Source organism: Aquarana catesbeiana, linkage group LG02 (assembly GCF_042186555.1).
Source record: "Aquarana catesbeiana isolate 2022-GZ linkage group LG02, ASM4218655v1, whole genome shotgun sequence".
Lineage (NCBI taxonomy): Eukaryota > Metazoa > Chordata > Amphibia > Anura > Ranidae > Aquarana > Aquarana catesbeiana.
Window position 1 is genome coordinate 654,406,484 of NC_133325.1, and position 72,089 is coordinate 654,478,572.

Consider the following 72,089-nt stretch of genomic DNA (forward strand, 5'->3'; position numbering starts at 1 on the left):
ATTAACTTTTTTTTTACCAAAGACATGTGGCCGAATAAATTTTGGCCTAAATGTATGACTAAAATTGAGTTTATTGGATTTTTTTTATAACAAAAAGTAGAAAATATCATTTTTTTTCAAAATTTTCGGTCTTTTTCCGTTTATAGCGCAAAAAATAAAAACGGCAGAGGTGATCAAATACCATCAAAAGAAAGCTCTATTTGTGGGAAGAAAAGGACGCAAATTTCGTTTGGGTACAGCATTGCATGACCGCGCAATTAGCAGTTAAAGCGACGCAGTGCCAAATTGGAAAAAGACCTCTGGTCCTTAGGCAGCATAATGGTCCGGGGCTCAAGTGGTTAATTTGAGACACTAACAGAATATGTTTGAGGTTTGACCCTTTTGCAGTGTAAATTAACAGGAGTTAAAAGGAGTGCACCCACAAATGGACATCTATTAGACCCCTTTCACACCGAGCCGCCTATAGCGTCTGCGGTAAAACGCCGCTATTTATAGCGGCGTTTTACCATCGGATTTGCGGTGCATTTCAGCCGCTAGCGGGGCACTTTTACCCCGCTAGCGGCCGACAAAGGGTTAAAACTGCCCGCAATGCGCCACAATAGCGGCGGTTTGCCGGCGGTGTCCCAGCGCTGCCCCATTGATTTCAATGGGGAGCAGCGGTGGAGGAGCGGTAAACACACCGCTCCTTCACGGCTCCAAAGAAGCTGCTGACAGGACTTTTCCTGACGTCCTGCCAGCGCAGCGCTTCGGTGTGAAAGCCCTCGGGCTTTCACACTGGAGACAATGCTGCAACTGTTTGAGGGCGGATTGCAGGCGCTATTTTTAATGCCTAACATGTGCAAAAGTTATACAACAAATACCATTGCAGTCTAAGGGAACTGACTTAGTCATTTTACTAGTCCCCACTTGGCTGGCTTATCTTCTAGTTATTGGCCTTAAAATGGGTAAGGGGGCCCAGGTCCCATCCTAAGGGACATATATCAATGTCACCAATTGGACAACCCCAAAAACGAAACAAGGAGAAATGCCTTTAAATATGCCAAATTGCTTAAGGGCCAGTTCACACCAATGCAGTCCAGTGCATATTTTATGCATCAAAAATGCATGTAAAGTTGGTTATATGATTTTCAATCAGTAGTTCACACCAGTGCTTGCATTTCCAGTGCGTTCCAGTTCCAGAAAAAAAAGTAGAACATGCTGCATTTTTTCTGCACTGGACTGTACTGGAAAGCTGTAAAACCCATCGAAAATGCACTGGTACGCACTTGTCCTTATTTAAGGTTAAGAAAAAAAGAGTGGGGAAAAAAAGCACTGGACTGCATCAAAAACGCACCAAAAACGCACTGGAACGCATCAAAAACGTGCATGCAGAAAAGCACCTGGAACGCGTCTGGACTGCATTTATATAGTGTGAACTGGCCCTAAGGGCCCTAAGGGCCAGATCACACCATAGAAACGCAGTCCAGATGCGTTCCAGGTGCTTTTCTGCATGCACGTTTTTGATGCATTCCAGTGCATTTTTGGTGCGTTTTTGATGCAGTCCAGTGCTTTCCCCCCCCCCTCTTTTTTCTTAACCTTAAATAAGGACAAGTGTGTTGCAGTGCATTTTTGGTGCTTTTAGGTGCGTTCCAGTGTGTTTTTGATGCATTTTACAGTGTTCCAGTACAGTCCAGTGCATAAAAAATGCAGCATGTTCTACTTTTTTTTCGGGAATTGGAAACGCACTGGAACGGCAAGCACTGGTGTGAACTATGCCTTTGAAAACCATATAACCTACTTTCCATGCATTTTTGATGCAGAGAAAAACGCACTGGACTGCATGTGGTGTGAACTGGCCCTTAAGGAATAAAAGTTATTTAAAACTACTCGCAGCTATAATGAAATGTCGGTCCGGCAATACACATAAAAGTTCATTGATAAAAACAGCATTAAGAAAAAAAACTAAATTAAGAAAAAAAAATGTGTGGGGTTCCCCCAAAATTCCATACCAGGCCCTTTAGGTCTGGTATGGATATTATGGGGAACCCCGCGCCAAAATAAAAAAAAATGGTGTGGGGGTCCCCCTCAAAGTAAGGGCCTGGTATGGATTTTAAGGGGAACCCCACGCCAAAATAAAAAAAATGGCGTGGGGGTCCCCCTCAAAATCCATACCAGGCCCTTCGGGTCTGGCATGGATTTTAAGGGGAACCCCGCACCAAAATTAAAAAAATGGCGTAGGGGTCCCCCCAAAAATCCATACCAGACCCTTATCCGAGCACGCAACCTGGCAGGCCGCAGGAAAAGAGGGGGGACGAGAGAGCACCCCCCTCCTGAACCGTACCAGGCCACATGCCCTCAACATTGGAAGGGTGCTTTGGGGTCCCCCCTCAAAGCACCTTGTCCCCATGTTGATGAGGACAAGGGCCTCATCCCCACAACCCTTACCGGTGGTTGTGGGGGTCTGCAGGCGGGGGCTTATCGGAATCTGGAAGCCCCCTTTAACAAGGGACCCCCAGATCCCGGCCCCCCCTGTGTGAAATGGTAAGGGCCTACCATTTCACAAAAAAAGTGTCAAAAATGTTAAAAATGACAAGAGACAAATGACAATTCCTTTATTTAAAGTCTCTTCTTTCCATCTTAGGGTCTTCTTCCTTCCTTCATCCTTCGGTTTCTTCCTCCATCTTCTTCTTCCTCTGCTTCTTCCTCCGATCCTCTGCTTCTTGCCTCGGTGTTCCCGTCCGGCATCTTCTTCCGCGGCGTCTTCTTCCTGGCTTAGTTCTCGGGCCGTTCCGCATCCATGATGGGAGGCTCCCGCTGTGTGACGCTTCTCTTCTCCTGACACTTCTATAACGGAACTGTGCTTCAGAGGGGGGCGGGGTCACCGGGTGGCCCCGTTCTCCGTTATTTAAGAAGTGTCAGAAGGCGAGAAGCGTCACACAGCGGGAGCCTCCCATCATGGATGCGGAGCGGCCCGAGAACGAAGCCGGGAAGAAGACGCCGCGGAGGAAGATGCCGGACGAGAACACCGGAGCAAGAAGCAGAGGATCGGAGGAAGAAGCAGAGGAAGAAGAAGATGGAGGAAGAAACCGAAGGATGAAGGAAGGAAGAAGGAAGAAGACCCGAAGAAGATGGAAAGAAGAAGGCTTTAAATAAAGGAATTGTCAAAAACTGTCTTTTGTGATTTTTAACATTTTTGAAACTTTTTTGTGAAATGGTAGGGGTACTTTTGTACCCCCTTACCATTTCACATGGGGGGGTGGGATCTGGGGGTCCACTTGTTAAAGGGGGCTTCCAGATTCCGATAAGCCCCCCGCCCGCAGACCCCCACAACCACTGGGCAAGGGTTGTGGGGATGGGGCCTTTTCCTCATCAACATGGGGACAAGGTGCTTTGGGGGGGACCCCAAAGCACCCTCCCAATGTTGAGGGCACGTGACCTGGTACGGTTCAGGAGGGGGGCGCTCTCTCGTCCCCCCTCTTTTCCTGCGGCCTGCCAGGTTGTGTGCTCGGATAAGGGTCTGGTATGGATTTTTAGGGGGACCCCATGCCATTTTTTAAAAATTTTTGGCATGGGGTTCCCCTTAATATCCATATCAGACCTGAAGGGCCTAGTATTGAATTTCGGGGGAACATTTTTTTTTTTGCTTAATTTTGTTTTTTTTCTTAATGCTGTTTTTATCAATGAACTTTTATGTGTATTGCCGGACCGACATTTCATTATAGCCGCGAAGTAAACCAGCGTTAAAAAAAAAAAGTGTAGAGGTGCGCCCGTTCAACCTATGCAAATGCAATTACGTTGCTTGACATTTACTAAGATTTTGCCGGCGCACTGAACCAACGCATTTGAACAAGCGCAAATGCCGTTTGAGCATCCGCAGTGCATAAATTGACCTCCCGCAGTTCTAAATGTATTTGCCAGCACAGCCGGCTTGTTCAGAGAAAGTTACTTTCTCATTCTATTTTGGGCATATTTGTGACTTGGGCAGTCAGTACCATACTTCCTCACATCACCCCACATCACCCCCATAATATTGGCACTTCCAGCTTGTTTAAATTTTAAGTTAAAGATGCCGTGCGCCATGTCTATAGTGGCGTACCGTTCGCCTCTTCCCATGCGTCGGGAAGAGAATAGTAAATGGGGAATTGCGCTGTGTTACCGGCGCATATGTTTTGTAAATACGAAAATGTCATTTGCGCATCGGCGTGTGCCGCAACTCATGGCGCAAATGCTTCGCAAATCACCCCAATAGAAAATTATTATGCTCCACAATTTTTTTTTTTTTTATAAAATTAGACATGCTATCTGCCAATAGAACTTAACCAAAAAGTGCATTCTATGCATCCAAAAATATAGAAAATATACCAAATCAAATCATTATTATTCAACCAAAAAATAAAATAAAAGCCTCATGCATGTGTCCTGCTTCTTAATATAGGGGGAACAATGCCAAGTGTTGGTGAAAGTAGGGGTCCATCATCCGGAGATAATTCCAAAAAACATCTGGATTATTCTCCTGGAGCTCCCGCAGCAAAGGCATATGACATAATTGGTCACGATTAATAAAGCAACCAATTTTTGGTCCAAGAACTCCTCCTCCTCCTGTTCCTGAACTGGACTTGGGTCAAAGCAATAACTCCAAGGCCAATAATAAATAACACGTTTTCTCCTCCAATTCGGCAACATGTCTGGTTGATAAATGGTCGTTCAGAAACAAACTGAAAAGCGCTAAATGAAAAACGCTAAATGAAAAGCGCAAATCAACACTCACCAAACTTCTACTAACACGAAATTAGCAGAAGATGCCCAAAGGGTGGCGCTAAAGAGCTGAAAAACCACTTAGTATGTCACTACATTCGTATTTGTTGGCCAACAATTCCTTGCCGTTTGTATGCAAGACACAATCCAGGCATACGCCTTCGTACAAAAGTCTGAGGTTTTGTCTGCGGAAAATCCGATTGTGTGTACGAGGTTTTAGTCACTCACTATAGCAATAGAAAATTAGCCCATGCAACAAAACTCGCACTTCAGTCAAACTTTGAAAATAAAGCCACTTGTCAAAAATATTATGGTAGGACAAATGACTCATGTGTATATGGTGCTCTGTGATCACCTGGATACATATACTAGCTTTTTTCATGTCTGGAGACAAATCATTATGTTTGCGCTCTGCTATTAGCAGTGACACCAATAGGCTTAAGAATGACAAAGCCCAATAAAAAAGGTAATATATGTAGTTTACCAGTACTTAGATGCCGTGGCTCAGGGGCGGATCCAGAGTCTTGTCTCGAGAGGGGCACTGCCAGAAAATACGTTTTTTTGCGGGCAATTTATCAGGGAAATGGCTGTTGTTGGTGCTTTAATCTTCCCGGCACCATGGTTGTTATGGTGTCAGGATGATTGAATCGCATTATTTCTATTAATACATTGTAATATAAAATGAAATGATTCAACTCACCATAATGCAGAATCAGTGGGAGCCCCAAGCGTGTCACTTAGCACCGTCACCTGCCACATGTTGTGGATTGTCACTTGCCACGTCAGCTGCCACTAGATGTGGATTGTCACTTGCCACGTAACCTGCCACACCTTGTGGATTGTCACTTGCCACATCATCTGCCACTAGATGTGGATTGCCACTTGCCACGCCACCTGCCACACATTGCGGATTGTCACTTGCCACGTCACCTGCCACTAGATGCAGATTGTCACTTGCCACATCATCTGCCACTAGATGTGGATTGCCACTTGCCACGTCATCTGCCACACATTGCGGATTGTCACTTGCCACATCACCTGCCGCCAGATGCGGATTGTCACGTGCCAGGTAAGGTGGTGTTTTGCTTGTCTCTTGCTTCTTTGTCCCAGAGTCAGGCAGCAGAGAGATAATGTAATCTCCCTGCTGCCCACGCTACCTGCACAATGAGGGCGGAAGTTACTGCAGAGATGCGGGGGCGGTGAGAGATGATGTCATCTCTCTGCTTCCCTGCCCATCGGCTCGCTGATTGGCCAGCCTCCCACACACACACATCTAGCCTGCTCAGTCTCACGTCTCACCCGCCCATCCACACACGGAGCCGCCCGGCATCCGCTCTGTCACCCGCCTGCCCGCCCTCAAATGGATCCGCCCGCTCTCGGAGCCGCCTGCGGAGCTCACCCGCCCGGCCCGCAACAGATTTCTCCGGGGTGGCAATTGCCCCGTTGCCCCCCCCCCCTGGATCCGCCCCTGCTGTGGCTGCATAAGCTCTTATGTTCAGGCTTTTAGGAGCCTTTTCAGCAAGTATAGAAAATAATGTTAATGTTTCTAGAAATGCAGTTTCCTTGTCACTTCCTGTGAGCTGAACTGGAAGCATAAATCAATGTTTTTTTTCCTCTCTATACTGCTAATCTCCCCACTCTCCATGTAATAGACATGAAAAAAGGCAGATGTGGTGTCCAGCTAAGGTTGCCATCTGTACAGTTTTCTCCCGGACAGTCCGGTTTTTGAATGATGTGTTCGGGTTTACTTCTGCCCCAGACCCGGAAACATCATTCAAATGCACTGCACCAAGAGTGACATGTCTCCCCTCTCCCTGACAGCAGCTTGGTTCAGCAGAGCAGAGTGTCAGTGTATCAAAGCTCCTCCCCTCCTCCTCCTTCTCAGTTCTGTACACACACACAAGGAGGAGGAGGGAGCAGAGACATGCTGATATCAGGTCTGTAGAAAGTTTTTATCATGCTCTGTAAATGGAGGAGGCAGGGGGAGAGAGCGGCTGGAAAGGAGGACAAGGTAGAAAATATATGGAGTGATTGAGGGGTTAGGAGGATATGTGCTGGAGGGGCTTTGGCAGGTGGAAGATATGCTAGAAGTGTGGATTGGATTTGAAATCTGACAACCCCTCCTAGCACTATCTCTCTACCTTCCCAAAGCACCCCTCCAGCACATATCCTACCCCCCTACCCCTTGCACTGGCCCTCTTCTCTCATAAAGTGCCCCCCCAGCACATATCTGCTCCCCCCAAGCGCCCCCAGCACATATGGGCACAGGCTGCATATGATGGGCACAGAGGCTGCATATGATGGGCACAGAGGCTGTATAATTGGCACAGAGGCTGCATATGATGGGCACAGAGGCTGTATGATTGGCACAGAGGCTGCATATGATGGGCACAGTGGCTGTATGATGGGCACAGAGGCTGCATATGATGGGCATAGGCTGCATATGATGGTCACAGTGGCTGCATTTGATGGGGCACAGTGGCTGCATTTTATGGGCCACAGTGGCTGCATTTTATCATTTTATAGGGCACAATGGCTGCATTTGATGGGGCACAGTGGCTGCATTTGATGGGCACATTGGCTGCATTTGATGGGGCACAGTGGCTGCATTTGATAGGGCACAGTGAGGCTGCAATTGATGTTTTTTTTTTTTAGAACTTTTCAGTTTGTTTGTGCCCCCCTCAAAAATTTTGAGCACCAGCCACCATTGACCCCAGCACAAATCTAACTCTCCCCACCCCCTGCTAGCACTAGCCCTCTCCCCAGGACATATCTGACCCCTGCATTCCATGCAGAACACTCACAATTCAGCCATGTGCACTGTTTGCTGCGGCGAGCTTTGCGCCACATTAATACTCTCTTTCAGGCCACCAAAAGTGTCCCAGGTCTTTTACAATTTTATAGCGTATACCCCCCCCCCCCCCAAAAAAAAAAAAGTGTTCGGGTTTGGCTTGTATAAAAGGTGGCAACCCTATGTCCAGCCTGGGTGGCACTCGCAACCACAGAGACACCCTAGGACAGGAAGTGTGCTACTCACAAGATAACCATATATAAAGAAACTTTAAAAAAGTTAAGAAAGAAAACCACAATTAGGGAAAAAGAAAAATTGCCTGTGGTGCACATTTCCAATTCAGATCATGAAAGGAAAGAAGGGTAGACATTAACCAAAGATTGACTACCAATTAAACTGACTCGTCAGATTAAATTAACCACTTAAGCCCCGGAAGGTTTACCCTCTTCATGTCCAGGCCATTTTTTGCGATACGGCACTGCGTTACTTTAACTGACAATTGCACTGACGTGGGACGCTGTACCCAAATACAATTTATTTCCTTTTTTGCCCACAAATAGAGCTTTCTTTTAGTGGTATTTGATTATTTCTGCGGTTTATATTTTTTTGCGCTATAAACAGAAATACAAAACAAACAAAAATGTATTCAATTTAGGCCAATATATATTCTGCTACATATTTTTGGTAAAAAAATCCCAATAAGTGTATATTGATTGTTTTGCGCAAAAGCTATAGCGTCCACAATCTATGGAATAGATTCATGGATTTTTTTTTTTTACTAGTAATGGCAGCGATCAGAGATTTTTAGCAGGACTGCGACATTGCGGTGGATAAATCGGACACTAAGTGACACTTTTTGGGGACCAGTGACCCTAATACAGTGATCAGTGCTAAAAAATGCACTGTCACTGTACTAATGACACTGGCACGAAAGGAGTTAATATCAGGGGCGATCAAAGGGTTAAGTGTGCTCCTAGGAAGTGCTTTCTAACTGTGTGGGGGATGAATTAACTGGAGGAAGACAGAGATTTGTGTTTCTGCTTAGCAGAAATATAAGATCTCCATCTTCCTCTCTGACAGAACGATGGTCTGCCTTGTTTACATAGGCAGACCGCCGTTCTGCCTCTCCTTTTAACGGTCAGCGGGTCCTGGCGGACGCACCGCAGACCCTGCGCACAAAATCACGTACAGGTACGTGATTTCATGCAGCGGGGCACCCTGCCGCAGTATATCTGTGTGGGACAGTCTTTAACCACATCAGCTCCGGAAGAGCACTTTTTGCGATTCGGCACTGCGTCGCTTTAACTGACAGTTGCGCGGTCATGCGATGTGGCTCTCAAACAAAATTGACGTCCTTTTTTCCCCACAAATAGAGCTTTCTTTTGGTGGTATTTGATCACCTCTGCGATTTTTATTTTTTGCACTATAAACAAGTTTAGGCCGATACGTATTCTTCTACATATTTTTGGTAAAAAAAAAATCGCAATAAGCGTTTATTGATTGGTTTGCGCAAAAGTTATAGTGTTTACAAAATAGGGGATAGTTTTATGGAATTTTTATTAATAATTTTTTTTTTTTACTAGTAATGGCGGCGATCAGCAATATTTATTGTGACTGCGATGTTATGGCGGACATGTCGGACATTTTTGACACATGTTTGGGACCATTGTCACTGATCACAGGGAGCTGTGATCAGTGACACTTGTCACTAGGCAGAACGGGGAGATGCTGTTTACATCCCTGCGGCGATCGAGTCCGCGAGACCCGCGACCCGACTCACGGAGCACCCGGCCGGCGCGCGCGCACGCAATGGCACGGCGGGGAATTCAAATGGACATACCTGAAAGTCCATTTGCCCAGCCGTGCCATTCTGCCAATGTACATGGCGTGCGCCGGTTCGGGAAGTGGCTAATTGTATCATAACGAGAAATTACAGTTTTTGCCAATTGTTTTTCATTGGGGAGATTTCCTTTCACTTACTGTGCCATAAAAAACAGGAAGTAAGATAGGGTGCCAAAATGAGCAGGTCTGTCCCGGGTCCCGGGCACCTTCATTCCGGGACAATACAGTGTGCCGGAATGATACTGACAGAGTGAGCAAACCCTGCTGTAGCACTGGTGCTCACTCCGCCTCCGCCTCCACCTGATACTCTACTGGCCACTGGTTGCTACAGCCGCCTGGCGTGTAGCAACCAGTGACGTAATACGACTCCCTGCTCAGCACTCAAAGCGGAGGAGGAGTTAACTTCCTCCTCCTCCGCGCCTAGTGCTCTCCACCACGCTGGATGCCCTCCCACCTCCTTCATCCTCTGGCAAGTGACACGGCATCTGGGCCAGGTGTCAGTGGGGGCCCCACTCACGGCATCCCAAAGAAGAGTCTCTGCTACCGCACTTCCAGTCTCCACAGGGATCTCTACTGGGCACCTGACCCTTCACAGCACAGAGCAGCTGACACCAGGGATGTTCCCCGATCGCACAGTGAGTGTTATTCTAGTAGGGGGGGAGCCACCAGCCTCTGCCCACAACATAAGGAGAATCGCTGGGGACACACTGGATTGTCAGAGGGACTTGTAGAAGTTCTATAAAGCTGTCTGTTAGATGAATGAGCCTCCTTGTCAGTCCATTTTTTCACCTCCCCCCTCCCTAACCTGCCAGCTTGAAATGCTCCGTGGTGGGCCGTGCTAGAAGAATCATAAATCACTGTGAGAGGACCATAAACCAGTGCTCAGGAGGGAGAGGGCAATGTACAGCTATCAGTGGGTTTGTACATGTCTACTGCCTATGTGTGCTATACTGAAACATGAGACAAAACTGGCTTATCCACTTGCTCTCCAAAAGATTTACCCCTCCCTAATGACCAGGCCATTTTTGCAAAAAGTCACTGCTTTATTTTAACTGACAATTGCGCAGTCATGCAACGCTGTAACCAAATCAAAATAAAAGATATCCTTTTTGTTCCCACAAACAGAACTTTCTTTTGGTGGTATTTGATCACCTCTGCGGTTTTCATATTTTGCACAATAAACAAAAAAGAGCGTAAATTTTGAAAAAAAAATATTTTTTTTACTGCTATAAAACATCCAATAAAAAAATTGAAAAAAAAAATTCATAAATTCAGGCCAATATGTATTCTGCTACATATTTGTGGTAAAAAAATCCCAATAAACGTATATTGATTGGTTTGCGCTTATATGTTTATAGCATCTACATGGAACATTTATGGAATTTTTATTTATTTTTCTTCTACTCGTAATGGTGACAAACAGCGACTGCAATGTTGCAGTGGACAAATTGGACACACTGCATCTGGTGGCAAGTGACACGCTCAGGGCTCCCACTGATTCTGCATTATGGTGAGTTGAACTATTTCATTATATATTATAATGCAGTAATAGAAATAATGTGATTAGATCATCCTGACACCATATCAAGCATAGTGTCAGGATAATTAAAGTGCCAACACCAGCCATTCGCTCGACAAACCACCCGCTGCCAAATTCCACACCACCACCCATCCGCCATTTGCCTCCACCCCCTGGTAATTGGCAAAAGTTTGTTCCATGAAACAGGTCCCTCAAGAAAGGGGGGGGGGGGGGTGTCCCTGAATGGCAGTTTGGAAATGTGGTCACCCTAAAGTAAGAGGAAATCCCGCCAAAGTGAGGGAACCAAAGCTAGTGTCCCCATTGGAAGATTACTGTATTACTGTTATTACTGTTCTGATGTTAACCCAAAATTTGGGATTTTCTTTTACTTTCACTTTCAATGGTATTGGTGAACAGGACAAATGGAGAGGATGGATCTCCTTAACGGGGGGGGGGGGGGGTTGTGCACAGACAGCAATACAAACTGACAAGCATTCTAATCCCTCTCCACTCTATCCAAAACTAATAAAAGAAAAGTTTTGCCTTTAGTTATACTTTAACCACTTCCCGACCACCGCACGACTATATACGTCCTAAGTTTGAACGGGGATATCGTTGTTATGGCAGCAGCTAGCTGCCATAACCCCGGTATCCCCGTTTTCGTGCGGCGGCCGGTTTTCAGATAAAAGTGGTCCCTGCGGCGGATTCGCCGCGAGATCACTTTTATCGGTGGCGGGAGAGGGCCCCCCCCCCTCCCGCCGCGATCCGGTGCCCTCCGCCGCTTACCGGAGCCGTCGGTAGCGGCGGAGGCGATCGCGTCCTCTTCCGTTGTGTGTCAGGAGACAAGTGAGGCCAAGATGGCGCTCACTCGTCTCCAAGATACTGCTGGGCGGAAGCGACGTCAAAACGTCACTTCCGTCCACGCCTCTTAAAGGCATATTTTTTCAAATGTCATTTTTCTAAATGACTTTTTTTTTTTTTTTTATTGCATTTTAGTGTAAATATGAGATCTGAGGTCTTTTTGACCCCAGATCTCATATTTAAGAGGTCCTGCCATGCATGTTTACATTCCTTGTAATAGGAATAAAAGTGAAACCATTTTTTTTTTTTTAAACAGTGTAAAAATAAATAAAATATTTTAAAATAAATAATAAAAAAAAAAAAAAAAATTTTTAAAACCCCCCTGTCCCGACGAGCTCGCGCGCAGAAGCGAACGCATACGCGAGTAGCGCCCACATATGAAAACGGTGGTCAAACCACACATGTGAGGTATCGCCGCGACCGGTAGAGCGAGAGCAATAATTCTAGCCCTAGACCTCCTCTGTAGCGCAAAATATGCAACCTGTAGAATTTTTTAAACGTCGCCTATGGAGATTTTTGAGGGTAAAAGTTTGACGCCATTCCACGAGTGGGCGCAATTTTCAAGCATGACATGTTGGGTATCAATTTACTTGGCGTAACATTATATTTCACAATATTAAAAAAAATTGGGCTAACTTTACTGTTGTTTTATTTTTTTATTCAAAAAAGTGAATTTTTTCCAAAAAAAGTGCGCTTATAAGACCGCTGCGCAAATACGGTGCAAAAAAAAGTATTGCAATGACCGCCATTTTATTCTCTAGGGTGTTAGAAGAAAAACCATATATAATGTTTGGGGGTTCTAAGTAATTTTCTAGCAGAAAAACCTGTTTTAAACATGTAAACACCTAAAATCCAAAACGAGGCTGGTCCTTAAGTGGTTAACACAAGACAAATAAAACTGTGAACTGGCTAAATTAATCTGCCTCTCCTAAACAGGTTTGGGGGATGGGCTTTTGTAAAAACAAAAACAGGGGAAAGAAGGTCCCAAGGAGCCTTAGGGCCCATTCACACTAGGAACTGCATTGGAATTGCACATGGAGTTCTGTACAGTTCGATTTCAGCACATTCATTTTGAAGATCGCATTGCACTGCACCAAAGTAATGCATGCACTACTTTTTGAAACTCACTGCAACTGGATTGCATGGTACTTTTGTACCATGTGATCAGTTGCGGGCAAATTTTGCACTGACACCTGCTGCACATCGCAAGGGCAGTGCGATTGGAATGCAATGCGGTAAACCACACAGGAACGCAGGTTTCCCGCACTGCATTCTAGTGTGAACTGGCTCTTATAGTGCAGTAAGTTTGTTTATTAAAGGGGTTGTAAGGGTTCTTTTTTTTCTTTCTTTCAATAACAAACATGTTATACTTACCTCCTCTGTGCAAGAATTTTGCACAGAGCGGCCCGATCCTCCTTTTCTGGGGTCCCCTAGCGGCGCTCCTGGCTCCTTCTCTTCTCGAGTGCCCCCACGGAGAGACACTTTCCATGGGGGGCACTCGTGCAGGCGTGCTCCCAAGTCCTGCTGCTGTGTCCATTGACACAGACAGCAGGACTCGGTCCCGCCCCCCCAGCACCGTGTCACTGGATTTGATTGATAACAGCAGGAGCCAATGCTCCTGCTGCTATCAATCTATCCAATGAGGACCTGAGACAGCAGCTGGAGCTGCTGTGCTCGTCCCTGCCGCTGGAAAGACCGGGCTCAGGTAAGTAAAAGGGGGGCTCTGGGGGGGGGCTGCTGTACTACTGAAGGTTTTTCACCTTAATGCACAGAAAGCGTTAAGGTGAAAAACCTTGAGGGTTTACAATCCCTTTAAAATTATTGAAAACAAGTATTATGCACTCACAAGTGTGAGTCAGTGGCTGACAAAGGGAGAAGAGTGTCTCCTAAAACATGTACCAGCATCCTTTGTGGCTCACGGTAATTCACAGTGGCAGGGAATCCTCCCAGAAGATGGCAATCCACAGCGTTGCTGCATTCCCGATCCCAGTGGCTTTACGGCAGCAGCGGCTTTTATCCCTGAGCTCTACCCAGCCAACCCATCCATACCCTGGACTGTTAATTCCTGTGATAAGCCCTTATTATAACTCACACTCGTGAGTGCATAATACTTGTTTTTAATCCTTATTTTAATAAACAAACTTACTGCACTATAAGGGTCCTTGGTGTTTTCTCTCCTATTTTTAAGAAAGAAAACCAGTTCACCTGCTTCATCTAAGGACCAGTTTTTTGATTGAAAATGTATACTTTATTTTTCAAGAAAATATACAAAAAACAAATACTTAAACAGGGTACATTCTAATCTGTACTGCGACGCAGCGCATAAATACACTACGTAACAATACATTGCCAAGCATACAAATAAATTACATTCATCCTGCAGTATGATGCCTAATGTGTTGTGCAGAGTAATAATACCCCGAAACATCACATCATGCATGACGCCGCATTACCCTGAAAGCAGTACTTCAAAACCATTTCACAAAAAGTCCAGTCATACAGTCAAATAACATTCAAATGGGCAACGGGTGTGATGGGGGGGGTGGAGAAGGTGGGGTAGGGGAGGGAATAAAGAGTTCACAGGCCCGAAGCTTTATTTGAACTGCCAATGGATACACGGGTGGGAGGGGGAAATCTTCAGACCTCCTCTTCCTCCTTGAGGTCCATCAAGTGATAGTCTCTGAGCAGACTGTGAACCAGTCTGCGGCAGTCCTCGATGGACATCCTCTCCCGCTGGTGGATGAGGCGCTTTCTGGCGCACCATAAAGCGTCCTTAAAGCAACACAGCACCCGCCAGGCACCGTCAATGTCCTCCTGTGAATGAGTTCCACAGAAGAGTCCGTTCAACACACCAAAGTGTGTGATTGCAGTCTGTGGTACAAAGTCTTTGAGTTCAGGTTCCAAGGCCCTCAACAGGTCCTGAGCAAAGGGACACTCCCAGAAAACATGCAGAGCAGTTTCCTCCTGGATGATGCAAAAGGGGCAGTGCCTGTATCTGCACAGGTTTCTGGCATGCATGAATGTCCTGAGTGGCAACCCCCCTTGGATTGCCATCCATGCCAGATCTTTGTGCCTGTTGGTGAGTCTCTTTGAAGAAACATTCCTCCAGACCACTTTACAAGTGGCTGAAGGGAGGCCTGGAACAGTCTCAACAATGTCCGATGCTCTGATCAGCTTGTGGATAGTTTTTGGCTTCCACAAGTCGGGCTTCACTCCATGTAGCCCCAGCTCCTTAATAAACTTGAAGGTGTCCAAGTAGTACCAAGGGGTGTCCCAGTTGTAGGGGATGGAGCTGTCCCATTTGTCCCATCCAAGGGTCCTCCAAAGAGGCAGGAGGAAAAAACGGGACATGGAGTTACCGCCAGATTCCACAGTTCTGTCAACCAATGTCCTGCGGATGCAGTTACAAGCAAAGCACGCCCTCAGTAAGGTAGTGATGTCGGGCACGCCCTTACCGCCCTTGAGGGGTTCCTTGAACATAACCGCCCGCTTCACTCTGTCCATTTTGGAGCTCCAGATGAAGTGAAACACCGCCCTGGTGATGGCCTTACAGGTGTTAACCCGAGGGGGCCAGGCCTGGGCGAGGTACTGAAACACAGGGAGGATCTCGCTGTGGAGTACCAGTGTTTTGCCTTCGATGGTGAGTTTTTTGAGGCTCCAAAGTCCAAACTTCTGTCGCATCTTTGACAGTCTTTCCTCCCAGGACTTCAGGGCTGCGCCCTCAGCTCCAAACCAGACCCCAAGGATTTTGATGAAGTCCGTCTTGACGCTGAAAGGAATTGGTGCAGAAGAAGGCAGGAACCACTTTCCGAAGAGCATGACTTCTGACTTCCCACAGTTGACCTTTGCCCCTGAAGCTTGGCCGAAGTCCTCACAGGTCTGGGCGAGTGTGTCGATGGAGCGCCGATCAGCACAGAACACCGTCACGTCGTCCATGTAGAGTGAGCACTTGACCTCCCGTCTGTCCGGTCCTGGTGCGGTGATCCCTCTGATCTCTGGGTTCCGTCTGATGCTTCGGGCGAAGAGCTCTATACAACAAACAAAAAGCAGAGGTGAGAGAGGGCAGCCTTGTCTGACCCCAGACAAGATTGGAAAGGGGTCAGTTTTCCAGCCATTAACCAGCACCAAACTAGAAATGTCAGTGTACATCACATTCACATACGAACAAATTATTTCCCCAAGACCAAACCTGCGCAGAGCTCTGCACATAAACTCATGGGAGACACGGTCAAAGGCCTTCTCCTGGTCAAGACTGACCAGGGCCGCGTGCACACGGCGGCCATGAATGTACTGGACCTTGTCCCGGACAAGCGCAAGGCTGTCCGCAATCCTGCGACCAGGAATGCCGCAAGTCTGATCCGGGTGGATGATCTGTCCGATGACAGACTTCAGCCTGTTGGCGAGGATTTTGTAGTCCACGTTCAGAAGAGAGATTGGACGCCAATTTTTAAGATCCGATCTCTCCCCCTTCCGCTTATACAAAATCGTGATCATTCCCTCCCTCAGTGACGGAGGCATTCTGCCCTCCACCACCATCTCCTCGTACAGCTCAAGCAGGTCCGGGCCCACGAGATCCCACAGTGCTACATAGAGCTCAACTGGGAGACCATCGCAGCCCGGGGTCTTGCCTCGCCTAAAGGATTTAGCGGCAGAGTGCAGCTCCTCCAACACCAAGGGGGCGTTGACGGTTGATGAACCTGCAGGATCAATTTGGTTAGAGATACCTGACAGGAACCTGTCGGCTGCCTGTGTGTCCGTTTCTTTCGGGGAGTAGAGGTTGGTGTAGTAGTCGCTGACCACTTGCATCACAGCCTTCTTCCCCTTCTGGAGTGTTCCGGTCTCGTCGCGCAACTCTGACAAGGGTGTGTGTCCTGAGTGAAGTTTCCTGAAAAAGAAAGAATTACACTATCATCTAAGGACCAGTAAGCTATATCATTTTACATTTATTTTTGGGGTTTAATTACACTTTAGCAACTCTCTACAAATATCCCAGCCATGGGCCATCTATCTAGTCACTTTGTGTGATCATCGCGGACATGAAAAAGACAGGAGGTGAAAAAGATAGCTCTTTTTTTCTTGTTAAATTCTGTTTATTGAAAATTTTCAATGTTACAGACAAAGTAACAGTACAAAATAAATAAAAAGAGTAAAAATAAAACAAAATGATAGCCTTTTCCAATCTAATAATAAACAATAGCTGCCATATGGCAAGAATATACAGCACAATAGGAAATAGACCCGTGAACAATAAAGTGCAATACCTCAAGAATAAGACACCATTGCATAGCCTGCCCTCCCCAACCTATCTGTGGTTGAGGACGTAAGAAAGGCAACAGTTACAAACACTTTTACAGGGAACACCATACATCATGTAAGGGTACGCAGACCCCACTAACAACCCAGCATCCTAATGAACAGAGACACAAGAGCAAGTAGGAGGAACTATACAATGCTATTTCCAGGAATTACTAAACATGCTATCGCTCAATCTGAGATAGTAGAAGTGGAGGAGAGCCATCCACCCCACACGTCATCAAATTTACGAAATTTTTGGAGTAGGTGGCCTTATACAAGGAGATAGATTTATTCACCAGTGACTTCCAGACTGCTAAAGTCAGTGCTGACATTTTCTTCCAAGACAAGACAATCAGTTTCCTGGCATAGAACAATAGCAGTATGAGAAAGGTTTGTATCACTTTTCTAGAGGCTAGAGAATCTACCAGACTCAAAATACATACTTCAACTGAAAAGAGAATGGTAGTAACGGAGGTGATACAAGTCAGAACCTCCCGCCAGTACTGTTGGATATCAGGGCATTCCCAAAATAAGTGCATAAAATTAGCATAGGGCGCAGACTAGCGCCACCAAGAGGAGGATTGAGTCCTACATATTCTGGCTAATCTGGCTGGAGTAAAATATATCGTATATAGGAATTTATAATGTATTAAGTGGTCTCTGACAGACACTAAATGAGTAAAGGGAACCTCCCAGATATCATCCCAGTCATCTAACCCTGGAGCAGCAGCGTCCCAAACAGATGCGCACACCCTTGGTTAGTGGTTTCCGGAAATAAGCTTTTATACATTTTAGATTTTTTTATTCTTATTTTCAGCATTTTCAGAAAATTCCAAACATTAACTTGAAACTTATACAATGCAATTTATCTTATTAGTTCCCGTCTTCTCCCCTCTGATAGCAAAGTAGGGGGGGGAGGGCGGGAACAACACAAAAAGAAAAAAAAAAACATAGAAGAACAAACAAAGAAAAAAAAAATAATCCAAGGAAAGAGAAAGAAGGGGAGGTTAGGGGAGAACCTACAACAAATATAGATATAAAACTGTCGGGAGGGTACAAAGATAATAAGATTAATCAATACTAATTAACCACTTGGCGACCGTGTCCCGTACATTTGCTGTGGCACAATGGCACCGCCACGCGAAATCCCGTATCTGTACGGGGTGCACTCTCGGCACCATTGGGCGCCCACGCTCGCTACTATCGGATTCGTACTAGAACCGATCAATCTTCAGATCCAGGCCAATGATTTATGGCCTGGACCTGCTGATCGGTTCTGGCGAATTAAATCCTGTGTTTATACTTACAGGCAGGGGAAGTGATGTCATCTCCCCTCGTGGAATCCTTTTAGTTCCAGAGAGAGGAGATAGAACATCTCACAGTAAGTTGCACCAACACTACACTAACACCAGTACATGTAGCCCCCCCGTTAAACCCTTCACTCTCTGTCACAGTGTCACCCAGTGCAGTGTTCATGTTTTTCTTTAATCTCCTGTCCTGACCAACCTGGTCTCTGCATCGGTGAATGTTTCGAACGCTACCATACACTAGTGGAGTATTAGTGTAGGGTACAGCACTGCACAGACTAGGACACACTTACACAGGGTCTCCAAAGATGCAATCGCATTTTTAGAGACCCAAACCTGGAACTGTTACAGTTACAAATAAAAGTGTGAAAAAAAAAAAAAAGTTGAAAAAACCCCCCAAAAAACAAAACAAAAATAGTTGTCATTTTATTCTTTCTCTATTCTCTCCCTATTGTTCTCTCTCTATTGTTCTGCTCTGTTTTACTGTATTTTTCAACTGCAATGTTTTATTGTTACTATGTTTTATCATGTTTGCTTTTCAGGTATGTAATTCTTTTATAGTGTAACAAGAAATTCTGCGCTACCTAAACACAATAGCAGCTAACATAGCAAATTGGATAAATGCAATAAGATGGATACAAATAGTGTAGCGCTTATATAGAAAACGTGAGTAGACACACAAGTAAGACACGAGGGTGCTGAACCCCAATGCTCATGAATGAAAAATAAAAAACAAAAAATATATAAAAAATTTTGACTAGTGATGACTAAAAAAAGAAAAGTTCCAGTGAAAAGGGACTCAAACTAGGTCAGATTTGCATGAGATAGAGTCCAAAAACTTCTTAGGAAAACACGGTGAGCAGGGTGTATACTTGAAGTGAAATGTACCACCACCAAACACTAGGAGGCTTACCGGAGCATTTGAACCTACAAGAGAATATGCTCTGTGGGTCAAACGGGCTGGTGTTGTGTAAACAACTGTGAAGGCTGGACGCCAGAAACCTGGGATGACTCCAACAGCAAAACACGGCTCTCCTCAGGATGGTGAAATGGCTGTGTAGATATGTCTCGTAGGAAGTAGTAACCAGATGTACGTAGATACAGTGGATGGATTAGAATGAGGAGAACAGAAATGGCAACATAGCGTAATTCCGTTTGGATACACAATAAAATTTAATGAAGTATGAAAACTTACATTTAGCAGGTTAAAACAGCGCTTTTTCTAAAAACAAACGGCAGCAGTGGAGTCCTTTCCGATGCGTTTCGTCTCCTTGGACATCGTCTGGGGGGGTGTAATTCTTTTATACTTTACTGTTTACTGTGTTTTATTGTTAACCATTATTTTATTTTCAGGTACGCCATTCAGCTGCAGCACTGATTTATTTATCTTGACAGCAACCGTGTTTGCTCTCACGATACATAAATCAGCGCTGTAGGAGGTGATTTCACCACTACAGTTAAAAAAAAAAGAGCATATATGCCGAAGCATGGGGGCAGGGGTGGAGCGGCGATTTGTCTCTAACATTAGGGGCAGATTGCCCCCATGCTTCGGCATATATTTTTTACTCTTTTTTTTGGCACAGATTGTTCTTGTTTTATTGAGTTAATGTTTTATTGTTACCATTGTTTGCTTTCAGGTATGCAATTCAGCTGCAACACTGATTTATTAATCTTGACAGCAACAGCGTTTTCTCTCACGATACGTAAATCAGCAACTCCAGCTCTGTAGGAGGTGATTTCACCACCACAGCACAAAAAAATGGTGTATGCCCATCATTAGAAGTGGGTGGATGCAGGGCGGTATTCTAATGGTGGGCATACCCACCGTTCAATCTCTTTTTTCATGCAGCCCACAGGCTGCATGAAAAAAAAGAGCATTACAATATATGCCCAACAAGGACCAGCAACGTACTGGTATATTGCTGGACTTTGAGTGGTTATACCAGAATCATGCCTGCAGGTTTAGGTATCATCTTGGTATTGTTCTTTTCAGCCAGCAGTCAGCTTTCACGTAAAAGCAATACTAGAGGCTAATTAGTTGCTAGACTGCTTTTACAAGCAGTGGGAGGGAACGCCCCCCCGCCATCTTCCATGGTTTTCTTGGGCTTTCCTGTCCCACCGGGGAACCTAAGAATGCAGCTGGTGGTTCCGCCAGCTGACCATAGAGCTGATCGAAGACCAGAACAGCTCCATTATCTCGCGCCATTGGGAAATTGGGAAAGCATCTTATCAGACCGATCTTGCTGTGGTCAGATAGTTTGAGGGCAGAGGAGAGATCTAGAGTCTAATAGACCCCAATTTAAAAAAAAAAAAAGAGTACCTGTCACTACCTATTGCTATCATAGGGGATATTTACATTCCCTGTGATAACAATAAAAATGATAAAAAATAAAATAAAATGAAAAGAACAGCATAAAATAAATAAAAAAGCAAAATAAATCATAAAAAAGCACCCCAGCCCCCCTGTGATTGCGCGCAATGTCTCGTGTCATATGTAAACAATTGCACCATGCAAATGAGGTATCACTGCGAATGTCAGATCGAGGGGGCAGTAATTTTACCAGTAGACCTCCTCTGTAAATCTAAAGTGGTAACCTGTAAAGGCTTTTAAAGACTTTTAAAAATGTATGTAGTTTGTCGCCGCTGCGTGGCTGTGCGCAATTTTAAAGCATGTCGTGTTTGGTATCTGTCTACTCGGCATAAGATCATCTTTTACGCGTTACCAAACATTTGGGCAATATAGTGTGTTTTAGTGCATCAAAATTCTAAAAAGTGTTTTTCTTTTCCAAAACAATTGCGTTTGAAAAATCGCTGCGCAAATGATGTGTGAAAAAAAAATTGCAACACCCACCGGTTTAATCTGTAGGGCCTTTGCTTTAAAAAAATATATAATGTTTGGGGGTTCAAAGTAATTTTCTAGCAAAAGAAAAGTATTTTTTCATGTAAACAAAGTGTCAGAAAGGGCTTTGTCTTCAAGTGGTTAGAAGAGTGGGTGATGTGTGGCATAAGCTTCAAACATTCTAAAATGACCCCAAATTACCCCTTTATGGAAAGTAGACACCCCAAGCTATTTGCTGATAGGCATGTTGAGTCCATAGGATATTTTATATTTTGCCACAAGTTTCAGGAAAATGACAATACATTTTTTTTTTCCCCACAAAGTTGTCACTAAATTATATATTGTTTAACCACTTGCCGACCGCCTCACGACGATGTACGTCGGCAAAATGGCACGGGCATGCAGAATCACGTACCTGTATCGGTGCCCGAGGCGGTCGGCTTGTGTCTGGGAGCGATGAGAGGTGAGGGGGAGGCCATCCATTCGTGGCCCCCCCTCGCGATTTCTCCCAGCCAATGAGGATCTTCCTCTGCCTCTGTAATGTAAACAGAGGCAGAGGAAGTGATGTAATCTCTCCTTGAGTCGGTCTTTTTTGTTCCGGCGCCGAGGAGAGAAGACATCAAGTAAGTGCACCCACACTACACGTTCAGTAGAACACGCAGGCACACTTTTCACCCCCCAGCCACCCCCGATCACCCCCCTGTACCCCCTATCACAGTGACACCAATAGCAGTTTTTTTTTTTTGCATTGGTGTCAGTTTGTGACAGTTATAAGTGTTAGGGCAGTTAGGGTTAGCCCCCTTTAGGTATGGGGTACCCCCCTTTAGGTCCAGGGTACCCCCCTAACCCCCCTAATAAAGGTTAACCCCTTGATCACCCCCCCGTCGCCAGTGTCACTAAGCAATCGTTTTTCTGATCGCTGTATTAGTGTCACTGGTGACGCTAGTTAGGGAGGTAAGTATATAGGTTCGCCGTCAGCGTTTTATAGCGACAGAGACCCCCATATACTACCTACTAAAGGTTTTAACCCCCTGATTGCCCCCTAGTTAACCCTTTCACCAGCGGTCACCATATAAGTGTTACGAGTGACGCTGGTTAGTTAGTTTGTTTTTTATAGTATATTATAGTTTTAGGGCACCCGCTGTTTATTACCTTATAAAGGTTTAACCCCCTAATTGCCCGGCGGTGATATAAGTTACGTTTTTAGGGTCAGATAAGGTCTGCGTCGCCCCAGGCAGCGTCAGGTTAGCGCCAGTACCGCTAACACCCACGCACGCAGCATACACCTCCCTTAGTGCTATAGTATCTGAACGGATCTATATCTGATCCGATCAGATCTATACTAGCATCCCCAGCAGTTTAGGGTTCCCATAAACGCAGTGTTAGCGTGATTAGCCCAGATACCTGCTAGCACCTGCGTTTTGCCCCTCGGCCCAGCCCACCCAAGTGCAGTATCAATCGATCACTGACACTTACAAAACACTAAGCACACATAACTGCAGCGTTCGCAGAGTCAGGCCTGATCCCTGCGATCTCTAACAGTTTTTTGGTAGCGTTTTGAATCAGTCGCTGATAGTCAGGAGCTTTTTTGCCAGTGAGTCTCACTAGTGTACCCCTAAATTTAGAGCCCAAAATGGCAAATCGAAGGTACACTAGTGAAGAGGCCTACACGTTTCTGAGCATGACAGATAGTGAAGAGGAAGTCACTTATCTGTCAGATTCAGGCTCAGAATACGATCCTGTAGAGGACAACGGTTCCATGACAGATAGCTCTGACGACGGAGTTGTGGTCCCTGCTAAGGTCAGGCGTACCAGACCCCAATCTTCTTCTTCTGTCCTTGAAGTGCAAGAACCGCAGGTCCCATGTATGGAGCAGAGAAGTACTAGCGCCGCTATTCCTTCTGGTGAACTGGCAAGCACCAGCGGCCTAGTACACCCTGGTCGTACATCCAGCACTGCATTATCATGTGGTGACGTGGCGAGTCCCATAAGTGCAGTTCAAGCTGGCGAGGTGGCAAGCACTAGTAGTGTCCCGCTGCCACCAAGAAGACGAACACAGGCCCGTCGTGCCCATAGTGCATTTCCTGCTGCATTCGCCAATCCGAATTGGGAACCCACCACTTCTGCAGCACCCGTACTTCCCCCATTCACTGGCTAACCCGGAATTCAGGTGGAAACAGTTGATTTTACGCCACTGGATTTTTATTCGCTGTTTTTCACTGAAGATCTCTATAGATCTATTGTGGACCAAAGCAATTTATACGCTGGTCAACACATCGCCGCTAATCCCCAGTCCTCCCTTGCCAGAGATTGGAGACTAATTACGGTCTCCGAATTTAAGATCTTTCTGGGCCTTTCCCTCAACATGGGCATAAATAAAAACAGTGAGTTGCGGTCATATTGGTCCACTGACCCAATTTACCATATGCCTGTTTTCTCTGCTTCCATGGCCAGGGCACGATACGAGCAGATTTTGCGGTTCATGCACATCAATGACAATGAACTCTGTCGTCCTCGTGGAGACCCTGGATACGATCGGCTCTACAAAATTCGGCCCCTCGTAAACCACTTCAACCAGCGTTTTGCAGACTCGTTTACTCCCCATCAAGTTGTCTGCGTTGATGAGTCCCTGATTAAATTTTCTGGCCGCTTGTCATTCAAACAGTACCTTCCCAGCAAGCGTGCCAGATACGGGGTCAAGATGTATAAGCTGCTCTGTGACAGAGCCACAGGCTATACATGTAGATTTATTGTTTACGAGGGCAAAGATAGTCACGTAGAGCCGACAAACTGTCCTGACTACATAGGAAGCGCTGGCAAGATAGTGTGGGACTTGGTGTCACCCTTATTCACCTTTGTACGTGGACAATTATTACATGAGCGTTCCACTTTTTAGTCACCTTTTTGATCAACAGATTGGAGCATGTGGCACCGTGCGACCTAATCACAGGGGCTTTGCCCAGCGGCTTGTAGATTCCCGTCTTAGGCTGGGGGAGAGAGCCTGCTTGCAGTGTAATAATTTGCTCGCTATGAAGTGGAGGGACAATAAGAATGTTTTCGTTCTTACCTCCCTTCATGCAGACACGATGGTCCAAATTACTATGGCGACTGGTGTTGTGGAGAAACCCCTCTGTGTCCACAAATATAACCAAAATATGGGAGGGGTGGACCTCAATGACCAGTTGTTGGCACCGTACCTAGTTGCCCGTAAGGCCAGACGCTGGTACAAAAAAGTGTCTGTTTATTTATTTCAATTGGCTTTGCTGAACGCTCATGTGCTATACAGAGCTTCAGGACGGACTGGATCCTTCCTTAAATTCCAGGAAGGGATCGTCAGAGCCCTTCTGTTTCCAGACGGTGCTCCACCTCACCTTCCCCAACCAAATGCAGTAAGCCAGCTGCATGAGAGGCATTTTCCTTATGTCCTCTCGAGTACCCCTACCCAACGAGCCCCCCAAAGAAGATGTCGTGTCGTGTCGTTTCACAGGGTCTCTCAAGATGCCATCGCATTTTGAGAGACCCAAACCTGGTACCAGTTACAAAAGTTAAAGTTACTAAAAAAGTGTAAAAAAAAAAAAATAAAACCACAAAAAAAATATAAAATAAAAAAAACAAAAATAGTTGTCGTTTTATTGTTCTTTCTCTCTCTATTCTCTCTCTTCTGCTCTTTTTTACTGTATTCTATTCTGCAATGTTTTATTGTTATTATGTTTTACCATGTTTGCTTTTCAGATATGTGTTTTGTTGGTAACCATTTTTTTTGTTTTCAGGTACGCCATTGAGCTGCAGAGTGGATTTATTATCTTGACAGCAACATCATTTGCTCCCATGATACATAAAGCCATGACTCCAGCGCTGTCGGAGGTGATTTCACCACCACAGTTACATACTTCAGCATATATGCCGAAGCGTGGGGGCAGCAGTGGGTGGAGGAGCGATTTTCTCCTGCCTTTTGTGGGAGGATGCCCCCATGCTTCGGCATATATATATTTTAGGCACAGGTTGCGTTAAATGTTTTATTTTTTACTATTTTTTTTTGTATTTGCTTTGCAGGTATGGTAAGTCTTACTGTTATATTGTAACGTTACTTTGTTTTATTGTTAACCATCATTTGCTTAGCAGGTACGCCATTCAGTTGCAGCGCAGATTTATTTATCTTGACAGCAACAGCGTTTGCTCCCACGATACATAAAGCCGTGACTCCAGTGCTGTCGGAGGTGATTTCACCACCACAGTTACATACTTCAGCATATATGCCGAAGCGTGGGGGCAGCAGAGGACGGAGGAGCGATTTGCTCCTAACTTTTGCGGGAGGATGCCCCCATGCTTCGGCATATATATAAGGTGCATGTATGCCCATCATTAGAAGTGGGTGGATGAAGGGAGGTATTCTAATGGTGGGCATACCCACCGATCAATCTCTTTTTTTCGTTCAGCCCACAGGCTGCATGAAAAAAAAGTTTACAATATATGCCCAACAATGACCAGCAACGTACTGGTATGTTGCTGGACTTTGAGTGGTTATACCAGAATGATGCCTGCAGGTTTAGGTATCCTCTTGGTATCATTCTTTTCAGCCAGCGGTCGGCTTTCATGTAAAAGCAATCCTAGCGGCTAATTAGTCTCTAGACTGCTTTTACAAGCAGTGGGAGGGAATCCCCCCCCACCTTCTTCCATGTTTTTCTCTGGCTCTCCTGTCCCAACAGGGAACCTGAGAATGCAGCCGGTGATTCAGCCAGCTGACCATAGAGGTGATCAGAGACCAGAGTGGCTCCAAACATCTCTATGGCCTAAGAAACCAGAAGCTACGAGCATTTCATGACTTAGATTTCGCCGGATGTAAACAGCGCCATTGGGAAATTGGGAAAGCATTTTATCACATCGATCTTGGTGTGGTCAGATGCTTTGAGGGCAGAGGAGAGATCTAGGGTCTAACAGACCCCAGTTTTTTTCAAAAAAGAGTACCTGCCACTACCTATTGCTATCATAGGGGATATTTACATTCCCTGAGATAACAATAAAAATGATTAAAAAAAATTAAAATGAAAGGAACAGTTTAAAAATAAGATAAAAAAGAAAAAAAATAATAAAGAAAAAAAAAAAAAAAAGCACCCCTGTCCCCCCCTACTCTCGCGCAAAGGCGAACGCAAGCGTCGGTCTGGCGTCAAATGTAAACAGCAATTGCACCATGCATGTGAGGTATCATCGCGAAGGTCAGATCGAGGGCAGTAATTTTAGCAATAGACCTCCTCTGTAAATCTAAAGTGGTAACCTGTAAAGGCTTTTAAAGGCTTTTAAAAATGTATTTAGTTTGTTGCCACTGCACGTTTGTGCGCAATTTTAAAGCATGTCATGTTTGGTATCCATGTACTCGGCCTAAGATCATCTTTTTTATTTCATCAAACATTTGGGCAATATAGTGTGTTTTAGTGCATTAAAATTTTAAAAAGTGTGTTTTTCCCCCAAAAAATGCGTTTGAAAAATCGCTGCGCAAATACTGTGTGAAAAAAAAAAAAAATTTTAATCTGTAGGGCACTTGCTTTAAAAAAATATATAATGTTTGGGGGTTCAAAGTAATTTTCTTGCAAAAAAAAAATATTTCTTCATGTAAACAAAATGTGTCAAAAAGGCTTTGTCTTCAAGTGGTTAGAAGAGTGGGTGATGTGTGACATAAGCTTCTAAATGTTGTGCATAAAATGCCAGGACAGTTCAAAACCCCCCCAAATGACCCCATTTTGGAAAGTAGACACCCCAAGCTATTTGCTGAGAGGCATGTCGAGTCCATGGAATATTTTATATTGTGACACAAGTTGCGGGAAAAAGACAAATTTTTTTTTTTTTTTTTGCACAAAGTTGTCACTAAATGATATATTGCTCAAACATGCCATGGGAATATGTGAATTTACACCCCAAAATACATTCTGTTGCTTCTCCTGAGTACGGGGATACCACATGTATGAGACTTTTTGGGAGCCCAGCCGTGTACGGGACCCCGAAAACCAAGCACCGCCTTCAGGCTTTCAAAGGGCGTAAATTTTTGATTTCACTCTTCACTGCCTATCACATTTTCGGAGGCCATGGAATGCCCAGGTGGCACACCCCCCCTCAAATGATCCTATTTTGGAAAGTAGACACCCCAAGCTATTTGCTGAGAGGTATAGTGAGTATTTTGCAGACCTTGCTTTTTGTCACAAAGTTTTGAAAGTTGAAAAAAGAAAAAAAACATTTTTTTCTTGTCTTTCTTCATTTTCAAAAACAAATGAGAGCTGCAAAATACTCACCATGCCTCTCAGCAAATAGCTTGGGGTGTTCCAAAATGGGGTCATTTGGGGGGGTTTTGTGCTATCTTGGCATTTTATGGCCTTCGAAACTGTGATAGGTAGTGAGAAGTGAAATTAAAACTTTACGCCATTAGAAATCCTGAAGGTGGTGCTTTGTTTTCGGGGCCCCGTGCGCAGCTAGGCTCCCAAAAAGTCCCACACATGTGGTATCCCCGTACTCAGGAGAAGCAGTAGAATGTATTTTGGGGTGTAATTCCACATATGCCCACGGCATGTTTGAGCAATATATCATTTAGTGACAACTTTGTGCAAAAAAAAAAAAAAAATTGTCACTTTCCCGCAACTTGTGTCAAAATATAAAATATTCCATGGACTCAACATGCCTCTCAGCAAATAGCTTGGGATGTCTACTTTCCAAAATGGGGTCATTTGGGGGGGGGTTGTGCCATCTGGGCATTTTATGGCCTTCAAAACTGTGATAGGTAGTGAGGAGTGAAATCAAAACTTTACGCCCTTAGAAATCCTGAAGGCGGTGCTTTGTTTTCGGGGCCCCGTGCGCGGCTAGGCTCCCAAAAAGTCCCACACATGTGGTATCCCCATACTCAGGAGAATCAGCAGAATGTATTTTGGGGTGCAATTCCACATGTGCCCATGGCCTGTGTGAGCAATATATCATTTAGTGACAACTTTGTGCAAAAAAAAAAAATTGGTCACTTTCCCGCAACTTGTGACAAAATATAAAATATTCCATGGACTCAACATGCCTCTCAGCAAATAGCTTGGGGTGTCTACTTTGCAAAATGGGGTCATTTGAGGGGGGGGGGGGGGTTGTGCCATCTTGGCATTTTATGGCCTTCAAAACTGTGATAGGTAGTGAGGAGTGAAATCAAAAATTTACGCCCTTAGAAATCCTGAAGGCGGTGCTTGGTTTCGGGGCCCCGTACGTGGCTAGGCTCCCAAAAAGTCCCACACATGTGGTATCCCCATACTCAGGAGAAGCAGCTAATTGTATTTTGGGGTGCAATTCCACTTATGCCCATGGCCTGTGTGAGCAATATATCATTTAGTAACAACTTTTTCTAATTTTTTTTTTTTTTGTCATTATTCAATCACTTGGGACAAAAAAAATAATATTCAATGGGCTCAACATGCCTCTCAGCAATTTCCTTGGGGTGTCTACTTTCCAAAATGGGGTCATTTGGGGGGGGGGGGGGGGGGGTTTGTACTGCCCTGCCGTTTTAGCACCTCAAGAATTGAGATAGGCAGTCAAACTAAAAGCTGTGTAAATTCCAGAAAATGTACTGTAGTTTGTAGACACTATAACTTTTGCGCAAACCAATAAATATATGCTTATTGACATTTTTTTTTACCAAAGACATGTGGCCGAATACATTTTGGCCTAAATGTATGACTAAAATTCAGTTTATTGGATTTTTTTTATAACAAAAAGTAAAAAATATCATTTTTTTTCAAAATTTTCGGTCTTTTTCCGTTTATAGCGCAAAAAATAAAAACAGCAGAGGTGATCAAATACCATCAAAAGAAAGCTCTATTTGTGGGACGAAAAGGACGTAAATTTCGTTTGGGTACAGCATTGCATGACTGCGCAATTAGCAGTTAAAGTGACGCAGTGCCAAATTGTAAAAAGTGCTCTGGTCAGGAAGGGGGTAAATCCTTCCGGGGCTGAAGTGATTAAACATGCCATAGGCATATTTGAAATTACACCCCAAAATACATTCTGCTGCTTCTCCTGAGTATGGGGACACCACATGTGTGAGACTTTTTGGGAGCCTAGCCGTGTACAGGACCCCGAAAACCAATCACCGCCTTCAGGCTTTCTAAGGGCGTAAATTTTTTATTTCACTCTTCACTACCTTACACAGTTTTGGAGGCCATGAAATGCCCAGATAGCACCAAACCGCCCAAAATGACCCCATTTTGGAAAGTAGACACCCCAAGGTATTTGCTAAGAGGCATGGTGAGTATTTTGCAGCTCTCATTTGTTTTTGAAAATGAAGGAAGAAAAGGAAAATGTATTTTTTTTCCTTTTTTCAATTTTCAAAACTTTGTGACAAAAAGTGAGATCTGCAAAATATAAAATATTCCATGGACTCAACATGCCTCTCAGCAAATAGCTTGAGGTGTCTACTTTCAAAAATGGGGTCATTTGGGGGGGGGTTGTGCTTTCTGAACCCGTGTAAGGTAGTGAAGAGTGAGATCAAACATTTACGCCCTTAGAAAGCCTGAAGACGGTGCTTGGTTTTCAGGGTCCTGTATGTGGCCAGGCTCCCAAAAAGTCCCACACATGTGGTATCCCCATACTCGGGAGAAGCAGCAGAATGTATTTCATAGGCTTGTGCAATTCATTTTTTAACGAATCGAAATTCGGCCCCATTTTGCATCTTTTGGACATTCAGATGCATCCAAAGGTCTGAATAAAAAATAATGAATTTCAACTAATACGAAAGAAATGATAGCGGATATATTGAATGAATTTGACATGATTCGGTAATTCGTTAAAGATCTGATGTAACAAAAGGTCAACTCAAAGTAAATCTTACAGTCCAATCAGCTGATTAATTTTGTGCTGGAGGTTGGATTACTGGCAAAGTGCATTCCTGAGAATTGAGTGAGAAGGGTGTTGTATTGTATTTGAGCAGAGGATAAGAAATATTGTCATTGTGTGTGTTAATAGATTCAATAAACAAACAACTTTCCAAACTACGAATCATTATCACAAATCAATATACATACATAAATATCGAATTTCAACGAATACAAAAGAAATTATAGCGGATACGAATGAATTCGACATGATTCGGTAATTTATTAAAGATCTAATGAAACAAAAGGTCAACTCAAAGTAAATCTTACAGTCCAATCAGCTGATTAATTTAGTTTTGGAGGTTGGATTACTGTCAAAGTGCATTCCTTAGAACTGAGTGAGAAGGGTGCTGTATTGTATTTGAGCAGAGGAGAAGAGATATTGTCATTGTGTGTGTTAGAAGATTCAATAAACAAACGACTTTCCAAACTACGAATCATCATCATGAATATATATATATATATATATATATATATATATATATATACATACATAAATATTGAATTTCAATGAATATGAACGAAATTATAGCGCATATAACAAATGAATTTGACATGATTTGAGATTCAGTATAATCGGTATCGACACTCTACAGAAATAACGAATTATCCGAAAACATATTAACGTAACATAACGAATATAACAGAATGAAATTATGTATTTTATGAATGAAAACGAAATGAAATTTTCTGTTGTGCACAAGTCTAGTATTATAGGGTGTAATTTCACATATGCCCATGGCATGTTGAGCAATATATCATTTAGTGCCAACTTTGCAAAAAAAAAAAATTATTGTAATTTTCCCGAAACTTGTGCCAAAATATAAAATATTCCATGGACTCAACATGCCTCTCAAGCAAATAGCTTGGGGAGTCTACTTTCCAAAATGGGTCATGGGGGGGGGGGGGTTTGTGCTGTCTGGGCATTTCATGGCCTCCAAAACTGTGTAACGTAGTGAAGAGTGAAATCAAAAATGTACACCCTTAGAAAACTTGAAGAGGGTGCTTGGTTTTTGGGGTCCTGTACGTGGCTAGGCTTCCAAAAAGTTCCACACATGTGGTATCTCCATACTCAGGAGAGGCAGCAAAATGTATTTTCGGGTGTCATTTCACATATGTCCATGGAATGTTTGAGCAATATATCATTTCAGTGACAACTTTGTGTAAATTTATTTATTTGTTTTTTTTTCAAATTTTCAATCACCTATTACAAAAAATAAAATATTCAATGTGCTCAACATGCCTCATAGCAAATTCCTTGGGGTGTCTACTTTCCAAAATGGGGTCAGTTGGGGGGGGGGGGGGGGGTTGTACTGCCCTGCCGTTTTAGCACCTCAAGAATTGAGATACATTTTGGCTTAAATGTATGACTAAAATTGAGTTTATTGTATTGTATTTAATAACAAAAAGTAGAAAATATCTTTTTCCCACCGACCTATATAATCTGGGTACCCAGGGTATTGCAGGGTTATCAAAGCTTTGAAAAAAAGAGAAATACAATGTTGTGGTTGGTCTTTATATTGCATAATTGTTTCAATAGGATTCAGTTCTTTTAACGAACTAATGGGTTGTGGGAGATTCCGAAATAAATTGAGACAGCTGTATGTATCTCCGCTGGTCCATAAATGTTGGTTGATCTGCTCCACATAAGGACTTAATTGATTTAATTTTTGAGTCTTTTAGTGCATGGTGTAATAGCGGCAAGTGCTCCCGGAATGAAATATTCATGTTTCAGCAAGGGCATTAGTGGGAAGTTGTATTCCCAACCATATCGAGTATGCAGGGAGTCCCAATTTGCTAGGGTTGATTTAGTCAGGGGAGATATTGTGGACGCCAGCCCTCTCAAAGATCGTTGTATCCATGGCACTGCTGATAAATCGTTATCTGCCAGTGCCATTTCAAGTTCCACCCAGAGTCTAATCTTTTTAGCATACTTCCAGTCTGCCATACGGCTACTGCAATTGCTTAAAGTTGGAAAATTCTAGATAACACTTTAGTTAAAGAATCATCATATAACAATTGTTCTATGTGACAAGATTGCAAAAATAATGCAGCCAGTACCAAACTGAGACTGAAAGGCATGCCTAAATTGCAAGTATCTGAATAGATGAGGTGGTATAGCATTTTCAGTTCAGCAATACTCATGAGAGACCCATGTGCAGTTACTTGCTGCAATGTTTAAATACCAAATTTTGTCCAAACCACCGGGTCAGGGAACAAGTCCCAAAGTAGGGTTTTTCCATAACGGAATGTAGGGGGACAGAGGGAGAGGTGTGTTAGGACTTTGCTCATGGGCAATACCCGAACTGAGTGCATGGAGCAGGTTAAGCTAAAGGGGGATTTCAGACTCCTGTTTAATAAATGGGTCAGGGCCTCAAAAGATCTCAGGAAGCCACCTCCAAGGACACAGCATCCCCTGTGAGGTAGTTAACCAGCGATGAGCAAATACTACTTGTTCAGCCAAGACCCTGCCACCACATACTGCTCACTGACCACTTTGTCACTACATACTGCTCACTGACCACCCTGCCACCACATACTGCTCACTGACTACCCTGCCAATAAATACTGCTCAATGACTGTCCTGCCACTACAAACTGCTGACTGACCACTCTGCCACTACATACTTCTCACTGACCTTCCTGGCACTTCGTACGGCTTACTTATTGCAATGCCATTAGATACTGCCCTATCCTGCCACAACACGCTGTTTACCAACTGCCCTGACACTATGTATTGCTCACTAACTGCCCTGCCACTACATACTGAACACTGACTGCCCTACTACTAATTACAACTCTATTCTGCCACTACATACTGCTCATAGACTGTCCTACTGCTACATATTACCCTATCATGTCACTGCACACTGCTTACTGCCCATCCTGCCAATACAAAATGATCACTGATCGTCCTACCATTACATATTGCCCTATCCTGCCACTGCATACTGCTCACTGATTTGAATATTGTACAGTTACAAGGCAACTCTGCATCACAAACTATTGACCACTGAACTCACCCAAATACCCCAAGATTGTGCAAAATTCTAAAGGATGCCTCAATTGAAAAATGGTTGAGAAACACTGCCTTAACACACTAAAACAGTATAATCAAATTCAACTGCCCTTTAGCCTATCAGAAAAAAAATAGAAGGGAATGCACTGCCTTTTGTGGTGTGCCGCCTTGCTCAAAAATAGTGCAATGCAATGTGTTTTTTTTGTGCATTGAGGTTCAATAAAGTCCAACTTTGGACTCTCATCTCCTCCCCAGAATACATCCTCTTCCCCACTTTACCACTGATAAGTATATTGTTTGAATTTTTTTGAATACTAACCTTTTTTGAAACCTTAAAGTAGAACTATAAGCAAAACTTAGTTTTTTTTTATAATTTTGGATAGAGTAAGGGAGGTCAGTTTATTTTTTGCCATCTGTGTCCCATTGTGGAGATTTCCCTTCACTTACTGCTCCACAGCTAAAACAGGAAGTGAGAGGGAATCCCTGCAAATTAAGGGAATCCCTTGGGGACTAGAAGGTTACCAGAACTAGCGTCCTCATTGGAAGATTTCCCCTCTGTTACTTTTCTGGGGACAACCCAAAAAAAAATCTGCTGTCAATCAAATCCAATGACGTGGGAGGTGGGGAGCAGGGCCTAGTCCTGCTATCTGTGTCAATGGACGCAGCAGCAGGACTCGGGAGCGTGCCCCCATGGAAAGCAGCTCTCTTTGGGGGCACTCGAGAAGAGGAGGAGCCAGGAGCGCCGCTGGGGGACCCAAAAAGGGGAGGATTGGGGCCGCTCTGTGCAAAACTCTCCTTGCACAGAGGGGGTAAGTATAACATGTTTGTTGTTTTAAAAAAACAAACAAACAAACCTTTACAACCCCCTTACCTCATAAGACTGAAGACATCTTGTGGCAAAAAAAGGTGTACTGAGGGGAACTGCTCCGAAATAAAGATGAGTATTGCAGTAGCCTAAGCTGCTTTTTTTTCTGTATCACCATGGGGACATTTTAAACAAGATAAAAATGTAGTCCTGAGTTGGGCTTTAAAGATCCATTCAAAGTTATTGGGCTGCCTTGACCAAAAGCAGGAACAACGTGCAACAAAGGTGAAAATAGAACCTTAATGAGCATGCATGGCTGTATTATAGAATTATATTTATTTCTACCCAGTTTTTGCAGGTAAATGACTTTTCTTCCTAAAAGTCTCATTAAACTTCTACATTTTCATACTTGAATGTTATGTGCAAGCAGATCCTCCACCTAAAAATAAATATTTGCTTTTTAAATGTGACCACCTCCCCCTTCTTGAAATGCTGATTAAAACAATAAAACGATCAACAATAAGAAAAGCACCTGTAGGGGGAAAAGTTGGATAAAATACATAGCTTTTCCCTGTTTTCCACATGCAAGGGTGACTTCATTCTCCTACTTATGAGATCAATGGCAATGTTGAGTAGCCTGAATCTCCCTGAGAAGATGACCCTGCATTGTGCTGCAGCATTGTCCCATGAGAGGACTCAGCATTCCCTGAGATCTCAATGGCAAGGTGATGAAGTCCCCCCTGAACTATGGAATCTGGGGGAAAGTTCAGTACATTATCTAACTTTTTTCCCCATGAATGCTTTTTTTTTCTTCTTAGCACTGAGTGTAAGGCCTACTTTAAAATATGAGATATATAAAATACTAAAATCTTTGAAATTATGCTTAGTGGCCCTTTAACTAGGATATTCTTCAAAAGAAATGAAAACTCAAACATCAGAAGTGTCATGCAGACATTTTAAACCAAGTATTTATTTTAAAACCTCTACAGAATTTCCTGTAGATTGTACTAGTTCCGTGCATTGTAATGTGTTCGCTAGACATTTCAAACACGTGCTTGGGTAATTAAAATCCAACTGGTTTCAGGAGTCTGTCTTATGACTATTATTTCAGAGTTTCTTAATTATATGCAAGCTAACCATCCTGTTCCTTAGGAAATTCCCAGCTTTTCCAGGTCTTGCTTAATTGCTGTAATCTAAACCTCACTTCATTATGAATTGCTGGATGACTTATTGGGCATTCAAATATAGGGTATTGCATACGTTTGCTTTTTGCTTAGGGACAGTCACCCACAAATATTTTACTAATTTCATAGATGCTGGAGAGATAAACCCCATTAAAGCTTATTATATCTATTGGAGACTCTTGTGATGAGTTCTCTGTGCTGGGTTTTCAGGTGTGCACACTGGACTACAACCATTATCATGGTGTCTCATGTTTTCTGCTGGATTTTTAATCTATGTTGAGATATGTAGAATGCAATAGAAAAAGAGTGTAAATACCAAAATGCGGGTAGTTCTAGAGATGGAACCCATTTTGAGATGATTGAAACTCTCTTTCCTGGAGTCCTCTCAGATATATTAAAAGCCGGCAGATGAATCAGCCTACTAGACTTCATTTCTAAATGAAATATTGCCTTTGGATAGACTGACCAATAATTATAGTAAGGATGGTGATTTGCCTTTACTGGGGCTCGCTTGACACCTATGCATTGCAATACTGAGGGTTAGAATGGACATTTACTATGCTTTGCTGCAAAACTAGTTAACACACAGGTTTATATGCTTTGTCCTGCATTGCTATTCATTCTTTCTGGTACTTAGATTCATAACTATTCTGATTAGCCCTCTAATACAGGTATTTGATTAAAATATATGTTTGCAGATTTGTCTAGTTTATAGAGAATCATGACATTCACAAATCTAATTTTCCAGGATTTTGGAAATGTGTACATTTCTGAAGATCAGACAAAGATTCATGCAGATTTCCAGGCAAATCAGAAATAGACAAATACATCATTCATCTGATTCAATCATCATTATTGGTGGATCTAAACCCGTTGCCTTCTAATACCTCTTATAGAACCCATATTACATTAAATAATTGTTATAGTAAGTGAAAAATCCAGTGGTAAGAGTGGGATTCTTAAAGTCGAAGTAAACCCATCCATTTGACCGTTTCAAATAAGTTACCGACACTACAAAATACATTCCCGACACATACCGGGAATGTAACCCTCCCATTGGTTGTGCTCTCAACCAGACTGTCAAACCATCCAATGGCTGGTGTCATAACTGATCACATGTGCAGCATCATGGCAGTTGTAGATTAAACAGAGGCAGAGATGGCAGCTTCCTTGGCTGAAAACGATAGGAGGGTTCCACTTTAAAAGCAGTATAGACCTGTGAATTTAAGCACAGAGCTCTCATTACCAGAGCCTGTTCTGGACACATTGGGGTTGATTTACTAAAGGCAAATAGACTGTGAACATTGCAAAGTGCAATTGCACTCTTCAAATGAGTTAAAGCTTCACTTTGCAAAGAATACCCAATCACGTGCAAGGAAAAGAAAAAAAACAGCATTTTTGCTTGAACATGATTGGATTATGGAAGTCGGCAGAGCTTCTGCTCATTTGCTCTGGAGCAACTGCACTTGCAAAGTGCACAGTCTATTTGCCTTTAGTAAATCAACTCTATAGTAACAAGTGTAATGCTTAACTCTGAGCACAAAACACAAATTAATGCAGCTCTGTATTCATTTATATATTATTATATGTATTTTTTAAATGCAGTGTGTAGCTGAATTAGGCCTGTTATCGGCCTCTTGCAATCCACCGTACAGCAGTGCTAAGAGTGAGAGAGGAAAAGGAGCCAGTCAATTGTGTTGTAGTGCACATGTTCTTAAATTACCATACTGAGGAGTAGAGAACAAAGTGACAGACAGCTGAGCTCTTCAGTGTCCTTCTTATATTTCACTCTCCACTCATAGACTGGGGAAAGGGGGGATGGGGAACAAGCCCTGTAAGGTTGCATTCACACCTGAGCAGTGCGAGTTTCAGGCATTTTTTTAAGAGTTTTGCAAACATATACAACCATTTTAGAAGTGTATTACAAGTGCTTTAAATGTGTAGTCAAGCTTCAGATGTTTTTGGTTCAGCCAATCAGAAAGCACTAGGGGAAGGAGTTTAGGGGTGGAGAGCAGCTGTTTGGCAGGAAAATGTGCAGCAAAAAACTCAAACACGTGTTGTGCATTTTGGTGCACTTCCATTGAAGCCTGTGGAGCTAAAAACACTCAAATCTGCCTGAAAAGAAGCCCATGTACTTTTTTCAGGTGGCAGGCATTTTGCTACAGATGATAAAACGCTCAGATGTGAACATGGGCCTTTGGAATAAATGGGGTTTGCTTATTGTGCATCTTGGAGCTATGAGCTACAAAATGCTCAGGTGTGAATGGGGCCTTAGTGTTTCTTACAGCTTTCCCTACTGTCCACTTCTCTCTCATATTGGTGTAACACACCATTAAAAATTAAAAACAAAATTGTATACATACCTTTTTCCAGGCTCTGTGAGTCTGGATGGGGGGGGCGGAGCCATGACACCTTTGGCTCAGAGCAAGTGGTTGAATGTTGCTGCATTGAATGATGGAGGGGTTGCAACGCTGGATTGGAAAGTCTGTTGTTGACTGCTCTGGAAATCAGATGCCATGTGATTTCATCAGATGCTTAGGATTGAAATTTTGAATATTTAGCATTAGGTTTTAACTGCAGCAAAAAAAAAAATCAGTTCTACTGCCCTGCCAGATAGCGCTACTGTATGTGGTGTGGTAGAGCTATGTAAATTTCAAATCTGGATGGACAGAAACACAAATCCTTCTGCAGGTAAAACAGCTCCCATAAGTGTGTACAACAGAAGGAGATGCATGGGAAGAGTTTGCCACTTTTTTGAGCTATGGCTACTTTCAGCAACACTCCAATCATATTCTCTGCCTTATTCTGTCTACTGGAATTTATTGCAATAAAGCAGGAGGGGTCATGCAGTAAAGTAGGGAAATAACAGAAGTTGGGACACAAAATAGGAGGACAAGAGATATGTCCCCAGCACACAGGGAACTCCATAAAAGGGTCCAACGCTATCTTCTGCTGTGATGTGATCTTTCAATAAAGTGTTGAACTCTTTTATGGAGTTTCCTGGTATGCTAGTGACATATCTCTTGCATTGAAGTCTTTCTGCTCTGGTCTCTACTGCACCCACTCTTTCTTCAGCCACTTTCAGGAATGTGTGTATTGGGAATAGTGCTTTGGACAAAATAGGAGGGGGTCCTGGTCTGAAGTTTACATTGGAGCCTGGATCTGTATAGTTATGCCACTGGAGTGAGAAAACAATGGAGCTTCTTCTTTACATGCCCACATGTCTGCTAACATAATTTGTAATAAAAACATCTTTGCCATTCTGAAGCTTCTGGCTGCAACCATTTTAACTGTGGGCAGCTGAAGCTGTTGCCTGTTCACTTCCTGGATTTACACAGACACACAGAGGCACACCTCCATCTTTGCAGCCTTGCAGCTCTCATTGGCCCTCCTATGATTCCCCCCCCCCACTTCTCTTCCTGGCAAACTCTCACAAGAGTGAGAGAGCGAGCTGTGCATGAAGTCATAAGCCTAGGCTTTTTACCAGATTAGAAAGAGGAAGTGGGCTGTATAAGGGACTTACTGGCAGAAAAAAATGTTTTACTATCCAAAGTTAAAACAACAAGGGCAGAAGATTTAATAGATGGAAAGTTGAAAAAAATGACTGAAGTTCCACTTTAAATAAATCAGGCTCTAAGGGTAAGCTGTAAAATTCCCTGCCATACTAGGTTGTAATGTCTATTTTATTCACATAACTTAAAACTATACTTCATTATAATTATTGTTAGTAAAAGATAGGGTTCATATGTTTTATTCTAAGGACCTTTAGGTTGGGTTCACACTATTGTGAATTGGATGTGGGTTTTCACACATCAAATTCGCATAGCAGGAGATTGTAACCGGCTTTCAATGGAGCCTGTTCACAAATTGCTGAAGCGGCTCCAGTGAGGTTTGCACAGGAGTCCTGTGCATCTTCTGGTCTGTTTCAGGTCTGAATTCAGCCAAAAATTTGCGCTGAAATTGGATCTGAACTGGTGAACGGAGATGCACTGGACCTGCTGTGAGACCCTCCATGCTCTAGTGTGAACCCAGCCTTACAGATTGCCAAGAAATTTGAATGCGTGTGTGTTGGATTTATATAATATTTAAATTTACAATAGATAACTATGAAGCAAACTTCAAAGGAAAGCAGCATAAAATTATACAAAAAAGAACAATCGAAATCATGATAAAAACATATTTTACTAAAAAGTTTTTTGCCGCAAACAAAGATAGTGTATACAAAGTGGTGGTCAGTACTTCTAACCAGTATTAAGTTACAAAGTAAACACATTTTAATAGGTTTTCTATATCAATGAATCTTAGTTTTCGATTAGAAAGTGTGAAGTCACGGGAGTCAGTTAAGCAACATTTTGTTTGCCTATTATTTCCTTCAGTGCCACACGTGCCAGTGCAAAGACTGGAACTGTTGTAAAGCAGGAGATAAGAAGACCTTGAAATTATATAGACAACTATGAAACACTTCATATACCTTACAGTGAAAAACAGGGACTGTTAGACCTGAACAAAGCCCAGGCTTCCCAAATGAATGCATTGAAATTAATATACAGTTAATTTACAAAGAACAGGTGTTGCCTTTAGGGCATATGATCATGTGCCATGCATCTGTGTTCTGACAGACACAAAAAAGAATAAGGCAGCATTTTCAATGGCCTGCTTACAGTGATGACATTTAGGAGTATACTGACAATTTTCATTACTGAAAGCATTCTTCTACCAGTTATGAAATTGTGGGGCTTCTGCTAGTCCCTGGTCACGACTGGGGTCCAGTAAAGACTGCCGATATTTGGTGTGCCCTGTTCTGACCATCTTTCTATGGCTGTTAACCACATGTAAGCTTTAAGTTTATAGCTATGCTATGAGACCCTCTTATTATGACCTATTACATCTTCACATTGCTAAAACAATATATTGTTCACATGACCACAATTTTACTATCAGTATAGGATATTATGAATCACAATTCACAATAAGGTCTGCCTTTTTATTAGTATGCAGTTACAAGGATTATGATGGAGTATACCTCAGCAATCAATCACTATTAGATTTAATTAGGCTTGTACCAGTTGCTTTAATGAAAAGCAAGTCTGCATTTACTGTAGTAAAAATATACATTTATTGTATGTTGGGAATAGTAAGTGGATCACATACTGATAATTCTAAAAGAAATGTTTAAGCAGGGCAAAGCAAACCACTGCACTTCAACCAGACCAGGACGCATACATCAACACTACACAAATAAAATGCAAATATTGAAATCCCTTTTGTAAATCCACCATTTATGAGAGAACTGTAGGCTTGCCAAGCCTGTTGGAGACTAACGTCTCACTGTAACTGAATATTCAACATGCTTTTAACACAACTGCAGAAAACACTGTAGCAGTCAATTAATGGTGGGACTCAATTGCCACACATAAATTATTATGTGCTTTCAAAATAGCCAATCACTTGGCATGATGGTAGGTCACCCTGGCAGTGAAAAGACTGAAAGTTGTTAAACTCTTAACAGTTTGAAACTTTTTTTTTCTTTTATCAGGGAGTGCAGATTAATGTGTCACCAGTTCATTTATGGATGGAAAAATGGCTGTAATTCATTAACAGGAATCCCATTATTGTGCCACATAGCTTTCTAAAAGAGTAAGCCTATGTTGTAATAAAACCTGGGAAAAGGGTGGAGAGAATTAGTAGGCAATAAACGTAAAAATAAATCCCTAAGAGTAAATGTTTTCTTGGTGACAAAAGAAGATGTGCAGTAAGTAAGACAAACTGAAATGTAGGATTTTTTTTCAGGGTGGTAAGTATGACTAATGCCCAGTGTGTAAGATCAAATTTAGTAAAAATCATTCAACATACGCTAAAACAATCATGCTTTTTTTTTGGGTTCTTTAAAATAGTTTGGTAAAACTGGATCCATAAGAGGTGGTAGAGATCCTGGAGAACATTTTCAATAAACTGCCATTGTTTAGCAGCTTTGGTTTCTGTATCCTGGGAAGGTTGTCTTGCCTTCTACAATTACATTTCGACAGGCTATTGTAGAAAAGCCCTACAGCTGCAGTCACAGATAGGAGCATGCGCATTGCTATTAAGACCCCAAAGTAGCCTAGGAAAAGAGTGGAAGAATACAAATCCAGTAGGCACACAAGTAGGTTAATTCCTGTACAGCAAGGCAACATTTTTGTCCAGGAGACTTTTGTCAAGTCCTGATCGAGGTTCCTTGCTTTGTACTGGGTGAATAAACTCACTTGAATTGATTCCTGGAATAGCACTCTTTTCATCCTTTACATGAACTACTTTAGAGAGTCTGCAAATGTTGACTGTTCATCATCAATGGCAGTAAAGAAAAAAACATCTACCAGTTTCATAGGCTTACGTATTATCAACAATGGATCAAGGAAATGGAGTTGTTACCCATAGAAACCAATCTCATTTTATGGTTTGTTTTCAAGTTTAGAACCAAGCTCTAAAACCTGATTGATTGGTATGGTTAACAAAATAAATTTGCTCCAGTTGTCATAAAAAAATGTTTTTCGCTATTAGACATAGAACAAATTAAATTGTGCATTCTGATTTGTTGATGTCTGATAAATATGGTGCACAATGTATAGCAGAAATATTGAACAATTTAATAGCTCCCAAATATTAATATACAAAGCCATGCACTGTCCTTCTTCCCTCGTGAGAACAGCATTTTCTTCATCTAATGTTTTCTAAACTTTAAGAAACCACAAGCAGGTAATGTTCCCCAGTGGGTAATGATGCTATAACCAAACAACAGTGCATTGTTCTGTTAGTAGACAGTTCACTCAACAGTTTGGGATGTAAAGAGTTATATTACTTAAGCCACCTCATCTCTGCCAGGAAGACTTGCCCCTCCCAGTTCAAGAATATTCACCCAATGCCACGACAATAGAAAGCATCCATTCATGTCTCCAGTATATTCACGTACACTCAAAGAGCCAATGCTGTATATGTATATTATGTGTTATATAAAAAAAATGTACTAATAATAACAGCATTTAAAAGAAGGTTTATAAAAGTCTATATGTCAGCCATGTCTACTTCCCACTCCTCTCCATAAGCAATTCATCTGCTTATTCTTGCCACTTGATATGAGTCTTCCATGTCCATTGAAAGTCTTGGAGCTTTGAGCTACAAAAGTCTTCCATGTACATTGTTTCCTCTTCAGACATAGTCTTTTCTGTCATATCCAGGATTTGTTGATCGGGCTGCTGAATATGCCACTCTAGATGCAGGGTACTTCTCCTGTTTTGGTGGGCAAGTGCAGCATAGCATAGCACCCCCAAGCATTAGAAGAGCAGAGGCTGCCCACCCAATGTACATGGAGGCACCCAGCTCCCTCTTTTGAGCATCCACGACTAGCGGGTTGTAGAAATCACGAATAACTGTGTTTGCTGACCAGGATACGGGGATAAGCGTCATGAGCCCCGAAAGAATAAAGATGATCCCAGAGACAATCATGATCTTGGCCTTTGCTGACTCATCTTGAACACAGTTGGTGCACTTTGCTCCAATGATGGAGATCAGGACTCCGATGACTGCAATGACAATGCTGATAACTATTAAGGCACGAGCAGCCTGAAGATCTTGAGGAAGAGCCAGTAGGGAGTCATAGACTTTACATTGCATCTGCCCTGTACTCTGAACGACACAGTTCATCCACAGTCCTTCCCAAATAATCTGAGCCACCACAATATTATTTCCGATAAAGGCAGTCACCCTCCACATAGGGAGAGCACAAGCAACGACAGCACCAAGCCAGCCGAGAATGGACAGGGCCACACCTAATATCTCAAGTCCCATAGACATGATGCTAATCCAGATGTATCAAATGCACAAAAGAGTGAACAGTATCTGTGCACTGGGGTTTTAGACTCCTTAGGAAATTCCTGCTGTGGCGATTGCCTTTTATTTACTTGTACAAAGAAGAGTACTCACCACAGAAAATGTCCTAGATTGTTGTCTTAGTCAGTGAGTTGCCTTTGTTCCTTCCCAGTGCAAAGCTCCTGTGCAGTTTCTTCTACAACCTTCTGATTTGACCGGGAGCAATGTTTTGGCTTTCCAGTACCTCTTGGTGCTCTCGCTTGATCAGCTTTGTCTCTGGCTGAAAGCTCTCTCTGGATGACTGCCCAGGTCAGCCCTGTAAGTACAATACAGTCAAGATAAAAGATGTTATTTTTTTCTTTTCTAGGGCTTGGTCACTAGCTCCCTGAGACAGGCAGGTGTGTAACGGATCCTTGTACCTGTCCTTTATATCAGGATCAGGTGCAGCTGATGTCACAGCTCTCAGAGGGGGAGGGAATCTTAAAGAAGCAGTGACACAGAAAACAAACGTATACAATTTCTAATAAGATAATCAGCAGTCATTTAGCAATGTGCACATAAATAAAACAATTTGGCAATTCAAAATAGCAAATATCGACGTAATTTATTAGCTGTTACACAGAAGGGGTAAAACATTTTTTTGTGTGTAAAACTATGCTCTTCAGCAACCAGCACTCGCACATTAAACTGTACATTGTAAAAGTTGGGAAAACTAATTTGTTTTGCCTAACCTTTGTTACAAAACTGTAGAAAGTGTTAGGAGCTGAGAAAGCACAAACTGGAACTTCTGCTTATAGTAACATGTATGTTTTTTTTTTTACACTTAACAAGGACAAAATAAAACAAATGAAGATTATAATTAAAGCGGAACTACATTGCATCTGAGCCACCACCAACCTAAAAATAAGGACAACAATGGGAAAGATCCTACGAGCCACACAAAACTTAGTAAAGCACTACTCAGCTGCGTGCGTTAAACACGTCTCATAAGCGTGCAAAATGACAAATGTAAAAAGGATTACGCTGCGCTAGAGTGTGTTAGACATGCTACTAAATTATAGCATGATAGAACAACTGCGTCTAAATAAACGCATGTGGATGTGGGAAACACAATACCACTACAAAATAAGCGGACATAATAATAGATAAATACTCTGAATACAAATGTGAAAATTGACAAATGCATATAAACGCATCAAAGTATAAATGCAAATTCAAATGTGAAATATGACAGATTAACGCATCAAAGTGCACAGGTACCAATAAGCATAACTGAATCACAACATTACTAGATAGTGAAATGAATAAATGAATATAAACGCATCAAAGTGCAAATGTGAAAATTGACAAATGCATATAAACGCATCAAAGTATAAATGCAAATTCAAATATGAAATATGACAGATTAACGCATCAAAGTGCACAGGTACCAATAAGTATAACTGAATCACAGCATTGCTAGTGCAATGAATAAATGAATATAAACGCATCAAAGTGCAAATGTGCCAATGTGCATAACTAAATGACAATATTGCTCAAATGTGCAAAATATAAACACATTAAGTGCAAATAAACATACTTATTACAATATAAATATATATATGAGCATGTAAAAAGTGCTAAGTGCAAAAAACACAAAAAAAAAGTAATTTGGTGTCACACAGTTCATGTGTAAAAAAGTCCTCAATGGAACCAAAAAATATAGTCCACTATGAAGTCCCCCAAAGGTATAAAGGTGCCTAAACGTGATGTCCACTGGTGATACAATCAACTTGCTAGTAACTCTCAAAGTGCCTCAGACCATGCAATGGTGCGATTCGGTGACCCCAAAGGTAATGCGCTCACCTCAGAGCGTGTGACCAAGTCGCTAGACAAAGTCAAACCACGCTTGTGAACCACCCAGCGTTCTATGTAGATCACAGGATCCCAGGCTCCAATGCAGTAAAGAGTATATAGATGGGAATAAAAAACTACATAGTATAATACCGTTTTAAAATTTATTAAAAGATAAAGATACTCTGCCCAAAATAAGACCAGATCTTTTTATGACATTTGTTATTTACAAGTAAAAATCTGTATTTTTTTTATAGAAAATTACTTAGAACCCCCAAACATTATATTTATATATATTTTTTAGCAGAGACCCTAGAGAATAAAATGGCAGTCGTTGCAATATTTATATGTCACACTGTATTTATGCAGCGGTCTTTCAAACACATTTTTTTTTTTAAATACACTTTAACCACTTAAGCCTCTTAAGCTTAAAGTGGTGTTCCGGCCGAAATGATACTTTTTAAATAAAACTACCCCTATAATACACAAGCTTAATGTATTCTAGTAAAGTTAGTCTGTAAACTAAGGTCTGTTTTGTTAGTTTATAGCAGTAGTTTGTTGTTTTATAAACTTACAGCAGGTCGTGGCCATCTTAAGTGTGGGCATCTGAAGCCAGACTGTATTTCTTCCTGGATCTCATCCTTGCAGATCTCGCACATGCTCAGTGCAGCACAAACAGTGTAATAGGTTTCAGGTCAGGTTTCCATAGCAACGGCAGTGTCAGAGGAAGTTGCCGCCCCTTCCCAGAAGGCATTGCAAACAGGAAATGATGCGTTGGGCCGCGGCCAGGGAGGAGGAAGTAAAAAATTAATACAGCAGATATACAGTAGGTGCTGAGAAAAAAAATAAAAAAATATCCAATTTGTTTACAGTGCACAGTTTAGTGAGGGATGCTGAAGAGTTGTGAAAGTGGGTGGAACTCCACTTTAAGTAGTTAAGTGGAGCCTCTTTCTGAGATTTGGTATTTACAAGTTAAAACAGATTTTTTTTGCTAGAAAATTACTTAGAACCCCCAAACATTATATATTTTTTTCTAACACCCTAGAGAATAAAATGGCGGTCGTTGCAATACTTTCTGTCACACTGTATTTGTGCAGTGGTCTTACAAGCGCACTTTTTTTGGAAAGAATACAATTTTTTGAATTAAAAAATAAGACAACAGTAAAGTTAGGCCAATTTCTAGGGCTAGAATTATTGCTTTCGCTCTACTGATCGCAGCGATACCTCACGTGTGTGGTTGAAAACCGTTTTTATATGCAGGCGCTACTCACGTATGCGCTCCCTTCTGCATGCGAGCTCAGCGGGACGGGCGCGTTTAAAGAAAAAAAAAATTTCTTATTTATTTTACCTTTTATTTTTACGGGAGGAGCCTGCATCTTTGACATCATCACGCTTTCCTTTTCGGTGGAGGCAGTCTTACAGCGGTTCGCGTGCAAAGGAAGCCTCTTGAGAAGCCGCTGTTTGGTGCTTTGACCTTGCTGTTATGTCGGTTTTTGAGTGCTTCGATTCAGCTACACTCTTGTAAGTGCAATCTTCGTTTGTTTTCAATAAATATATATATACATACTGCACTATGGGAGCTCTTTATACTTTTTTTGAGTGATACCACCTAACTTAAGACGGATGAGCTCTGGCCTGTTTGATATCTCCTGGCGATATAGAAACCCCATCTTCCATCCATCCATACGGTCTTTTGGGAGACCTTAATTCCCTGGGCCTGGTGAGACCAACGTATTGGTCTTTCTATTCGTTAAGGAGCCAATTTATTCACCTTGGGTGTTCCGTTTTTCACTGGATAAGGGATCTTCTCCTCTCATCACGGAAACACATTCCCACTGATGGATTCTCTTTTGGGACTTATTTTTTGAACTATTATAATAATCTTTTTCACCACAATCACTTTGATATTTTATTTATTTTGACATATCTGGTTTAAATCGGCGCTCATATGCTCATACTAATTTAAATATACCTTTTTTCATTGAGTGAATTTTAATAGTACTGGTACTTTCACATTTGTTTGCGGGGTCTATTTTCACATGCATGTTAGTTTATACCCATTTGTGGAGTTTATTGATATACTCACTGATATGTTATATATGATTATATATGTCACTTCACCATGACAATCCATTAATATTATTTATCCTATGTAAGCACATAGCACTACACTTTTATTCTTGTTTATGACTCTGGGTTTTTGTATTGTAACTCTCAGTGTGGCTGCTTTATTTTTGATAAATCTCCATTTAATTTTTTAGCGCAGCGTTTGGCCATTTGGCCTTTTTTTCTATGCTATAATAAATATCCCAAGTTTTAAAAAAAAAAACTAATTTTTTCCTCAGTTTAGACTGATATGTATTCTTTTACATATTTTTGGTAGAAAAAAAAAACGCAATAAGCGTATATTGATTGGTTTGCGCAAAAGTTATAGCCTCTACAAAATAGAAAGATTTAAGGCATTTTTATTATTATTTTTTTACTAGTAATGGTGGCGATCTGCGATTTTTATTATGACTGTGACATTGCGACGGACAGATCTGACACTTTTGACACTATTTTGGGACCATTGACATTTATACAGCGATCAATGCTATAAATATACACTGATTACTGTATAAATTACACTGGCAGGGAAGGAGTTAACACTAGGGGGCGATCAAGGTGTTTACTGTGTTACCTAGGGAGTGATTCTAACTGTGGGGGGATGGGATTGACTTGGGGAGGAGACCGATCGGTGTTCCTATATACTAGGAACACACGATCTGTCTCTCCTGTCCCTGACAGGACATGGATCTGTATGTATACACACACACAGATCCACGTTCCTGCTCTGTGACGCGCAATCTCGGGTGCCCGGCGGGCATTGCGGCCGCCGGGCACGACCATCAGCTCCGAGTGACCGCCGGGAAGCCGAGGACGTCGTATGACTCCGGCCCAGGATGGGAGATCTCACCTGCTGACGTCATATGACTATACGTGGGTAATGAAGTGGTTAAGAAAAAAAAAATGTCTTTAAGACCGAGAGACGGAAGTGACGTCAGACGTTGCACTGGTCCTCCAAGGGCACAGAACAAAGTGGGGGCTATCTTGCCCTCACTCAGCTTCCTGCCCGGGCATCCGAGGTATCGGATCGGCTCCGGGCTTACAGTAAGCTCGGAGACGACAGGGAAGTGGCGGGAAGGGGGGTGGCACCTCTTCTGCTGCCTATAAAAGTGATCTTGTGGTGAATCCGCCGCTGGGACCACTTTTATCTGAAAGCAGGCCACCTGACTGAAAAAAGATACTGGGGTTATGGCAGCTGCCATAACCCTGGTATTTAAAGTAATGACATACATTTACAGTTAGGCAGTTGGCAAGTGGTTAATTCCTTTTTTTAATAATCAAAGCAAACTCCCCCATCCATCCATGTCTCCATGCTTTATTTTGCTGAAAAATCACTTTTAATAACACCACCCTAGCATTTCTGGCCGTGGTCATCTTGAGCAAGGGCAGATGACTCATGTAGCATTTACTTCCTGGAATCCATCTGCCCTGGCATGCAGGCAGGAGGGTGTGCTTATCTGAGAAAACCCTTCCTTTCCTCTAGGACTCCTGGGATGTATGACAGGAATGAAACCAGGAAGTAACAGAAGAAAGATAAAAACTTGTTTAACCACCCTGGCGGTATGATTATGTCAGATTTTTGCATCTTGTACATTGTTTTGCATAGAAATGTGGCGTATTATATTTTAGGCCTGTAATTCTTAGGAATAACACACTTAAATCTGTCCAAACAAAAGTCTAGTAGACATTCTGGGTATGATAAAGTTTGAAACACTAAATCGTAAATTATAATTTAATAAATAACTATAAATAATTATGAAAAAATAATAATAAAATTAATTTCCCCACGATTCACTATCACTCAATTCTGCAAGTTTTCTAATTTTCTATCGCTGTTTTCTAGCTGGTCTCAAACCGCTTTTGATGTAAAGGGACACTTTTTGGTTGCCATGCACAATCTGAAGTTTCCAGGCAGAAAGAACAGTATATACAGTGGGGACGGAAAGTATTCAGACCCCCTTAAATTTTTCACTCTTTGTTATATTGCAGCCGTTTGCTAAAATCATTTAGGTTCATTTTTTTCCTTATTAATGTACACACAGCACCCCATATTGACAGAAAAACACAGAATTGTTGACATTTTTGAAGATTTATTAAAAAAGAAAAACTGAAATATCACATGGTCCTAAGTATTCAGACCCTCAGACACTCATATATTTAACTCAGGTGCTGTCCATTTCTTCTGATCATCCTTGAGATGGTTCTACACCTTCATTTGAGTTCAGCTGTGTTTGATTATACTGACTGGACTTGATTAGGAAAGCCACACACCTGTCTATATAAGACCTTACAGCTCACAGTGCATTTTAGAGCAAATGAGAATCATGAGGTCAAAGGAACTGCCTGAAGAGCTCCGAGACAGAATTGTGGCAAGGCACAGATCTGGCCAAGGTTAAAAAAAGAATTCTGCTGCACTTAAGGTTCCTAAGAGCACAGTGGCTTCCATAATCCTTAAATGGAAGACGTTTGGGACAACCAGAACCCTTCTTAGAGCTGGCCGTCCGGCCAAACTGAGCTATCGGGGGAGAAGAGCCTTGGTGATAGAGGTAAAGAAGACCCAAAGATCACAGTGGCCGGAGATGGGAGAAAGTTGTAGAAAGTCAACCATCACTGTACATTAATAAGGAAAAAAATTAACTTAAATGATTTTAGCAAATGGCTGCAATATAACAAAGAGTGAGCAATTTAAGGGGGTCTGAATACTTTCGGTCCCCACTGTATAATATAAAAGTGCATGCAGGGCACTGGACAAAGCATTAGGGACAAAAGGGAGGTGAAATGATTTCATACAGTAATGTAATCTGTAAGATTACAGTGTACTGTATGTGTTATGAAGGAAGGTTAAATCAAGTAAATATAATATACTTTCCTATCTATTTACTAATGCTAGCAGCATAAGGATTGAAAATAGTCAATGTTGATTAAGAGAGTGAAATTCCGATTTAATTTGCTTGTAAAATGTGCTAATTATAACATTATGGGTTAATCAGTATCTCACAAATGTGAGTACACCCCTCACATTTTTGTAAATATTTTATTATATCTTTTCATGTGACAACACTGAAGAAAGGACACTTTGCTACAATGTAAAGTAGTGAGTGTACAGCTTGGCCAAGACCATACAGCGGTTTAACAGGACAGGTTCCACTCAGAACAGGCCTTGCCATAGTCAACCAAAGAATTGGTTTGCATGGCTGTCATACCAGAAGGAAGCCTCTTCTAGGAATGATGCACAAGAAAGCCTGCAAACAGTTTGCTGAACACAAGCAGACTAAGGACATGGATTACTGGAATCATGTCCTGTGGTCTGATGAGACCAAGATAAACTTGTTTGGTTCAGATGGTGTCGAGCGTGTAGTGGCAACCAGGTGAAGAATACAAAGATAAGTGTGTCTTGCCTACAGTCAAGCTTGGTGGTGGGAGTGTCATGGTCTGGGGGTGCATGAGTGCTGCTAGCGCTGGGGAGCTGCAGTTCATTGAAGGAACCATGAATGACAACATGTACTGTGACATACTGAAGCAGAGCATGATTCCCTCCCTTTGGAGACTGGGCCGCAGGGCAGTATTCCATCATGATAACGACCCCAAACACACCTCCAAGATGACCACTGCTTTGCTAAAGAAACTGAGGATAAAGGTGATGGACTGGCCAAGCATGTCTCCAGACCTAAACCCTATTGAGCATCTGTGGGGCATCCTCAAACAGAAGGTGGAGGAGCGCAAGATCTCTAACATCCACCAGCTCTGTGATGTCGTCATGGAGGAGTGGAAGAGTATACTCCAGTGGCAACCTGTGCAGCTCTGGTGATCTCCATGCCCAAGAAGGTTAAGGCAATGCTGGAAAATAATGGTGGCCACACAAAATATTGACCCTTTGGGCCCCAATTTGGACATTTTCACTTATGCTGCGTACACACGATCGGATTTTCCGACGGGAAATGTTGGATGTGAGCTTGTTGCCGGTAAGTCCAACCGTGTGTATGCTCCATCAGACATTTGTTGTCGGACTTTCCGCCAACAAATGTTGGCTAGCAGGTTCTCTAATTTTCCGCCAACAAGTGTGTGTTGTCGGACTTTCCGATCGTGTGTACACAAGTCCGTCGGACAAAAGTCCAAAGTGCAAACACGCATGCTCGGAATCAAGGACGAGCCGGAAGCGCTCGGTCTTGTAAAACTAGCGTTCGTAATGGAGATATCACATGACTATTGAACTTCCTTTTTATCGGCTCGCCGCACGTCTTGTACGTCACTACATTCCTAATTGTTGGCCAACATTTGTGTGACCGTGTATATGCAAGACAAGTTGGAGCCAACACCCTTCGAACAAATCCACCGTTATGTTGTCGGAAAGTCCGATCGTGTGTATGGGGCATAAGGGTGTACTCACTTTTGTTGCCAGTGGTTTAGACATTAATGGCTGTGTGTTGAGTTTTTTTGAGGGGACAGCAAATTTACACTGGTATACAAGCTGCACACTCACTACTTTACATTGTAGCAAAGTGTCATTTCTTCGATGTTGTTTCTTGAAAAGATATAATAAAATATTTACAAAAATGTGAGGGGTGTACTCACTTTTGTGAGATACTGTATGTTTTCACACAGTTCATCCAAGATTCACATTTTGCATTTAGTTTGAAAAAATTGTGAATCCTTGGTGAAAGTTGTCTGAAAAACATAGTTATTTCAACCTCCTTACAACAGGTTGTTGTAGCAAAATGGCCGGACAGGGACCCGTTCTTCTCAAGTAATGTGTTAAAATGTCCTTGTATTTACTGCACATATGTGTGCCAAGCATGTCCACACTCTCTGTGGTCACGCTATCATTAGACAACACAGATCACTGGCAAAACCTAAAGAGCCAGTCAGAGTGGCTCTGTGCCATGTGATAACTGGGTACCAATCACAATATTAAGCACTTGCCGACCGTGCTATAGCTGAATAACGGCTACAGCGTGGTCGTCAAGTTCTGGGAGGGTGTCTATTGACGTCCTCCCAGAACCACGCCCCCCTTCGGACACAGATCACAGATTGGAGTAAAGGCCCAATCAGTGCCCTTCAGTGCCACCTATCAGTACCACCAAAAGAAAGCTCTATTTGTGTGAAAAAAAAGTCATATAGTGTTGCATGACCGCACTATTGTCATTCAAAGTTCAACAGCGCTGAAAACTGAAAATTGGCCTGGGCAGGAAGAGGGTGAACGTACCCTGTAAGCAAGTGGTTAAACACTGTATAGGTAAATAAACCTCAAGTCCTCTCCTTCCTCTCACAATGGCAGAGAAGCTTGCTGAAAGTTGAATGAAACATTTTGTCAGCAGTGTACATAAATACATTTTTTTCCCCCAAAGAGCTAGGCCTTGTACACACCTCACACGGGTGTACTTAAAGTGGAATTCCAGGCTTAACCCTAACTACTTTTAAAACTGTCCCCTCCCCCTTCCTAACACCTATGCTTATTAACCTGTGTAAGCAAGAGTAGTAAGCATATCTATTTTCAGCCCACTCCAGTCCGGTCACGTGATCTAGCTCCCTTGTGTCAGTCAGTATGGTTGTAGGGGAGAGGAGGGAGTGCAGACAATGGATGAACTATTGAAGCCCATAAGCAATGTCACTGCTTAAGGCTTTATTAGCTATTGTCGGAGTGCTCTCCCCTGCAGCGCTATTGGCAGATACAGGGGAGATCACATGACCAGACCGGAGTGGGTTAAAAATAGGTAAGTATGCAGACCTTTCTTACATCTTTCTCTACATCTACATCTTTCTTACATAGGTTAGCATAAGCATAGGTGCTGGGAAGAGGTAGGGGAAAGTTTTAAGAGTAGTTAGAGTTAAGCCTGTAATTCTACTTTAATTCCACCCCTGTTAAATTGTTTGTTAAGCCTTTTTTTTTTAAACTGCCAGCCGGTCTATTAGAGGCTGGCATACCACACTGTGTAAATTGCTTCTAAACACGAGCTTGTAAATAGCCATTTAGAGCTGTCTTCAGGCCGGTCACGTGACGCACGGCCGCTTTTCAGCTCCAATACATGGCTACTGCAGGAGGGACCGTGATCTCCCTCTGACGTCAGCAGAGGAGATCACGTGGCCATTTAGCTCCTCCCGCAGAAGCTCTGTCTCAGAGCTGTAAAGCGGCCGCGAGTCACATGACCGGCCTAAAGACAGCTCTAAATAGCTATTTACACTGCTCATTTTTAGAAAGGATTTACACACTGTTTTATGCCAACCTCTAATAGAGAGGCTGGTAGTAACAATTTTAGGTTTTTTATTTTCAATAATAGCGGCGGGGGGTGGAGCGGAGACAGAGACAGAGAGGGTGCTGACAGGCAGGAAGGAGGGGGGTGAGGGGGGAGAGAGGAGAGCAGAGCAGGGCAGAGTATAACAGAAGGACGCACTTTGACCACGGTGATCAGGGCTGAGTAGCCCTGGTTATCGCGGTCAGTTTAGAGAGGGCATACAGGAAGTGGCAGATTTAAGGAGGCTTTTTTTATAGAGGGGCAGATTACACAGCACAAGCACTGTGCTGTTTAATTTGCTTTAACCGCTTGAGGTCCGGGCCATAGCCGAATGTTGGCCAAAGCGCGGACCTCAATTTCCGGGAGGCCGTCATGGGACGTCCTCCCATGTGTACACGCACCGCGTGCACCCTGCAGGGCGCGTGGTGTGCGCGCTGTGATCACCGAGTCACGAAGACTCGGATGATCACAGATCCGAGTAAGGGGCCGGTCCCGGCCCCTTACCATGTGATCAGCTGTCAGCCAATGACAGCTGATCACATGATGTAAACAAAAGCTCGGTGATCGGTTTCGTTTTCTCCTCACGCTGACAGCGTGAGGAGGAAAAAAAAAGCTGATCACCGGCTTATGTCAAAGGGACATCGGTCTCGAAGAGGAAGGAGGCACATATGCCTCATCTGTGCCTGCAAGTGCCATCTGTCATTGCCACCTGCCAATGCCCACAGTGCCCAGCAGTGCCACCTATTAATGCCCACAAGTGCCACCTATCAATGCCCACAAGTGCCACCTATCAATGCCCACCAGTGGTGCCAATCAGTGCCACCTAGCAGTGCTGCCATCAATCAGTGCCCATCACTGCCACCCATCAGTGCCCATCACTGCCACCTATCGGTGCCCATCAGTGCCGCCTCATCAGCGCACATCAACGAAGGAGAAAAATTACCTGTTTGCAAAATTTTATAACAAAATATAAAAAAAAATAATGTAAAAAAAAAAAAATCTATCTGTTTTTCAATTTTTTTAACAAAAACTAAAAACCGCAGAGGTGATCAAATACCATCAAAAGAAAGCTCTATTTGTGGGAAAAAAATTATAAAAATTTCATTTGGGTACAGTGTTGTATGACCGCGCAATTGTCATTCAAAGTGCGACAGAGCTAAAAGCTGAAAATTGGTCTGGACAGGAGGGGGGTTTAAGTGCCCAGTAAGCAAGTGGTTAAAGGACCAGGATCTGTATTTTTTTTTGGGTTAACAAAAACTTTAAGGCTGTGTTTTACCTGCAAAGGATGCACAGGTATTCCCTGCACCCGCATGCAGGCAGTCCCATTCATGTCAACTGAGATGCACTGGCTGCAGGGACACAGCCACTGCTCCCAATTTTAAATCCATGTGGGTGCGGGCGCATGCCCCCCTAAAGCAGACAGTGTGAGTTCAAGCACATGCACCCGCACCCACACAGATGTCATATTGGGAGCAGTGGCTGAGTCTGTGCAGCCGCTGTGTCCCAATTGACACGAATCCCAGTTTGACAGGCATGTTGAGGCGCGACCCTGTTCAGACAGTATTTGTTTGGGGCCACTCATATGCCCCCACTTGCCTGTCAAATTGGGGTGATCGCCTGTGTCCGTACGGTCTCTGCATTTCTAGAAACTTACATGGGTTGCCTGCATGCAGCAGCTATTGGCTCAACACAGAGCCCATTTATGGACTATGGGTCTCAGTGCTTGTGTAAATGAGGCCTAAAAATTGTATGATTCTCTCAAAATAGAAAATTGCCCACTTATGTTAATATAAGGTGACCAGATTTTCAATATGAAATGTGGGGGCATTTTTTTTTTTTTTAATTGACAAATTGTGAACTATTTTATAAGCATATTTTCCGCAAATGATTTATGCAGTGTATGTGGTATGTGTTTATGGAATGATTGTATGATATATACATTATTTCTCACATTTCATCCATGAGATAAAAAAAAGAAAGATACTTCTTACCACCGTCCAGAGCACTGTGTACATAACAGGTCTCCTCTCAGACCACTGTCCAGAGCACTGTGTACATAACAGGCCTCCTCTCAAACCACCGTCCAGAGCACTGTGTACATTAAAGGCCTCCTCTCAGAGCACTGTGTACATTACCGGCCTCCTCTCAGAGCACTGTGTACATTACAGGCCTCCTCTCGGAGCACTGTGTACATTACAGGCCTCCTCTCAAAGCACTGTGTACATTACAGGCCTCCTCTCAAAGCACTGTGTACATTACAGGCCTCCTCTCAGACCACCGTGTACATTATAGGCCTCCCTTCAGACCACCATCCAGAACACTGTGTACATTACAGGCCTCCTCTTAGACCACCGTCCAGAGAACTGTGTACATTACAGGCCTCCTCTCAGAGCACTGTGTACATTACAGGCCTCCTCTCAGACCACCGTCCAGAGCACTGTGTACATTACAGGCCTCCTCTCAGAGCACTGTGTACATTACAGGCCTCCTCTCAGACCACCGTCCAGAGCACTGTGTACATTACAGGCCTCCTCTTAGAGCACTGTGTACATTACAGGCCTCCTCTCAGACCACCATCCAGAGCACTGTGTACATTACAGGCCTCTTCTTAGAGCACTGTGTACATTACAGGCCTCCTCTCAGAGCACTGTGTACATTACAGGCCTCCCCTCAGACCAGCATCAAGAGCACTGTGTACATTACAGGCCTCCTCTCAGACCACCATCAAGAGCACTGTGTACATTTCCCATCAGTGTGCACAATCCTCCCCTCAGTCTGCACAATCCCCCCCCCCCCAGTCTGCAAAACCCCCCCACCCAGTCAGCACAATTCCCCCCAGTCAGCACAATTCCTCCCAGTCAGCACAATCCCCCAGTTAGAACAACACCCCCCAAGTCAGCCCAACCCCCCCAGTCTGCACAACCCCGCCCAGTCAGTACAAGCCCCCCCAGTCAGCACAATTGTCCCCCAATCAGCACCCCCCCAGTCTGCACAATTCCCCCCCAGTCAGCACAACCCCCCTAATCTGCACAATATCCCCCTCCTAGTCAGCACCACCCCCCAAAGCAGGAAGAAGGACCTCAACACAATGTAGGTCACTGGGAAGGAAGCTCCTTGCATTGATAGTGTGAAGAATTCCCCCTTTACAGATAATTAAGAAGATCATTGGTGCTAGTGGCTACTTATCAGAGAGGCAGAAATTGATCAGTGCTTAAAGTGGAGTTCCACCCTCATTTTCAACTCCTCAGCATCCCTCACTAAACTTTGCACTGTAAGTGAATTGGATATATATATTTTTCTTTTCTCAGCACCTACTGTATATCTGCTGTATTCATTCTTCACTTCCTCCTCCCTGGCCGCTGCCCATCGCATCATTTCCTGTTTGCAATGCCTTCTGGGAGATGTGTGTCATCAATCCCAGGAGGCAATGGGCATTGCTGGGCTTTTGTTGCCATGGTTACCAAAGCTTCTTATACACAGTGATGGGCGGTGGGGGAGGCGGCTGGAGCAGCTCAGCTCTGATTACATACAGAGCCCGTGGGAGAGCACAGCCCCAGCATTACTAATTATTTATAATAGAGTACTATGAGGGGGAACATTTGATGGGGGCAATAGGATGGGGCAGGTTTAATGGTGGCAGTTTTGATGAGGCAATTTTTATGGTGCAGTTTTTGATGGGGCAATTTTAATGGGGGCAATTTGATGGTGCAGTTTTGATGGTGCAGTTTTGATGGTGCAGTTTTTGATAGGGCAATAGGATAGGGGCAATTTTGATGGTGCAGTTTTTGATGGTGCAGTTTTGATGGAGGCAGTTTTTGATGGAGGCATTTTTGATGGGGGCAGTTTTGATGGGGGCAATAGGATGGGGCAGTTTTGATGGGGCAATTGTATGGGGCAATTTTTATGGGGGCAATAGAATGGGCCAGTTTTGATGGGGCAATTTTGACGGGGGCAATAGGATGGGGGCAGTTTTGATGAGGCAATAGGATGGGGCAGTTTTGATGGGAGCAATAGGATGGGGCATTTTTAATGGAGCAATTTTTATGGGGGCAATAGGATGAGGCAGTTTTGATAGGGTGATGGGATGGGGTAGTTTTGATGGGGCAATTTTGATGGGGGCAATTTTGATGGGGCAGGTTTGATGGGGCAGTTTTGATGGGACAATTTTTATGGTGGCAATAGGATGGGGTAGTATGATGGGGCAATGTTGATGGGGGCAATATGATGGTGGCAGTGTGATGGGGCAGTTTTTGATGGGGCAATTTGATGGGGCAGTTTTGATGGGTCAATAGGATAGGGCAGTTTTGATGGGGCAATTTTGATGGTGGCAATATAATGGGGCAGTTTTCATGGGGCAATTTTTATGGTGGCAATAGGATGGGGCAATTTTGATCAGGGCAATAGGATGGGGGCAGTTTTGATGGGACAATTTTGTTGGTGGCAGTATGATGGGGCAATTTTGATGGAGCAATTTTGATGGTGGCAGTATGATGGGGCAGTTTTGATGGTGGCAGTATGATGGGGCAATTTTGATGGGGGTAATATAATGGGACAATTTTGCTGGGGGCAAGTTTGATGGGGGCAATTTTGGTGGGGGCAGTATGATGGGGCAAGCTTCTGGAAAAGGTAATTACTTTTTAAACAATGCTAATTGTAAATGATATCCCTCTTTCTGTGCAGGCGATATATATATATATATATATATATATATATATATATCGCCTGCACAGAAACAAGATATATCATTTACAATTAGCATCTTTTAAAAACGAATTACCTTTTGCAGGAGCTTTTTGTATTTCTAGATTTATAATCTTTGTAAATGTAGATAAACTTCCTAGTTCCTGGAGGGGGAGGAGAGGTTTACATAGCTAAGGGGCGGCAACTTCCTCTGACACTGCTGTTGCTATGGGAACCCGACCTACAACCTATTACACTGCTTGTGCTACTCTGAGCATGTGTGAGATCTGGAGGTGCATGCTGGGTAACCAGCCTGCATGGAATACAGGAAGCTATACAGTCTGGCTTCAGATGCCCACACATGAGATGGCTGTGGCCTGGTGGGACTTACAAAAGTAAGAAATCAATGGTGCAAAAATACAAAACGGACCTTAGTTTACAGAATACCGTTAGTAGAATACATTATGCATGAGGATTATAGGGGTATTTTTAGCTAAAAAGTAAAATTTCGGCCGGAACACCGCTTTAAGGAACTCAGCAACCTATGGTTGAACCCTAGGGTTGCAAGGAACTGTACAGTACACTGCCAAATGTGACCCTTTTGAGTAAATGCAGTTGTGCTGCAACCATTCTGAAACTATACAATGCATGAAGCTTCGATGTGGTGCAGCAGGCATCCAATGTTTGCAACATATTGCCTCCAAACCACCTATCAAATGCCTCTGAAAAGTCATCCACCTCAGATTAGGGTTGCCACGTCATCCCTTTAACCACCTCAATACTGTGCATTTTCGCCCCCTTCCTGCCCAAGCCATTTTTCAGCTTTCAGCGCTGTCGCAATTTGAATGACAATTGCGCGGTCATACAACACTCGACCCAAATGAAATTGTTATCATTTTTTCCCCACAAATAGAGCTTTCTTTTAGTGGTATTTGATCACCTCTGCGGTTTTTATTTTTTGCGTTATAAACAAAAGAAGAGTGACAAGTTTTAAAAAAAACACAATAATTTTTACCTTTTGCGATAATAAATATCCAATTTTTTTTTCTTTAAAACAAATTTTTTCTCAGTTTAGGCTGATATGTATTCTTGTACATATTTTTGGTAAAAAAAAAAATCGCAATAAGCGTATATAGGTTGGTTTGCGCAAAAGTTATAGTGTCTACAAAATAGGGGATAGTTTTATAACATTTTTATTTTTTTTAATTTTTTTACTAGTAATGGCGGCGATCTGCGATTTTTATTGTGACTGCGATATTGCGGCGGACACATCGGACACTTTTGACACATATTTGGGACCATTCACATTTATACAGCGATCCGTGCTATAAAAATGCATTGATTACTGTATAAATGTGACAGGCAGTGAAGGGGTTAACACTGGGTGGTGATGGAGGGGTTAACTGTGTTGCTAGGGGAGTGATTCTAACTGTAGGGGGCGGGGACTCACTAGGGGAGGAGACCGATAGGTGTTCCCCTGTACTGGGAACACACCATCGGTCTCCTCTCCTCTGACAGGACCGTGGATCTGTGTGTTTACACACACAGATCCACGGTCCTGCTGTGTTACCGGTAATTGCGGGTGCCCGGCGGACATCGCGGCCGCCGGGCACGCGCACCGGGTGCTTAGTGACACGGCGCGCGCGCGCGATCGCCGGCGGCGGCGCGCGCGCGCCCCCTGGTGGCCCAAGAAAGCGAGGACGTCATATGACGTCCGCCCGCAACGAGAGCTGCGCCGCCTGGCCGTCAATTGACGGCCAGCGGTCGGCAGGCGGTTAATCAGTGTTGCCAACCTACCAGATTTAAATTTACTGACATGACACCCAAAATTTACTGGCACAGCCAAGTTTTTACTAGCATTTCGGAAAGTTACAAAATTACAGTTTTAAGTGCAAATTTCAGTATTTAGGCTACAAACAAGTACAATATGCAATTAGCAATGTGATTTAAGGTAGATATTAGGGCGAAAAACATATTTCTTATTTTATTTTCGCTATAGTAAGAAAGTATCTCAGGCACAGGACTCAGAAAGGCAAAAAATTAGAATGGGCAGGCGCACACACACACACACACACACACACACACACATAAAATTGACTCTCACATCTGACTCTCTGACATTGACAGGAGTGTGCGGCAGCACAGATGATGATGGCACCTCCCTAACACGACACGTCCCCTCCTGAGTCACAGTGACAGTCTCTCACCTTGCCAGGTGGTCCCACCAGTCCAAACAGCACTGACAGTCCCGTTCCCGGCTTGCCTTGCTCCCATCCCACAGATACGCACGCGAGGCTCTGGAGGCTCCTCTCGGACCCCTCTTGCACAATAACATTACACAACACGCTCAGGGACCGCCTCCATTAGATGCCTTCCTGCGCCACCCAAACACACTGTAGCAAGCACTCGGATGCACCACAGCCATATTTTTTACTGGCAACCTTTTCCTGTCACTGGCATTTACTGGCAGGAGAAAAGTGCTTGTTTTTTACTGGCTGCCAGTGAAAATACTGACGGTTAGCAACATTGCCTTTAATCCAGGACTGTGGTTAATTAAGATGGTAATTAAACTCACTTGGTGCCTTATCTGAGTTAAATCAGCTTCAGAACCTGTGTAATTAAGATGTGTCCTGGATTAAAGGGATGATGTGGCAACCCTACCTCAGATTGCTTTCAAGAGGGGAGGCAGTGATGGCTGCACATGTAAATTAGCTCTTTGAGTATAAACTGACATGAATCAGAGTACAAAACATGGACGTTTTTTATGGGCTAGCTAGGTTCAGTCACAGACCACACCCAGGTTACCCTTTGATTGCTAATAGCAACATACTAAAGGCCCATTCATACTTAAAGGGGTTGTAAAGGTAAAAGTTTTTTCACCTTAATGCATTCTATGCATTAAGGTGAAAAAACTTCTGACAGAACCGCCGCCCCCAGCACCCCCGTTTTACTTACCTGACGCCTCGAAAGTCAGCTTCGCGTTCCCGACATCTGTTCCTCCGCTCACCCTGGCCGCTGATTGGCTGCAGTGGATGGATTGAAAGCAGCGCAGCCATTGGCTCGCGCTGCTGTCAATCACATCCGATGACGCGGCGCGCCGGGGGGCGGGGCCGAGTGATACAGCGAGCGGCTATAGCCGCCGGCTGTATCACGGGAGCGCGCCCGCAAGCACTCACCACCGTGCGAGAGAGCTCGCATGAAGGTGGTAAATGCTTGCGGGGAGGAGCTGAGACAGCCGCCGAGGGACCCCAGAAGACCAGGTTCGGGGCCACTCTGTGCAGAACGAGCTGCACAGTGAAGGTAAGTATGACATGTTTGTTATTTTAAAAAAAAAAAAAAAACACCTTTACAACCCCTTTAAGCATTTGGAAGAACTCTGATAGCCAGGGCTCACTCTGTGTGATCACTTTGCTGCAGCTATTGGCAGATCTAGCAAAGCCAAGGAGAAAATAAAGGAGCAACACCAAACATCATACAAACCGGGCATAGGAAAGGAGTGTTATGCCGCGTACACACGACCGGACTTTACGGCATACTTTGCCCGGCGGACTTTTCGATGGACTTTACAACGGACTTTCCAAATGAACAGACTTGCCTACACACGATCAACCAAAGTCGTACTTGATGAAAACGACCAGACTAAAACAAGGAAGTTCATAGCCAGTAGCCAATAGCTGCCCTAGCGTCGGTTTTTGTCCGTCGGACTAGCATACAGACGAGCGGACTTTTCGACCGGACTCGAGTCCGTCGGATAGATTTGAAACATGTTTCAAATCTAAGTCCGTCAAACTTTTGAGAAAACAAAGTCCGCTGCAGCCCACACATGATCGAATTGTGCAACGAAATCCGGTACGCCGAACCAAGTATGCCATAAAGTCCGATCGCGTGTACGCGGCATTAGCTGAACTTGCACGTCAAATTCTAATTATCAACAGGGGAGCTATAAGGGCACAGCTAGACTATTGTATTTTGGTAATTGCACAGCAAAACGCACTAAAACTAGATGCGGTGCATTGTGGTTTCATTGAATGGCAGCTCAATGCACCTATCCAGCGCACAACACGTGTTGTAGCACATCACAATGCACAGATGTGGGCCATATGTGTGTGTTATGGTGCACTGAATTGAAAAAAAAGCTGCACGTCCATACCTGTATTGTGATTCATTATAAGCCTATTTAAATGCGATGCATGTAAACACGCATTAGGTAATGCACCGCAATAGCCTGCATCCCTTCTTGCTGTTATAAAACATAGTAAACAAAATCCTAGTACAGTACCAACACCCCCAAGATGGCCCACTTTCAGAAAGTAGACACCCCACTGTAATCTAATTTTTCGCCACAATTTCTAGGAACATGAAGAACATGCTGATATCGAGTTGGTTGACCGCTTGCCGCCTGCCCACAGTATATTTACTGCAAGCGAGCGGCTGCTGCAGGCACTGCAACGTACTGAGTGATACATCACGGCGCATTTGCGCGTCCCCAGACACAGTGGATCACGGCGATCGGTACATGGCCGCTGTGAGCCACCAGAGGAATCATGTGATTGCTATGACCAATCATAGCGATCACATACATGATTGCAATGTAAGCAAAACAGTTATGAATGACTTCCATTCATGACTACATGCTTACTATTGTGAGGCTGTGATTGGCCCATAGCTATCACATGGTACCTGGCACCCTGTACCACGTGGTTAGCTGTAGCCAATCACAGATCACAATAGTAAGCAAGCTGTCATGAATGAAAGCCACTCATGAGACTTAAAACTATTGCTTATAACAGTGATCATCACTGTTATAAGCAATAATTGTGTAAAAAAACAACTACTCTGATGAGAGTATGTAAAAAAAATCTTAAAGAAAGAAAAAAAATCTTTTTTTTTACATTCATACTGTTACTAGTCAGTATCCCTGAGCACTGGCACACTGATCCTTTTTAATTCCTCAGGCTGGTTAAATAGCAGAGTAGGTGTGACCCTGGGTAGTGCCAGCCCTGCCTATGCCAGTGTCGGTCATCTTGGGAAGTAGGCTTAGATATAAATAGTTTTGGTGGGATTCTGCCTGGGATGTACTGGAAAATCTGGAGGACCAAGTCTGTGAAGTTTTGTTTTAGCTTCCTCTCAGTACCTGTTCACACACGGGCGGCACGACTTGCAGGTCGACTCACCGAGGCGACCTGCACAAGACTTCAGTGGCGACTTGCAAAACGACTTCTGTATAGAAGTCAATGCAAGTCGCCTGAAGTCGCCCCAAAAATACTACAGGAACCTTTTTCTAAGTCGGAGCGACTTGCGTCGCTCCTATTAGAACGGTTCCGCAGTACAGAACGGGACGCGACTTATCAAGCGGCTATGTCGCCTGACAAGTCGCCCCTGTGTGAACTGGGGCTTAAGGGGGAAGCAGGGGTGCAAGACACAGGACTAATTAGGACTACTCACATCAGCTTTGCATGGAATGCTGGACTCTGTCAACCCCCCCTAAAAGGTATGGGCTCATCTCCTTGGCTATCCTTTGATTTACATTCTCTCTACTGTATGTAACCTTAAAGAATGTGCTGTCACCCTTGGAATGAATGAAGGATGTGTTGTATATGTATATGTAATTATGTTCAATAAATAGCTAAAAAGCTATCAATGTGTGGATCCTTTATTCTCCTAACCTTAAGGCGGTTATAAAATATGTATGCTGCTGCTCCAGGTGGGTCCGCCATACAGTTCCTTTCACTTCCTGTGTATTCAGGTACAAGAACCGCTCATCCAGATATATGGAACAAGTGTAATAGGATCCAAAGGGCTGCACACTTGAAAACTGTATCCATTTTATAAAAAATCTTCAAAACGCCATATACAGCAAATGTAGACACCGTGGGAGCAAAGAAACACAGTAAACGTTTTATGTGCTGATAGCACTTATTCATGACTATTATCATAAATGAGCACTAGCAGTGCAAAACATACTGACTGTGCTTCCTTGATTTCATTGTGTCTATGTTTGCTGTATATGGAATTTTGAAGATTAATAAATGTAGCACTAACTCACAGTGGAGCTGCTGGTTTAAAGCAGGCTGTTGCCGTCACCTTTGTTACCTCAATTTCACCAGAATCGGGTCTAGGGTCCCGTTGAGTTTAATCCCAGACAGCGTAGACACCAGATACTTGAGTATCTTTTCCAATGCTTTAATAAAGAGTAACTGAAGGAAGTAGCAGGAAAGAGGTAGAAGAAAAGTTGCAGGGAAGTTCAAATACCTTTTCTTGATGTAGTATTATGAATTGGAATCTTGTAGATGAAAGTACTCTCCTTTTAGAGTTGAATTTTATTTTTTAAAGGTGTTTATTTTTGATTTTTATAATAAAAGGAATACAAAAACAATAAAATAATAAAAGAACCAATAATACAGACTGCTCTACATACATGTATGTCAGAGACATTTAGATTAATGATGATATAGCAGAACTCATGAAGTAGTACAGCTGTATAAAACCGTAATGCCCCAAACAGAACAAAGTCACACCATTGATACACGCACCCATACACACAGCTGTCATCCACGACCCCCATTAATACAGCACAATTCCCGCACGCCTTGTGGAATAAACTCTTATTAGAGCGTATGCAAATTTCCATCCACATTGATACATATATCAAGTAATGTTTGCTAAAACACATCCTTCCATCTCCTCACTGAGATAATTGTGAAGAGAGGACATCCCCCCAGAAGTCCTTTGAAACATCCAGCCATGGCTGCCAGATCTTGGTGAACCTCTTAGGGCATGCCCTACTCTTATATATCAACTTAAATTTTGGGAGGGTCCCATGAACAATACGGAAGAAGGCTTGGGCTGAAGGGGGGTCAGTATCTTTCCAATGCAATAAAATTGTTTTACGTGCATAAAATATCAAGATACGTATCAACATTCTAACATAAGTGTGAGGAACAATATCATTTAGTACCCCCAGAAGTCCGACCTCCGGAGTTTGCGGCAGCGGTATATGTAGCTTACGGTTGAAAAAAGAAAATACATCTTTCCAGAATATTGTAAGTCCAGGACATGTCCAAAACATATGAAAGAAATCAGCAGCAATCCTTTTACATCTAGCACATGCAATATCTCAACCCAGTCCCATGGTAACCAACCTAGCAGGTGTATAATGTAAGTGATGTATAAACTTAAATTGTATCAGGACATCAGCCGTACTGATGATATCCTGAAAGCATATTTCCACTGCTTCCCCCCAGTCCTCTTCAGAAAGCTCAGGCATAATCCTTTGCCATTTACAGTGAGAGTTCTGAAAAGGATCCGCGCCCATCACCTGAAGACGCCCATAAAAGGTCATGACAAGTTTGTTTATTTCTGGAAATGACAGAAGGTCCTCCATGGAGGATTCCTTGAGCTCTATGGTCAATGAGCCAAATTGTGTCTTAAGGGCATGTCGCAATAAAAGGTATTTGAAGAAGAATTTGTTTTCGATGCCATATTTAAGTCTAATGGATTCAAAGGGCAGTAGTGTATTCTCCTCAAAAATATGAAAGAGATGTGTGATCCCAAAACGGGCCCACCATGCCGAATCTGGATGACCATAGAGCTCAGGAATATTCGGATTCCGCCACAGGGGAGTCTGTGGCGAGATATCGACTTGGGATTGTGTCAGTATCTTTCCCCCTTCCCTCCAGGCCATAAAGCAAACCTCAACGGGAGAAAATCTGGAACCGCCCTTTTTTTTTACCTATGTAGTTCGTCCTTCAAGGAGGTAGGAGATGCAAACAAAGATAATAGAAAAGCCGTGGAAGGAGTCTGGGGATCAGAGTGCAACCAATCATGGATATAGGTGAGCTGGGAAGCGAGAAAATAGTTCCTTAAGTTTGGGCAAGCCAATCCGCCCACAGGCTTGGCCGCCTAAAAGGAGGATTTGGCTATACGAGGTTTGCCACCAAATAAAAGTAAACAGGGCAGAGTCAAGTTTTGCAAATAATTTTTTGGTGAGGAAAACCGGGGAGGCCCTAAAGCTATAGAGAAATTTTGGTAGAAAGATCATTTTCAATATATTTATGCGACCAATTAAATTAAGGGGCAATGACGACCAGGTACGGAATTTCTCCGTCATCTGCTGGACTATAGGGGTGACATTAAGTTCCTCGTACCTAGGAAGGTCGGCATGTATCTGGATACCAAGGTACTTAAGGGAGGGCGTCAGTTGAATACAGGACCTCTGCAGATAGTTGTAGGGAGAAGGGGGACCGATAGCCAAGGCCTGTGATTTTTCCCAGCCCACCCGGAGTCCCGAGACTGCACCAAACTCCTCCACCACCTGCATTAATTTTGTAAAAGAGCTTTCCCTTCCATCTAGATATACCAGGGCATCGTCTGCGTATAAAGAGATTTTTTTCCTCTAGCGGGCCTGAGCGGATGTCCCCAATCTCAGCCGTCTGCCGCACAGCCAAAGCTGTGCCAAATGGCTCAATGGCTATTGTGAACAGCAGGGGAGAGAGAGGGCACCCCTGCCAAGTACCCCGCCCTAAGGAAAATGATGCAGAGATATCCATGTTTGTGCGAATCCTAGCCCTCGGGTCTGCATATAGTAGGCGGACCCAGTGAATAAAAGTTGGGCCAATACCCATCCGTGCCATAGCTTCCCATAGGAAAGGCCAACTCACAGTATCAAAGGCTTTTAGTATGTCTAGGGACAGAACTAGCCCAGGTCGCCTCGCACGTGCTGCCTCATGAACATGTAGGTATAACCTTCGGATATTATCAAATGTACTCCTGCCGGGCATGAAACCAGATTGATCTGGCGGTATAAGGGCCAGGATGACAGACTGAAGTCTAAGGGCGAGAATTTTTGCTAATATCTTTACATCACCATTCAGAAGTGAAATAGGCCTGTAGGATCCGCAATATTTACTATCCTTACCGGGTTTGGGTATAACCACAATAAGTGCTTCGTTTAAAGATTCAGGAAGCTTCCCTAACTTAAGGGAGTCCTGAAACAGTTTGAGGAGCCTAGGAGCCAGTACCTCTGCATGCGCTTGGTACTACTCCGAAGGAAGCCCATCCAGGCCCGGAGTTTTATTAGAGGAAAGGAGGCTTAAGGCCTTGGTGACCTCCTCCAGCGTGATGGGTTTGTCTAGGAGGGATTGCTGAGAGGTGTTGAGTACCGGGAGGTCAAGGGATTCAAAGAAGCCCATAAAGTCTGTTTCTGGAGGGATTTCCGTGCCCCTATATAATGTGGCATAGAAGTCCGCGAAGGTTTTATTAATAGTCAATGCGTCAGATGTAATCGATCCATCAGGTAAGTGAATTGCAGCAATCGTGGCTCCCTGACAGTCCGCGTGCGCAAGATATGCCAGGAGCCTGCCATTTTTCCCACCATGCTCGAGTATACGAGCCGAGAGGTACAACTGTTGCTTTCTGGTCAAGTCTATTAAGTGCAACTGCAGCGCCGTGGGCCTCCGTCAGCATGCCTCTGGTTTCAGAGGAGGGGGCGCCCGCACGACGGGCGCGGGCCTCCTCCAAAACCTTCCGAAGCTCATCCTGTGTCCTCCTTCCGGCAGATCTGTGGCTCTTGATTCTAGAAATATAGGAACCCCTTACCACAGCCTTAAAGGCATCCCAAACAGGACCCACAGGAGCAGAGTCAGTGTTAAGGGACCAATAAATAGTCATGTCAGTCGGGAAGCCCTCAGCTATCTCTGGAGTAGAGATCCAAAGAGGGCTGAGTCTCCAAGTTCGAAACACTGGTCTATGGCCCATAGTCAGACCCACCTGTATCATAGAATGGTCAGATTCCGTTTGGGGGAGATACGCTATGGATTGAACAACCGGTAAAAAATCCTTCGTGGCGAGAGCAAAATCAATTCTTGAAAGGGCTGCATAGGACCTAGACTGGCAGGAGTACACTTTGGCCTCTGGAAATTTCCAGCGCCACAAATCCACATATCCATAGGTATTACACCAGAGTAACCCAGACTCGGACTTCAAAGGTTTTAATCTATCTAGGTCAGGTTGCAAGACCGAGTTGAAATCCCCAAGGATAAGCATAGGACAGCTAGGCAGGTTTGCAAACTGAATATTAAGATCAGAAAACATTGCAGCCGTGACCGGAGGAGGGAGATACACCGCCACCATAATAAGGGGTGTGCCATGTATCGATACATGTAAAATAACATACTGCCCCTTGGGATCTAGGACAACTTGGTGACACATGGCAATCCCTTACGGATTAATATAGCTACGTCCCGGGCATAATTTGAGTAGGTAGAGTGATATTGGTTGGCCACCCAGTGTTTTTTGAGCGCCATCACCTTGGCCCCCATTAAATGAGTCTCCTGAAGACATAGGATATGTGGTTTACTATGTTTCAGGGCCGCAAAGATGGATGCTCTTTTAAATTTAGAATTCAGCCCGCGGACATTCCACGAGCAAACAGTTACGTTAGACATGGAGTTAATGATATGGGTGCATACGGGTCAGGGGGGGTCTGAAAGAGAATCCCTCCCCCGGTCACGGCCACGTATAAAATTAAGGGTCGCAGTGCCAGACATCCATTCAACCATGCATACACCACACATACAATCATACAACAACAGACATTATCACATTCAATACCCAACAGGGGTATTAATTCCCCTGCCCAGCTCCAAAAAAGGGGAGTGGGCCTATACCCTAAACTTGTACCATGCCTGGGGCGCATGGCCCGGAACAGGAGGCAGGAAAAAAATATAAGCTCAAGAGCAACAAAAAAAGTCATTAGTCAATTATAATGTTTCAAAATAAAATAAAATAAGGGGACTGAGTCCCAAGGCAGCTCGGGCCCGGTTATAAACCGGGACTTGGTACTCTCCCTCCGGAGACAAGTTGGATCCTCCAAGGTCAGCATATGTCAGTAACAAAACAAAAACTTCGCTATAACCAAAAAAGCAAAAAAAAAAAGAAAAAGGGGGAGAAGAAAAAAATAATAATGCAGGCAAGGAGATCCCAGAGGAGAGAGGAAACTTCTGTTAAAGCTGTGGAACCATCAAAATGTAGGGATCCGCTTCAGGCAGGAGGCTTGGGAGGGCGGGGTATTGCTTCCCACCAGGACATGGCATCATGTGGGGATTGAAAGAAATGAGCTTTCCCTTGATATGTGACCCGAAGGGTGGCAGGAAATAGCATGGAATACTGAATATCTTGATCCCGGAGCTTCTGCTTGATCCGTTGATAGCTGGCTCTACGGTTACGGACTGTCGCTGAGTAGTCTGGAAAGAGTGACACCACGGCATTATTAATGCGGAGACTTCCTTTCCGCCTGGCAGCCCCCAAGATGGAGTCGCGGTCTCTGTAATTAAGGAGACGAATCACCATCGTACGTGGGGGGTGACCTTCTGGTAAGGGGCGCCCGGGGACTCGGTGGGCCCTTTCGATCACAAAACAGGGGGATAACTGTTCTCGGCCAAACTCTTGCTCAAGCCAGCTCTCTAGGAAGGCTACAGGGTCAGACCCCTCCACCCGCTCCGGAAGTCCAACCAGGCGCAGGTTGTTCCTGCATAGGCGGTTTTCAAGGTCATCGACCTTGTCCTCCAAAGTCTGTAATCCCCCATATGTATTGAGTCTAGGTAAAATGGGAGCAATAGTGTCCTCCAAATCACTGATACGTTGTTCAGTCTCGGTAACCCGGCCACGCAGCTTGTGCACATCTTGCCGCATAATGGTTAAGTCTATCTTAAGCCCATCCACCTTCCCCACCAGGTCTGCATGGTTTACCTTGATAATGGCCAGGTTCCTTGGCGCCATCTGCGACCGCCGGGCCCGGGGTCGGTACCGAGGGGATGGCTGCAGGGTCCGGAATCTCGGGGGAGGGTGGTGGGGATCCGTCCAGGCCGTCACCGAAGAGATCCGGAGTAGAGGCTGGAGATGAGCTAGGCCCGTGGCCAGTATGGCGGCGGCCATCTTGGCAGGAGCGTGTGGCGATGCTCAACTTTACCGGAGGTTGTTTCTTCGTACGCCGCTTTCCCATCAACCAAAATGCCCTCCAATGATGTAGAAGACACACCAGAAGGGATTAGGCAAAAAAGAAATCAGGTGCTGACGATGGATGATCAGGATGGAGCAGGATTGTACAGGGAGAGACCGGAGCTACACAGGAACACGTCCGATCACATCCTGAGCCAGGCCACGCCCCTGAGTTGAATCTTTGCCCACCCGGATAGGTTTCTCTCACTAACCTAGCAACCGGCACGCAGTACGAACAAAAGTCTCTGTCACAGACTTGAATAGAATAGAAACCCGTACGATCCTCTGCCACAGGATGTAATGGTTTACGATGGACAGCAAACACAGCACTAGAACCTTTAAGCCGACCTGGCAGTACTATGCGGTATGTTAACTTTAGGATGCGTCCTCCAACTGAGTCACCAGACCCCTCTCCAGACCAGCACTCTGCATGATCCTTCCATGACGGGTCCTCCCCTGGGATCTTCTCAGTTGTCCAGCTTCTTCCCGTAGGACAGACAGCACAGGACCACTCCCTCGCCGCTGTGGTAGGCCCCAGACAGGCTTCTGGGCCCACCCACACGCTGCAGCAACGTGGTCCTCCCGGTCGGAGGACCATGCGGTAGTACTCCTAACACATACCTGTCGGCCAGGAGGGCCAGTAGGTGGAACGAAAAGGACCCTAAAATATGGCGTCTGTCCCATAAATACCCTCTCCCAGAATGCAACTCGGAGGACCACCTCCACTGAGTTATCTCCGGGACAGAAGAGCACCCATACGCTTCAGCGTGTTGCCTTTCCAACACCGACCCATGGCGACAACGACACCCACAGGCACAGTGTGAAACTACATGCAACACAGCCAAACTGGAACAGAGGCTAAATCTATGTATAAAACAGATAACCCACTAAATTTACCTATAAGCAGTAGATGAAAATCTACCAGTGTTGCATAAAGAAGTAGATGCAGTTTTCAAGTGTGTGAATAAACCAAGCAGGAACAGGAAACAGCACACAGGAAGCAGTACAACAGAGATGTACCATAGAGTTGCATTTAAAGAAACATAACATCCATAACATCTCCCCTTTTAGTGTTAATAAATGAACATTGTGAAATTCAAAAGAGACACAGCAATAACACATTCTATAGGTTAAGTCTCATAGGTGGTTTTGAACATCTACCACTACGGGTGAAGACTGGCCCTTGTGCACGGATTCCTTTAGCCCTCTCTGAAGTTACTGGGCTCCTCTCATCACGTACTGACATGCCCTGTGCTTGACAGCTGTCGGGAATACTTGCTTGCCCAGAACTGTCATCACCTCTGTACATGCCTCACTGTCAAAGGGTGAGTATGTCCTAGTGATACTAGGTGAGTTTGATCTATCAACGGGATACTGAGATTCAGGCTGCTCTGCCACTCTCAAATCCACTCGATTGTGGCGAAAGAGAGTTCCTTCAATGTCCACAAGATAGAAGCGTGGTGCAACCTTTTGCAGGCAAGTACCCATTCTCCAATGGCCTGTTCGATCTCCAGGTAATGGTTTCATACAGATTCGTTCCCCAATATTCAATTCTGGCAAATCTCTGGCCGATGTGTCATATCGTGCCTTTGACACTTGTCTCGTAATCTTTAACTTTTCTGTAACACCTTGTATGACAGAGGGTTCAAGCAGCCTATTTGCTACTGGTAAGGAAGTCTTTGACATCAATCTTTGTGCTGGACTATTATCCATGCCTTTGGTCGGAGTGTTTCTCCAATGTAAATTAGCCTTCCATTGGTCTTTACCATCACTTTGTGCTTTCTTGCATACATTTTTAACAATTTTTGCAGCTGATTCAGCTTTGCCATTAGCCTGTGGATGAGAAAGTAACATAATCAAACTCCCATTCAGTGGCAAATTTTTTGAAATGCAGGCTTGCAAACTGAGGGCCATTGTCAGAGATCACTGTATCTGGTTGGCCATGACGTGCAAACTGAGCCTTGCACCTCTCAATTGTAGCTTCAGTGGATAAGTCGGGAAGAAGTTCTATTTCCCAGAAGTCTGAATAATGATCGACTAATAGCATGTATTCCTTGCCTGCATAGTTGAATAAGTCCATACTGATAGTCTGCCACGGACATGTAGGTATCTCATGTGACATCATGGTTCCTTTTTGTTGTAAATGGGCATATTCATTGCAGGTGGGACAATTACTGACAAAGTCTTTGATTTCACCATGCATATTGGGCCAGTAAAGAGTATCATGAGCTTGTCTGTAGCATGCTTCACCACCAATATGGCTGGAGTGTATGCGTAATAACATCTCTGCTCTCATTGACTTTGGCACAATGACCTTTGTA

At 43.6% G+C, this 72,089-nt stretch overlaps 2 protein-coding genes and 1 long non-coding RNA gene across 3 annotated transcripts; 1 reads left to right on the plus strand and 2 right to left on the minus strand.

The window, feature by feature from the left end:
* Positions 1-9,770: 9,770 nt before the first annotated feature.
* LOC141128912 (uncharacterized) lies at positions 9,771-36,516 on the plus strand. The gene is made up of 3 exons (XR_012241748.1): positions 9,771-10,002; positions 10,791-10,877; positions 35,829-36,516. It is a non-coding gene; the product is annotated as an uncharacterized lncRNA (long non-coding RNA).
* LOC141128910 (uncharacterized) lies at positions 14,210-16,623 on the minus strand. The gene is made up of 2 exons (XM_073616552.1): positions 16,472-16,623; positions 14,210-15,775 (listed from the first exon to the last, which is right to left on the minus strand). The coding sequence occupies exons 1-2, from the start codon at positions 16,551-16,553 to the stop codon at positions 14,385-14,387; spliced, it is 1,473 nt and encodes a 490-aa protein (XP_073472653.1). The 5' UTR covers positions 16,554-16,623; the 3' UTR covers positions 14,210-14,384.
* Positions 36,517-39,243: 2,727 nt separating the features above from the next.
* Positions 39,244-43,355, minus strand: LOC141128911 (claudin-3-like). Its single transcript, XM_073616554.1, has one exon. It carries the CDS (start codon positions 42,905-42,907, stop codon positions 42,263-42,265), a length of 645 nt encoding a protein of 214 aa, XP_073472655.1. The 5' UTR covers positions 42,908-43,355; the 3' UTR covers positions 39,244-42,262.
* Positions 43,356-72,089: the final 28,734 nt, after the last annotated feature.

Excerpts from the sequence above, each read along its gene's own strand:
- LOC141128911 (XM_073616554.1), bottom strand. The coding sequence starts at position 42,907 with ATGTCTATGGGACTTGAGATATTAGGTGTGGCCCTGTCCATTCTCGGC.
- LOC141128910 (XM_073616552.1), bottom strand. The coding sequence starts at position 16,553 with ATGCAAGTGGTCAGCGACTACTACACCAACCTCTACTCCCCGAAAGAA. Across the intron at positions 15,776-16,471 it reads AGCCGACAGGTTCCTGTCAG|AGCTCTTCGCCCGAAGCATC; the intron begins GTATCTCTAACC and ends TTTGTTGTATAG.